This window comes from Myxine glutinosa, chromosome 2 (assembly GCF_964187855.1).
Source record: "Myxine glutinosa chromosome 2, kmMyxGlut1.1, whole genome shotgun sequence".
NCBI lineage: Eukaryota > Metazoa > Chordata > Myxini > Myxiniformes > Myxinidae > Myxine > Myxine glutinosa.
In genome coordinates, this window is record NC_136262.1 from 118,681,822 (window position 1) to 118,747,065 (window position 65,244).

General features: G+C 41.4%; 1 protein-coding gene across 4 annotated transcripts; it reads right to left on the reverse strand.

The window, feature by feature from the left end:
- Positions 1–1,641: 1,641 nt before the first annotated feature.
- On the reverse strand, positions 1,642–37,155 carry UBE2J2 (ubiquitin conjugating enzyme E2 J2). 4 transcript variants are annotated; one of them, XM_068107305.2, is made up of 8 exons: positions 36,921–37,056; positions 12,917–13,047; positions 12,671–12,799; positions 12,451–12,491; positions 12,190–12,292; positions 10,209–10,347; positions 9,900–9,980; positions 1,642–2,792 (listed from the first exon to the last, which is right to left on the reverse strand). In XM_068107305.2, exons 2-8 carry the CDS (start codon positions 12,940–12,942, stop codon positions 2,529–2,531), a joined length of 783 nt encoding a protein of 260 aa, XP_067963406.1. In that variant the 5' UTR covers positions 12,943–13,047; positions 36,921–37,056; the 3' UTR covers positions 1,642–2,528. The 4 variants fall into 4 exon arrangements, with proteins under 4 accessions (XP_067963406.1, XP_067963408.1, XP_067963404.1 ...); XM_068107307.2 differs by lacking the exon at positions 12,917–13,047 and adding an exon at positions 26,812–27,237; XM_068107303.2 differs by lacking the exons at positions 12,917–13,047; positions 36,921–37,056 and adding an exon at positions 37,063–37,155.
- Positions 37,156–65,244: the final 28,089 nt, after the last annotated feature.

Below are 65,244 nucleotides of genomic sequence, written 5' to 3' on the forward strand. Positions count from 1 at the left end.
TCATGAACCCAACACACGTGGTAATGTGTCTATCATTAACTGTACATGGTACTGTGTCTATCATAAACCATACATGGTAATGTGGTTATCATGAACCGGGAATGGTAATGTGGCTATCATGAACGCAACACACGTGGTAATGTGTCAATCATGAACCGTACATGGTAATGTGGCTATCTTGAACCGTACATGGTAATGTGGCTATCATGTACCCCACATGGTAATGTGGCTGTCATGTACCACACCTGGTAATGTGGCTATCATGTACCACACATGGTAATGTGACTATCATGTACCACACATGGTAATGTGGCTATCATGAACCCAACACACGTGGGAATGTGGCTATCATGAACCGTACATAGTAATGTGGCTGTCATGAACCCAACACACGTGGTAATGTGGCTATCATGTACCGTACATGGTAATGTGGCTGTCATGAACCCAACACACATGTAATGTGGCTATCATGAACCCAACACACATGGTAATGTGGCTATCATGAACCCAACACACGTAGTAATGTGGCTATCATGAACCCACCACATGTGGTAATGTGGCCACGATGAATCCACCACATGTGGTAATGCGGCCAGTATCACGCTGATGCCCGCTGTGGTGCGGCTCATCAAATAGATCCCACAACAGATGGTAGTGTGGTTATCAGATCAGAAATCCCACCATACACCTCCCTCCTCAAAGACCTTGACGACCACACAAGGGCTTCTGTCGGTGTTCCAGGCACGAAATCACATTTGACAAGTGGCACACAAAAAAAAATTACAACTGACGAAGTTAACAATATGAATTTTTTATTAACTATGGAGATTCAAAACCAATTAATTTGTCAAGACAGACGTCTTAGTTTCGGCTCAGAAAGCATTTTTATGAACACACCTTGCCCATTCCTGGATATATTCCAGCCGTTCCAACACTGACCAATCGAGTGGTCGATCCAATCACGAGGAAACGTTTCAGTTTTACATCAATAATAAAGTCACCATTGTAAGAATGAATGAGGCTCTGGTGCTGAAACCACCTTACATCCAGGTTTGAGTAGTAGAAAGCTTTACACACAATTCGCAGCTCACCTTTACCTTCCCAAGGGATGTATCACCCCCACCTCAGTCAAGTCTAAAACTCGAGCAACACCCGACAGGTACAGAGAAGCAAAGTTTTTCTTTACTCTCATTATTGGCAGGTGTGGGTGAATGGGCAAATGCAGAGGGGGGGGGGGGGGGGGTGAGGGGGGGGGGGGAGCGAGGGGACCGGGGGAGCGAAGGGACGGGGGGGGAGCGAGGGGAGTGACGTGATGGGGGGGCGGAGTGAGGGATGGGGGGGCAGAGCGAGGGGATGGGGACGAGCGAGGGGATGGGGGGGAGTGAGGGGACGGGAGGGGGGAGCGAGGGGACGGGTGTGTGGGCGAGGGGGGGCGAGGGGTGTGGGGGCGAGGGGTGGGAGGGCAAGGGGATGGGTATGGGGGGGGGGGCGAGGTGTGGGGTTGATGGGCAGTGAATCAGTCAATAAGCCAAAGGCGAGTTAATCACAATGTTAAAAGCAGAGTTCATCTTGATATGGGGGAGAAGGGTAACAGGGTAACATTTGACCATACCAGCCTCTTAATGAAATGGTGTACTTCGGTTATTAGTAATAATAATAATAATAATAATAAAATAAAGGAGTAACTAATAAAATCTCATCATTGGGCATACAAAACTGGGAGAAGTGATGGGTCAACAACAACAACAGTACAGACTCCTTCAGCATCGGTACAATGTAAAGGCCTAGGTTACATTGAGGCCTTGTACTCCATTTGTCAACAACAACCATGCCTCACCGACTCACCTGATCCTTCACCTCACCCCCATTTTATTGCACGGCCAAACGACCGGTTGCACAACCAACACAAGCTGGGAACAATCAGAACTCCATAAACTAGTTACAAGAAACGTTACCCTTTGAACAATGTACACGGCGGTCGCACTCAATTGGGCGATGATCACCGACACGAACGAGCGTTGCGGAGAGGAGACCGGCACAGACTACGTCGTGTTATTCTCCTTTGTTTGTTTAGCCAATTTAAACAGGAACACACATCCATGGAACAAATTTCAGTGAAGGTTAAAAATAACAATACATGGGGAGGTGGGGACAACGCATAAGGACTTCCCCATTTGAGGTTTAAACCCCCCCGGGCCATTTTCATGCCAAATAGACTTCAGGCGATTACGTCGTGTGATGCAATAGTGGTTAAAGGTATCGGCCAGAAACTAATTTTTTGAAGGTTTTGCTCAGTTTAAACATCCACAGAGTTTGCCGAAAGTCCAACATGGGACAGAAACACATCAGCACCCGAAGGACATGCGAACGAGTGAGTGAAACAAGACTATCCCATTATTTTGTTTTGGGCACCTGTACACTTGGCAACAGAGAGAGAGAAAGCATAAAATACATGAGAGCCTCATTACCGTCCCAAAGCCCATCTCAATCCCCATCCCCATCCCCATCACTAACCCCCTTCTTCCTCTTCATTCTTGCGTTATCGATCTCAGGATGTACTTCACCGTGTACGCAAATGCCGCAAACCCGACGATGACAACCAGGTTGGCAAAAGCTCCACCCAAAATGCCCGCGTGCTGATTCGCTCCGCCTTCTCCCGCCATTTGATCGGCCGGGTCGGCGGGACCGCGAGCCCCCGGGTCGTGAGACGAGCCGACGAAGCCGTTGGACACGCAAACACCCACGCCGGACTTCCTCTCCACCGCCGTGGATTCTGCCTCCTTACGGATTTCCTGTAAAAAAAAAAGAAGAAAGAATACAAAATGGTGAAAACAAACAAAAGGAGCCGAACGGAAATACACTCGCCAACCATTTTGGTCATTCATCATGATCGCAAGCTCACAAGGGCATCCATTGCAGGAAAGGAACCACCACTGTTAACATTCACAATTCAAAAGCAAAACATCATGGGGAACATGACAAGAGGAGGAAGCGCTGAAGAATAATTTAACCCTCCATCATCATCATCATCATCATCATTCAACCAAAACACAAAATACACACACTCCTCTCGTAGACAACAACATGCGTCAACATAATCCTGTAATCTCCTCTCCCGGTCAAGGCTGAAGTACCCCAAGGCAGTGTTCTAGGCTCAGTCCTATTCCTAATCTTCATCAATGATTTATCTGACTCTCAGAAAAAACCCTCCATCCATTTGCTGACGACTCCACTCTCTGCCGTGACATCCGTCAGACAGACAGCTGCGGCCTCTTCCCTCTCTTCAGACCTTGATAGAATCACAAGATGGTCAAACACTTGGAATATCTCTACATCCTGATAAATCACTCTCACTATCTCTCTCTGAAAGACCGTCTGGCGAACCCTCCCATCTGCTTTCTTAACAATCCTCTTGAGGAAGTTCGGTCATTCAAACTCGTGAGTCTCACTATTAGCCATGATCTATCTCGGACAAGATCCAGGTCGTCAAGACAGCTGTTCACCACCATCATAGATCATCCCACGTCCAAAGCCATGATCGTATGTACCCTCGTTAAACCAGCCTCCCCACCCCCAATTTTGGCTTCCATATCCATCATATTCACACCTTACATTCTACCTTACCCCTCATCATTTTATCCATCTCCGTCTATATTCTCTGTCAGCCCTGCTGTTGGTATATCCCCCTTCTCTCTCCTGGTCATTTTGTTATGTTGTGGCTTCATCTGTTATATATATATATAATTATATATCCCAGATCAGTCATTATGCGACTCCATACTATCAGTGGTGAACCGCCATTAAGGTATCCAATTCAGCTATTGCTGCGGGAGCGAGGAGGCTTGCTTCGATCTCTCCACGACATCAAAGTTTGAGTATTTTCCCATTCGTGTCTTTGTCAAATTTCCACTGGTTATTTTATTTTGTATGTGTTATTGTGCGTTTCTATTTAGTTTTTGTGTTTTTTGTTCGCACCCCATGCGCGGCTTGGTCTCTCCAGGCTCCCCCCCCGTCAGTATTTTGTGAATATAAGTTCCTTCCTTCATAGTATTTGCTTGTTTCTTTGATTTTCTTTTCTCCCCCCCTACCTCTCACGAACATCTTACCCTTTGCCCAGCGTTTTAAAAACAAAACAAACAAACAAAAAAAATTCTTTATTAATCCTTTCTCTCCTCCCAGACACGTGCTTGTTCGCTCTCCTTCTCGTCTCGACTTGTGCCCCGCCCCCTCTATCTCGTTTTTTCTTCCACCTCTGCTCCTTCTTTCTCAAATCCACATCCTCACTTAGACTTTTCCCAGATTATTTTTCATGGTTTTGTTTAAATATTATTTAAATATGTTTAAACCGCAGCCGTGATGCTGACGCGGCCCTCCCCTCCCCCCCCCCACCCCCCCACCCCCCAGAATTTCCATGTTTTAAACGTTTCCCAGTTTCTACCCTGGATTAGAATATGCACACCGTATCCCTGCGTGTCGTAAGAGACGACTAAGAGGGTTGGCGTCAGGAAGGGCATCCGGCCATAAAACCATTGCCTCAAAAAGAGAACCATGACAATTACAACTACATATGGGCAGGGTACAGCCCGAAGTGGAGATCAGTTTCTGAGGTTTGGGACATGGAATGTAGGGACAATGACAGGGAGATCAAGAGAAGTGGTGGAAGTATTGCTCAGAACAAGAGTGGACATATGTTGTGTGCAAGAGACGAGATGGAAGGGAAGTGGTGTGAGAATGGTGAAGGGTAGGCAGGGACAGAAATACAGGTTTGTGTGGCAAGGGTGCCCGGAGGGCGTGAATGGTGTTGGTGTCATGTTTTCTGAGGAGATTGTAGATAGTGTGGTTGTGACTAGAGTGAATGATAGGTTGATGATGGTGAAAATGATGATTGGAAAGCTCTTGGTGAACGTCATCTCGGGATATGCTCCGCAGGTTGGTCGGAGCGATGAAGAGAAGGACAAGTTCTGGTGTGCGATAGAGAAGCTGATGGAAAACGTGAAAGATGAGGAAGTTGTTGTGGTAGGAGGAGACCTAAATGGACATGTGGGAAGGAGTATGGATGGTTTTGAGGGAGTTCATGGGGGTTACGGATATGGTGTGAGAAATGGAGAATGTGAAAGGATTTTGGAGTTTGCTGATGGAGCTGATTTGTTGATTTGTAATACTCAGTTCCAGAAAGAGGATAATAAGCTTGTTACATTCACGTCAGGTGGGTCGACGACAACCGTTGACTACCTGATGGTGCGTAGGCGAGATAGGGGGCACCTCCCGGACACAAAGGTGATCCCGGGGGAGGAGGCTGTTTCACAGCACCACTTGGTTGTCTGCGACATAAGGGTGAAAGGTGCGAGGAGAGCTCGGCGGGTGAAGTATCAACCGAGAATGAAGGTGTGGAGGTTGAAAGAGGAGACAGTAAGGGAGGCATTAAAAGAGAGTCTGAGTAGGGTAGAGGATGATGTGGTTGAGCTTGAAAGTAGTTGGTTGTCAATGAAAGCTAGTCTGTTGGGAACCGTTGGTGAGGTATGTGGATGGACAAAAGGACCACCGAGGCACTCGGAAACATGGTGGTGGGATGATGAAGTTGGAAAGAGGATTGACGAGAAGAGGAAGAAGTTCAAGGAGTGGCAGAAGGCGAAGGGTACGGGAGCAGAAAAAGCAGAGCATGAAAGTTATAAGGCAGCCAAGAAGGCTGCAAAGAAAGAGGTAGCAAAGGTGCAGGAGGCATGTAGGAAAATATTCGGAGAACGCTTGGATTCGGAAGAGGGTCAGAGAGCGGTATTCAGGATTGCAAAGCAGATAGCGAAAGAGAGGTGTGATGTGATGGGGGTGAGTTGCTTGAAGGATGAAGTGGGGCAAATCGTTGTGGACCCAGGTGGAATTAAAGGAAGATGGAAAAGACATATGGAAATGCTGTTGAATACAGAGAATGAATTGGATGGCAACATAGAGAGTAACCCAGTTTTAGGACCGGCAGAGAAGATAACTGAGAAGGAAGTTGAGGAAGCGATAAAAGCAATGAAGAGTAGAAAAGCGGGAGGCCCGACAGGAGTTGTGGGAGATATGTTGAAGGCAGCCGGAAGTTGGGGTGTGAAGAGAATGACAGAGATCTGTAATCTGGTGGTGAAAGAAGGCCGCATTCCGGTGGATTGGGAACCGAGTACCCTCGTCCCTCTATACAAGGGGAAAGGTGACCCTCTGGAGTGTGGCTCGTACCGAGCGATAAAGTTATTGGAGCATGGAATGAAGGTATTGGAAAGGGTGTTGGAGAGGAGGATAAGGAAGAAAGTGAAGATCGACGAAATACAGTTTGGATTTATGCCAGGAAGAGGAACGACAGACGCCCTCAATTGTGAGGCAGTTGCAGGAGAAGTACATGGAGAAGAGGAAGAAGTTGTTTCTTGGGTTTGTTGATCTGGAGAAAGCATTCGATAGGGATTCCACGCAAAGTATTGTCATGGGCATTGAGGAAGTTAGGAGTGGAGGAATGGTTGATCAGAGTAGTGATGGCAATGCACAAAAGAGCGCGCACAGCTGTAAGGACGAAGGACGGGAACAGTGGTTAGTTTGAGGTGAAGGTGGGAGTGCATCAGCGGTCGGTACTAAGTCCACTACTATTTGTAGCTGTGATGGAGGTGCTGGCTCAGAACGTAAAGGAGGGTTTACCGTGGGAGTTGTTGTATGCAGATGATCTGGTGTCGATTGCGGAAAGTATGGATGGACTGAAGGAAAAGATGAACAAGTGGAAGGAATGTATGGAGACAAAAGGTCTGAAGGTGAATATTGGAAAGACGAAGGTGATGGCAAGTGGTAAAGCATGTGGTGAGGTGGAAAGAACTGGGAAGTGGCCCTGTGCTGTGTGTAGGAAGGGTGTCGGAGTGAACTCCATTCAATGTACAATGTGCGCTGAGTGGGTTCATCAAAAATGTAGTGGTCTGAGAGGGTCATTAACCAGTGTGGCAGCTACATTCAAATGTAAGGTGTGCACAGAGGGAGCTGCAGATGGAGGAAATGTTGAGTTGGATCTTGGAGACGGCATGAAGCTGGAAGGTGAAAACATTTTGCTACCTCGGAGCCATGCTGAATGGAGAAGGTGGATCAGACTCGGCAACGGTTGCTGGAGTGAGATGTGCATGGAAGAAGTTTCGGGAACTGAGTGGCGTGCTGATGAGGAGGGGAGTGTCGTTGAAGCTGAAGGGAAAGGTGTATGCTGCATGTGTGAGAAGTGTTATGATTTATGGGAGCGAGACATGGGTAATGAACGTAGAGCAGCAACGAAGGTTGGAAAGGGTGGAAATGCGAATGGTTCGATGGATGTGCGGAGTATCGTTGAGAGAGAGGAAGACAAATGATGAATTGCGAAAGATGATGGGAATAGAGCCTGTGATTGGTGCTGTGAAGATGAACAGGTTGAGATGGTTTGGTCATGTGTTGAGGAAGGATGAAAGTGACTGGTTGAGAAGAGTGATGGAAATGAATGTAGAAGGAAGTAGAGGACGGGGAAGACCGAGAAAGACTTGGCTAAAGATGGTGGAAGAAGAAATGCAGGCAAGGGGGTTAACAAGGAGAGATGCAGAAAATAGGGCAAAATGGAGAAGATCGTCATGGGGACCGCAAGGCTAACCCCCGCTCTAGCGGGGAAAATGGCCTTTAAAATGCATGGACTTAGTACCGACCCCTGATGCACTCCCACCTTCACCTCAAACTCACCACTGTTCCCATCCTTCGTCCTTAGAGCTGTGCGCGCTGTTTTGTACATTGCCATCACTACTCTGATCAACCATTCCTCCACTCCTAACTTCCTCAATGCCCATGTCAATACTTCGCGTGGAACCCTATCGAATGCTTTCTCCAGATCAACAAACCCAAGAAACAACTTCTTCCTCTTCTCCATGTACTTCTCCTGCAACTGCCTTGCAATAAAAAGCGCGTCTGCCGTTCCTCTTCCTGGCATAAATCCAAACTGCATTTCGTCGATCTTCACCTTCTTCCTTATCCTCCTCTCCAACACCCTTTCGAATACCTTCATTCCATGCTCCAATAACTTTATCGCTCGGTACGAGCCACACTCGAGGGTCACCTTTCGCCTTGTATGGAGGGACGAGGGTACTCAGTTCCCAATCCACTGGAATGCGGCCTTCTTTCACCACCAGATTACAGATCTCTGTCATTCTCTTCACACCCCAACTCCCTGCTGCCTTCAACATATCTCCCATAACTCCCGTCGGCCGTCCCCGCTTTTCTACTCTTCATTGCTTTTATCGCTTCCTCAACTTCCTTCTCAGTTATCTTCTCTGCTGGTCCTAAAACTGGGTTACTCTCTATGTTGCCATCCCATTCATTCTCTGTATTCAACAGCATTTCCATATATCTTTTCCATCTTCCTTTAATTCCATCTGGGTCGACAACGATTTGTCCCACTTCATCCTTCAAGCAACTCACCCCCATCACACCTCTTTCGCTATCTGCTTTGCAATCCTGAATACCGCTCTCTGACCCTCTTCCGAATCCAAGCGTTCTCCAAACATTTTCCTACATGCCTCCTGTGCCTTTGCTACCTCTTTCTTTGCAGCCTTCCTGGCTGCCTTATAACTTTCATGGTCTGCTTTTTCTGCTCCCGTACCCTTTGCCTTCTGCCACTCCTTGAACTTCTTCCTCTTCTCGTCAATCCTCTTTTCAACTTCATCATCCCACCACCATGTTTCCGAGTGCTTTCTTTCCGAGTGCTCATTTTTGCTGAGATGGTCCTTTTGTCCATCCACATTCCACATACCTCACCAACGGCTCCCAACAGACTATCTTTCATTGACATCCAACCACTTTCAAGCTCAACCACATCATCCTCTACACTACTCAGCCTCTCTTTTAATGCCTCCCTTACTGTCACCTGTTTCAACCTCCACACCTTCATTCTCGGTTGGTATTTCACCCGCCGAGCTCTCCTCGCACCTTTCACCCTTATGTCGCAGACAACCAAGTGGTGCTGTGAAACAGCCTCCTCCCCCGGGATCACCTTTGTGTCCCGGAGGTGCCCCCTATCTCGCCTACACACCATCAAGTAGTCAACGGTTGTCGTCGACCTACCTGACATGTATGTAACAAGCTTATTATCCTCTCTCTGGAACCGAGTATTACAAATCAACAAATCACCTGCATCAGCAAACTCCAAAATCCTTTCACACACCATATCCGTAACCCCCATGAACTCCCTCCAAACCGTCCATATATATATATATATATAAATCAACAAACACACTTTATGGTATGTTAACTGAAAACTCCATGGAATAAACAGCCTGATGTAATTAAAAAAAAAAATTCTCGAGTGTGCACCGGTTCCAAAACCCCCCCCCCCCCCCAAAAAAAAAACAAAACATTTTTGGACTCATTTTCACAACAATTTATATCGTCAATCTACGTACAGTAATGTCTGTAATAAATGGCTAACATTTGTCGAGTAGTGCTGTCTGCTTCGTTTGTGGAATTTTGAATAAAATTTCCGAACACTTCCAAAAATTAGTGTGCCTATTAGTTAATCCATCATCCAGAAGTTGACATTTACTCGTTGTTCAATTCTATCATCAGTGATCCCAAAGATATGTTTTGTGGCACATGGCAGTTACAGAACAGATCAGCTGCTTCAAGAGGCCACCAATAATTATTTCAGCATTTACTAGTCCGTCACAGCTCAGGCTCAGGTTCACGTCAAGCTAGCCCAGCATTGAAGGAATGGAACAAACCCATACATGTGGTATTAGGAAGAGGTCCGCTTAAGGGAGACTGAGCATCATGTATTCGGTAAAGGGGGTGGGGGGAGAAGAAATCCGATTAATTGGAGAAGAGACATGATGTATTAGGAAAGTGGGTAGCACAGAGGAGATCCACCAAATGCAATCTGCACCCACCTCGACTAGGTTGGGAAAAAGCTCACAAAACACCTTGTCTTTGAGGTTGTATGCACCACTCTGTAAAGCCAGCTGTCGCCTCTAGCAGGGAGAGAGGAGGAGGAAGAGGGGGAAAAAAAAATTAGGGCGACGGTGTAACGAGCGTCATTTTATAATCTTAGACCTGTGAATGGTGAGATATTGGCCGAAAAAACGGCAAAATAATTCAGTGACAACACGAACAAGCTGCTGTGCAGGTGCGTAGAGATGCAGTGTTTACATTACAATACACAGATCAAAAAAAGAAAATAACAAATCAAAGCGTGGCACCGTGCTGTCGGACGTCTCCAGACTGCCGAGCGTTGGGCCGCGCTCCACCATGAAGCTGAGGAGACCGGTGAGTATGGTGGAAACGGACCAGGCGGGGTTCCACGTGTCTGGATGGAAGTCGCTTATTGAGAGGCAGAGCCTGGAAAAGAAAGAACAAAACAGAGGCCTAAGGAAGAGATAGAGGATGAGAGGAAATGGCTCAAGTACAAAATAATGAATAGGAAGTGAACGATTTTGAGATTGAGAGACAGGAGGCAATTCAAAATCCTTGCCCATGAACCAGGACGATGCCGATTGCCCAATAATCTCAGTCAAGGTTGCGGTTTATTCACAAGTGCAGACAGTTTTCTCGGCTTTGTGAGATTTTCTTCAAAAGCTACGTTTACCGCACTGAATCGGTCTACCCTCACTGTTGTAGTTTGTTCACTGTACTGTTAATTGTATTGTGAATCTGTTCCTGTGTATTCTTGTCCGTACTTACTTGGTCCCGTTTTATCAATTCCGAATTTGGGTTCAGCTGGAACGTGTGATCGAGTGTATCAAGTCTTCCATGGTCTCACTTTCTTTCCTCCCCCAAGGCCATGTTGAATTTCGTCCTCTCTCAGTTCCTGTTTTATTCTTCCCTCGTCTGTACCCAAACTGCAGCTCCAATGTCAGTACTCTGCCTTTATACTCCATCACCTCGCTCTTCCACGAGGCCATATGTTGTGCAAGCTTCAAATCAACAGATGATGGACAGAACCAACACCAAATTGTTCGATCAAAGCACAGCTCAACAGAAAGATCGAAATTCACCAAGTGAGGCAATGTGCTCAAAGGTCTGCTCCAGAAAATCGAGTGGAAATTGGAACAAGAGGTTACTGGCCCTCAAAGTGAACTTTCACTATGTATGAACAACGCCTGGCACCCCACGTTCCCCAAAAAAGAGTAACTCTAGTTGTTAAAGCAACAAACACAGGACATGACTTTCTATGAACATTCCTAGTGCAGCACAAGGCCTAACAGCGATTTTCCTTGCTCAAAATGCCTCTGGTTACCAAGCAGCAAGTACGAGCCCAGTTGTTAGTTGATTGGCGGATCACTTCCTGGGGAAATAGTTGTGCCATTGTGAATAGCAAGTTCGCTGGTCTTCTCAAGTATTCCCCGACACCAGTTTATACTGCTTGCTACGTCAGAGTCGGGTTACTGTGTCGGTACCAGTTTCTACATGATAAACAGTTCTAGCACGCAGGTGTTCCTACATTACCTGTGCATGGCAATCTTTGGTGATGAAAGGGCAATCATTACTATTGTGAGAGCCGCAGGCGGAGGCCTTTCCTTCTGGCACAATCGTGTGGCAGAGCTTGGGACAGGGGAGGAGGATTTGGATCCACACGGTATCGTCACAAAAAACCAAGGTCCTTTGATCAATCAATGTCCAACTGACCAGTCAGGTGTCATCCAAACCAGCTGACAATCACGTGACTCTTCTTCCAGAATCTTGACTCGTAGTGGTCGAAATGCCATTCAAAACGTTTTAAGCAAAGTCTGACTGGAATCTTTAACCCTGGTGTTGGGCCAGCGGCTAGGGTGCCAGCTTAGGATCCTAGGATCCTGGGTTCGAATCCCGGTCGATCGCTGAATTAACGCCAGGGGGGTTGACTCAGCCCGTCATCCTTCCGAGGTCGGCTAATTGAGTACCAGTTCACTGGTAATTCCCCGTTTGTTGTAAAAGGCGACAAACAGGGTTGGCGGCAGGAAGGGCATCCGGCCGTAAAACATTGCTTCAAAAAGGGGACCGAAAAACAACAACAACCACGGTCCCCGAAAAAGGCCAACCCCCGCTTGCGGGGAAAAAATGGCCTCTAAAGGTGGTTTTGACTGGAATTGCACATCCTGATGAAGGAGGAGAGACAAAGAGCATGCTCCCCATAATTGAGGCAAAGATTTAAATAAATAAAGCAGCATGTCATGTGACAAATGTGCATTGGGCTTTCCTCACCGTGTGTTGCACTTGAACCTCCCATTCGGTGTGATCATGTAGATACTTGGGGGTTTAAAGGGGAATTCACGAGGAAAGAGCAGCTTGCCGTGGTAAAGACCTCCTGAAAAAGCAACGGTTGAGGGTTTGAATCGTGGTTTGTTTTCAAATTTTTGATCATATTCAGAGTGAATTAAAATAACCACAAATAGAAAATATAAAAAAAACTTAAGAAAAAGCAAAAAGTATAAAAAGGATACGATGCCTTCCCAAAAAATTCACCTTCATAAGGAGTTTTCTCTGGCCCCCTGACGACGTAATGCCTTGATTGGATGAAAGAGAAATCAAATCCTCAGGTTAACAATTCATCATCAGTCATTAAAACCCCAGAAATGATGAAACAAAGAACTCCATGTAATTATTTAAATCAGGATGAAAGTAAGCAGACAGAGGAAACACGTTGATGGGGGAGGGGGAAATGGGACGTGCACCTCGAGCGTACCATTCGAGAATGTTGGAGGCCAGGGGTTCGGCACGCACGTACGGAACAGGATCCTTTCGGATTCGCAGGTAGTCTTGCTTTAACCGCTTGGTTGCTGTCGTCGGAGCCTGTTTCCTGGATCCACTCATCCTGCAACACGCACACACCACTAATCAGTAATGGTGTGTGCTCAATGCCACCTGGCAATGCACAAGGATGGATAAACAAGTCTGTGGTCTGACAGAGGAGTGTAAAAATATCACCAACCTCGACCTTTCTCTAGTCCCGTTCATTTGATAAAGTTTGAGGAGAAACAAAACCCAGGCCTAATTACCACCGTATTGGGGGTTTGATAAATCTCACTCCTCAAATATTCTCCACAGAGGGATTCAAATGCTCTGGAATAAAAATAAAAACAATTTGGCAAAAAATAAAATAAACAAGTACAGATACATTCAAAATACACCACCCCCATGCCAAATAAATGAATATCCTCCAGCGCGGCATTGCCGGAGCGCCTTAGGCACCCGGCAATACCACCGTGCAGCTCAGAGACTGTATTGGGTGGGAGAGGTGTACAATAATCGATTTATTAATTGCATAATTAAAATAAATATTGATCATAAAAAAAATTCCTTCATCAATTGCCTAATAGCATACCTAAACCACCAGTGCTTCATTCGAAGCTGTAACTTTTTCAAAATTAATTAAATAAACCATTAATCGAAAAAATATAAATTATGAATTGATTAATCAATAAATAATTAATCGATAATATCCTTTAAAGCCACATCACTTGGTCACTGTCGTGTTCAAATATTAACTTCCTGGCTCAAAAGGTGCCTGAGATATTGGCCAGATGAGAAAGAAAATAAATGATTAATAATTAATGAAAATAAATAAAAATCATAAAATAACAAAATTAATCAATTCACCAATAAAATACCGAAACCACCAATGTTTCATCCGACTCTGTTACTTTAAAAAAATAAAAATTAATGAAGTCATTAATCGAATAATTGATCAATCAATAAATCAAAATAGCCTTTGCAGCCAAATCATTTGGTCATTGTCATGTCCAAATATCAGCTTCCTAATTCAAAGGGTGCTTGAGATAATGCCCAGAAGAGAAAGGAAATAAATAAGTACTTAATTATAACCACCTTTAGAGGCCATTTTTCCCCGCAAAGCGGGGGTTGGCCTTTTTCGGGAACCGTGGTCGTTGTTGTTTTTTTCAATAATAATTAAGTTGTTTCAATTTCAATTTTCAATAATAACTTAATTAATCAATAATAATTAAGTAACTAATCAATTAATTGATTAATCAAAAACAAAAAATTCTGTTTTTGACAAAGTACTTGCTCACTATTGTGCCCAAATTTCAGCTTCCTAGCTCAAAGGATGGCTGAGATATCGCCCGGACAAACAAACAAGAAAACAAACAAGTACAGATACATTCAAAGTACACCACCCCCATGCCAAATAATTAAATATCCTCCAGCGCTGTGCAGATCATAGAGACTGTATTGGGTGAGAGAGGGGTACAATAATTGATTGGTTAATTGCATAATTAAAATCCATAAACGATAATCATAAAATATTTTCTTAATCAATTGGCTAATAGGATAACTTAGAGTCCCTGTATATAGAGTTGTGTCAACTCAAATTTGGACGCCATTTTGTGTCTAAGTGTGTCGGATTAGATATACATGTACATTCGCGATATGGGGTGATGTATTCTAAACCTGCGAAAAAAAATTTTACTACACATATTTAGTCTTATTATTACATACAGGTGATATTTGTTTTGTCAAAAACTCAGCTATTGCCGTGAAAAAGAGCTGTGTGGTGATATTAAAAGTGGTATGGCAATGCATATTACAAGCCAACACTGCATATAAGAGCTAACATTATAAGTAAGACAAACCAATGCTGTCGTTCTCTGAATTTTAATAACTTTTAGAAAGGAGTGTGGGCATATCCAATATTTTTTAAAGGGTGCCGAGAGCAATTCCGGTGTAGGACTTCCAGCCGACATATAGTCTAACACACTTAAAACAAATTCTGTACGTGGTATTGCCATATTTCTATAGTGTACAACCTTAGTTTTATCTAAGGGATAACAGCTTTTGAAAGTTGAGCCAGTTTTAAATGTGGGTACACAAATACACCTGTTTTACTGCATTAATCACCTAGAAATATTGTATGTTTTGGGAACGATAGCTGTCACCAGGTTAAATATATAGGGATTGTCCAATGTGCAAAATCTTCCATCACTACAATTTGGCCATAAATCCCGGGGTGGGAAATATTTGAGCAAATATGCCACAAGACGCATGAGCACTGTACAAAGCAAACAATAACTCGTCAAATTTTGGACGTATGGATGGCTGCACAACCCACAAAAAAATGGAGCAGGGTTCTTCCCACGGAAATGCATTTTTGGTCAGCTCCTTGAAGATTATAAACAAACACAAATCACTTCCCTTTAAAAGGGTTTTCAACGGACAGACAACCCAAAAAAAACCGAGCAGATAGAATTGCTTTTGAACATCGATCATCAAGCAGCGTGGGCCTACCTGGCAGAGTCTCGAGGAGTCGATCGCTTTCCAGCTCTTTCGTCTGACTTTCGCTTCCCAAATTTGTCTTCTGACTTTATCACTTGGAAATCTATACATCTTATATTTCCCAGATTGGTTTGAACAACCAAAAGCAGAACAACCAGTCATTTTGTTTGGCAATAAACAACATTCCCGTACCAAGCTGACGTTCACGCACGGTGAAGTTAGACACAAAATGGCGCCACGAAATCACGTGACCAGAAATCTCGGGTCAGCGCATGGCGCAACTCTCTTTATACAGGGACTCTAGGATAACTAAACCAGTCGTGCTTCATCTGAAGCTGTAACATTTTTGAAAATTAATTGAATCAGTCATTAATCAAAAAATGAAATAATTAATTGATTAATCAAGAAATAATTGATCGATTAATTGATTAGTCAATAAATCAAAAATATCCTTTATTGCCACATCACTTCGTCTGTCGTGTCAAATATTAGCTTCCGAGGTCAAAAGGTGTCAGTTGCCCAGAGGAGAAAGGAAATATATGTGCTTAATTAATCGATAATAATTAAGTAACTAATCAATTAATTGATTTATCAAAAAACAAAAAATTCTTGTTTTTGATAAAGTACTTGCTCACTATTGTGTCCAAATTTTAGCTTCCTAGCTCAAAGGATGGCTGAGATATCGCCCGGACAAACAAACAACCGGAGTGAAAACCGAGTACTCCCTTTCAGCGTGCGTCATTGCCGAGCCCCCTTCGGTGCCCGGCAATGACGTTATGCAGCGCCTGGAGATGGCACAGGAAAGGAGCTGTGTACCAAAAAAATGACGAGACCAGAAGAAATTGAGTACCACCACGCCAGCACCGCAACTACTTGAATAAGTGCCGTCCAAGGCCAAGGAGCCTCGACAGTCATCGAGTGACCATGGAGTCTCGATGCCATTGAATAAGCCGAAGAATGCAATGGAGTTTCTGATGGAATATGAACAATATTCAATCGAAACGGAATACGATTGAGCCGGAGTGTACGGACGCCGTATCGTGTCCTCGGGAACGTCAGTGGGTTGGTGGAGCGAGAGAATGCGATATTGGGTTCATACCAGGCCAATTCCTCCATGTCGTTCTGAGGGACGTTAGCGGTAGCTTGATGCACAGGAATTAAAGTAGAACCCTTCCATAGAGTTTCTCAATAAAACACTTCATAATAAGTGGCTTCAAATTATCGGTTTCTGAATGCCATTGTGACCACTACCAGCGATCAGAACTATCAGCAACTTCTTCTTCAAGGCCTGCGCAATAGCTCACACATATCCTCCATTGATTACAACCAGAACACAATGGCAGGTCCTTCAAATTAGTCAGGAAGTCGGTAGGACTTCCTCAATAGGGATGGCACGGACTCTCCATATGTTTAATACAACACAAATCCTTGAACAATGCCTACCAAGGTGCAAACTTATTAACCTATAAAGTACCTACTTGTCACCTGCAGAGGATTTCAGCTCCAACAACAATTGTGAAACTCTTGGACAGCAGCACGGAGCTTTAAAACTTGCAATTCCAAAACAGCCTATTTGGAATTCTTCTTTTTCTTCGTTTTCTTCTTATTCAAACAGCCAAACTCAATTGGTTTAAGCTCAATAATTGGATTAAACACGACTGTTTGATTGACTCTTTCCCTCGCGGTCCCCCTGTGCTGTGTTCCTGGATGTCTTTTTGTTGAATGTGTTTTAATGAATGTTTCCCCCTGTACTGTCTTTCCCTCACGGCCCCCCTGTCTTTCCCTCGTGGCCCCCCTGTACTGTCTTTCCCTCGCGATCCCCCTGTACTGTCTTTCCCTCGCGATCCCCCTGTACTGTCTTTCCCTCACGGTCCCCCTGTACTGTGTTCCTGGATGTCTTTTTGTTGAATGTGTTTTAATGAATGTTTCCCCCTGTGCTGTCTTTCCCTCGCGGTCCCCATGTACTGTCTTTCCCTCGCGATCCCCCTGTACTGTCTTTCCCTCGCGGTCCCCCTGTACTGTCTTTCCCTCGATGTCTTTTTGTTGAATGTGTTTTAATGAATGTTTCCCCATGTACTGTCTTTCCCTCGTGGTCCCCCTGTACTGTGTTCCTGGATGTCTTTTTGTTGAATGTGTTTTAATGAATGTTTCCCCCTGTGCTGTCTTTCCCTCACGGTCCCCCTGTACTGTCTTTCCCTCGCGGTCCCCCTGTACTGTGTTCCTGGATGTCTTTTTGTTGAATGTGTTTTAATGAATGTTTCCCCCTGTACTGTCTTTCCCTCGCGGTCCCCCTGTGCTGTGTTCCTGGATGTCTTTTTGTTGAATGTGTTTTAATGAATGTTTCCCCCTGTACTGTCTTTCCCTCGTGGTCCCCCTGTACTGTCTTTCCCTCGTGGTTGTCAGCTCTTTCACGAGCCTCGATTCAGTATTTAAAAAAAGAAAAAAAAAAAAAAAATTCCACTGCATTTCACAGCGGGATGGTCCATGACTACTCAAAATGTTCACAACTTCATAGGATTCCACAAAGTAGGCAAAACTGCACAACTCAAGTGTAGAGCTATGAAGGGTCAAGAGGGGTGGGCAGGACAACGCCTGCCAATCAGCCTGGCGGGAGTGGGCTGGCGGCGACACAGTTGGCAGAGGACCAATCACACCTATATATGGGTGTGGTTAATGGTGGAATATCAAATACAGTCCTACAACAGAAAAACATTTTCAAGTCTGACTACTGTTCAGTCTCTACATCCTTCGTGTTCCTCTGTTGGTGTTCAACCAGCAGTTTTAACGAGAAGATATTTCATAATGTGCAATCAAAATAAAATGATGCAGCATATAAATACTTTTTCTTTTAAAAGTACAAGTACTGAAACAGGTAATAAAAAAGGATGTAGGGATGGCATGGCAAAAAAAAAAAAAAGTAAACAAGGTAGGGATGGTCAAAAGAGATCATGTAAAAGAGGCCCCACCCCTCAAAAGCCTCAACTTGCCCCCATTAAGCCTCCCCTCCCCCCCCCCCCCAATCCTGCACCATCCCCATGCCTCCTCCCCCACGATCTCAAATTGGTCTCCATTCTAATCTGACATCTCTCGATCCAGGCCGCTGATGATAAACCGGACATCTGTTTAACAGAATCCTTCCTCCCACGAGATATCCCCGACTCATTCGTGTGTCTCTGTCTCTTCCCCGATTTGATAGGCCTGAACTACACCCGAGCAGTGGAATTGCACTTTACATCAACAACTCTATTTCTCACTCTACGTGTACTGATCTTACACCTCCCAACCCCCAGGAGCTGCAACTGGGGGTTGGGATCTGGCTGCGACTTCCCCTCCGCTCTCACCTCTTGTTCATCTGTGTGTTGTCCCGTCCTCCCAACAGTGACTACTCCATCTACATCTCTCTCGGCAAACATGGACAATCTTTTAACCACTCATCCAAAATTTCTCTTCCTCATATGTGGTGATTTCAGATTGTCACCATGAAACCTGGCTGGTGCCGGTACCTCTCTCACCAGCCATGGCACTTCAGCAAAGGACATCTGACTGTGGGACTATGTGAACTTTCCAACCCGGATTCCTCCCATTGGCAAGTCCTTCATTCTGGACTTGGTGATGCCAAACTTCTCCACAAATGTCCCCTGCTATTCCTCTGCTTCAATTGGCTCATCTGATCATATGCTTTTGAAAGTCAACTTCTCTCTGGCTATTCTCAGACAGCTGACTCAATGCCGGCTTCTTCTTCTTTCATATGATCTTGTAGACAATTACAATTGAATATCTATTAATGAGAGCCATCTTGTCACAGCATCAGTGGGCCTGTGTAGTTCTGCAAAGGACCCACTGAATCTCCTCTGCACACAGTCCTGTACTACATGTAGGACTGTCTGATCTTGATGACTACAAGTACACACATGCCTCAGTCTGCTTCCACTTTACATATTATGGGTGGTCCTTGCATGCAGAGTTCGCAGTTGGTCAAGACCACTCCATTGGCAACTCTGTAGGTCCAAATTCGAGGGCTCCTTTGTGGGATCTTGAATTAGGTGGACATTTCAGACTGATGCCTTTTCCCATTGCTGCCACCACAGCTTTAGTATTGGCCACTGCAGGTCCCCTAATCGAGAAAGGCTTCTGTAACTTCAATCAAAGTCTTGGAGGATTCAGTAGCTCTTCATGAATTGGCAGAGCAGCAACAAAAAATTTGTTGTTTTTAGTTTTCAAGCACGTGATTTTCCTTTACATTGGAATTGAACTCACCTGCGGTGAGTTGCAGGTGCCTGCAATATAAAAATCACTCATTCAACCAGTTTGAATGGAGAAAAGGAGTCATTCTGCCGTTTTGTGTCACTGTTTGTACCGCAATGAGCATGGAAAAGAAAATAAAAAACCACAAAATTGTCTGAGGAGGTCAGACACAAGATTGTAGCCAAGCATGAACAATCTCAAGGCTACAACTCCATCTCCAGAGACCTCGATGTTCCTGTGTCCACAGTACGCAATGTTATCAGGAAGTTTAAGGCTCATGGCACTGTAGCCAACCTCCCTGGACGTGGCCACAAGAAAAAACTTTATCGAAGATTTCAGTGAAGGATTGTTTGAATGGTGGATAAAGCACCTCCATAAACTGCCAAATAGATGCAAGCTAACATTCAGACACAAGGTACAACAACTCGCACCATCCGTCGCCAACTCAATGAAACGGGGTTCTGTGGTAGGAGATCCATGAGGACCCCACTGCTGAGAGAGCGAGACATAAGCCCAACTGGAGTTTGCCAAAAACACGCCTGAACAAGCCAAAATCCTTCTGGGAGAATGTCCTGTGGACAGATGAGACCAAACTAGAGCATTTTGGTGAAGCACATCATCTCTATGTTTACAGAAAACAAAATGAAGCCTTGAAAGAAAAGAACACCTTCCCTCCAGTCAAACATGGAGGTTCAGTGATGTTTTGGGGTTGCTGTACTGCCTCTGGCACTGGGTGTCTTGAATGTGTGCACGGCATCATGAAATCAGGAGATCACCAAGGCATTTTGGGACGTCTCCAAACCTCATTGTATGTTGTTAAAGCCAGGACCTGATCCACAGAGCATCTCCCTGGTCTGAATCCTGCATGTTCTGTTGGGATGGAAGGCTCAACAAACAATGGGATACGGCCTAGTAGAAGATGCTCAAACAACTTGTATGATGTGCAAAATAACAACTCAGGTAAATGGAAGGGTCATCTAGCAACTTCTCGAGCTTTGGTATGGCGATAAACTTAGCTTCTCTCCACATCAAAGGCATGCTGCCAGACTGATGGATAGCGGTAAAGAAGGAAGCACACCAAGTTTTATCTTTAGGCCCTAGGTTCTTTGGAAATTCTGGGTATAAATCATCTTGGCCAGCTGCTTTCCCAGACTTATTTGATTGCCTCAACCACTTCATGAAGGGTGTATGGAGATGCCAAGCTAAAGGTAGTAGGTAGTGTGGCCATGGGAGTAGAGAGTTCCTAACACACTTTGGTCCTATGTTGCTTAGACGTGATGCCTTTGGAATTCTGGAGGAGCTTTGATGCTACAGCATTCGCAGTGACTTGCAGAGGGCAATGTTGGAGTGGGCTAGCAGCACCAAGGTAGCGGAGAAGGTTCCATGATTTCCTGCTGTAATAGATGAAATCTGTACTCTCTGCAGTTTCAATCCAACTTTGATGGCATGTGGTGTCAAGAGATGACAGAAGTTGCGTAGCTGTGTCCGAGTTTCCAGTCTCATACTTCTTCAAAAGGGCTTCAGTTTCTGGAAGCCAGCAAGGGGTGAAGGTTTTTCTGTAGTTGAGGAATGTTGTTCATGGCAGCAGATTTGAAGACTTGACTAAGGACTTTATAATTCTCAAGTCTAGGATCAATGGAAGTGATCTTCTAATGTACTTAAGTGGCAAGACCTGGCCAATTGGCTTTACAAAAGTTCCAGATGGGAAGGTTTTAATGAGTCGAGTGGTACTTCAATCCCAACATGGATGATGGCAGGGCTGTGTTGGCTGTGAGAGAAGTGGGGTAGTAGCTTACGTGACTCCAATAAAACCACAGATTTGATAAGGAGGAGGTGGTGGTTCAGCAATGTCTTTCTTGGAGTGAGACGCTCTGAAGCAACTTGCCATTCTCTTCCTGGAAGGCTAATCCGACAGCAGGCCATCTCGGTGTATTCCAAAAAGTCCACAACAAGTGTGCATCTACTCTCAGAAGAGCCACAAAACATCTGTCCACCTAAAAGAATCCACCCAGTGCAACCCATCCTTCCCTGTCGTTCGCAAATACTCTTGGACTTGTGTCTTTTTACATGAGAAGGTGGAGAAGGTTCTTTCAACCCTCAACTCTCAACTCTGACTGATACTGAATCACACGACATCAGCTCAGGTGTCCTAAGAACCTGATCTCCTGAATTTGCACATCCTCACTTTACCCTTTTCACCCTGTCATTTGCAGTAGGTCATCTTCCATCTGCTTGGAAACGTCACTGCATTATATAACTAGAATGACTCCCTTAAAAGTCGCAGCGTTGACCAATATGCCTCCACCCACATTATTTCATCACCAGTAAAAAGCTCATCAAAAATAATGGGTTGGAACAGTTTATTCGACAGTGCAGCCTCGTGAGCGTGCCAAAGTCTGAAGCCTCGGCCTAGTGTCGTGTGCTTCCATCTTCTTTATTTATTAGACAACGTACTGACGAAAATGAACATTCATTTTACTCTGTGCGCGTTGCACATCACGTGCAGTGAATTTCACCTCCCTGCACCATGTATTTATTTTTAAACGCTGCTGTATACCGCCCTTGAGGCTTGGTTTGCAATCCACCGTCTACAATACCAATAGAAGAGACATAATTACTCTTTTATGGAAAATATTTTTCAAGTTTGTTTTATCCTCAAATATCGACAGTAGTGAACACACATTCGTGTTCAAAGATTGATCTTTAAAACTCGACTTAAATCGTCCTTATGAAGGGGGACAAACATCAGTACAACAACACAAACTGACATTGTGTTTATATGGTAGATTTTACTGTACATACTTGTACCAAGTTTGATTGAAATCTCTTCAGCTGTTCTCAGGTATCACATTTTTACCTGACATGACCTTTGACCATTGATACAATAATCAAATCAGTTCATCTTTGCATCATTATACATATTTGTACCAAGTTTGATGAAGATCCCTTCACCATTCTTAAGTTATCGCGGTAACAAAAACCTATCACGGCCAGACGCACAGACGGACGGACAACACAAAAACATAATGCCTCTGACAACTTCTTCGGATGACACTAAAAAGGTGCAAAACCCAATCCCCTCAACTGCAGACCTATCATCTGACTTTCATCAGGAAGGTCATGAAATCCTTCACAGTTGATATGAAATCATTCCTTTTCTCCAAAATCCTATCTCAGATCACCAACTTGGATTCAGACCAGGTCACTCCACCTTGGAGTGACCTGGTCTGAATACCAAGAATTTGGATTCAGACCAGGTCACTCCACCTTGGCCAAGCTGCTTCGACTCTTCCAACAATGGATGGAGGCCTTCAATGTCGGACATGAGACCAGGGCCGTCACTCTGGACACATCTCGTGCTTTTCATACAATCTGGCATCTCACCTTACTCTCAAAACTCTCTGCCGATCCAAAACCAACTGTACACATGGCTTACCGACTTCCTCTCCTCTCATAGACGAGGTGTGACTCTCAATGGAATCTTGTCTCTGACAAGGCTGGAGAGCTCAAAGGCAGTGTTCTGGGCCCAGTCTTATTCCTGATCTTAATCAGTGATCTTTCTGACTCTCTGGAAAATCTTCTTTACCAATTTGCTGAGGACTCCACCCGATGCCATGATATCCCTAATCCTTAAAACAGGCAGGCCACAGCCTCTTCCTTCTCTTTAGACCTTAAAAAATGTGGTTTAGCTATACGGATGGACATACATACATGTACATATAGAGGATGGATAACCCAAAACTTAATGCCAACGGCCACCTTCAGTGATAGTCTAGTGGGTAGAAGGAGGGGTCTGTGAACCCCCCTGAAATCAACTTCTAATCAATGTCTCTATATCAGAAAAAATGCGTAGAAAACGATTAGCTATGTTAAAAAATTCAAAAAGTGTCCCAAGTATCATTTTAATGCAAATTTATGCAAATTAGTGTCACAATTACAGAAAAATACAATTTTCACTATATCTCAACCAATACTGCAGATAACTGCACAAATAAGATATCTAGACCCATTTTGAGGGTCAAGGATAATTACAAAAAGCACTCAAAGATAAAGCAAATGTATACATGGTAACATGTTAACCTGCAAATTCTTAAGTGCCTGTAATACCAAGAATTTGATTTGTCACTATATCTAGGTCAACGTTACACATGAAGAGGGACTTTTGATGGCAATTTTACCATATTGGTGCTATATTTGTGACCAAATGACTTTTACCGCATCCATCATTCATCATCCTCGCTTTCAATGAAATCATCAAAGTCAAACTCGTCCTCTTCTTCTTCCTCATCTTCGCTGTCCTACCTCTTTATGATCTCCACAGTCCAGTAGATCAACAAGAGAAGCTGGTAGGACAGGACCACAGGACCACACTGGTTCCATCACAAATCCCATCCCATCCCATGCCCCCTCTCCCCCCATCACAAATCCGTTTGCCATCGCAGATAAGGACAGGCTCTACTCCCTTGCTTCAAGTGCCCCTGTTCAAGGATTTTGAGATGGATGTGCTCCAAGCAGAAAGTGTGGGCAAGGCCGCTAAAGCTGACTTCATCAGACGTCTACAAGGCAGACAGGCAGGAAACTTCTTCGACCCTATCAAGAGGAAGAAACAAGACCATGGAGGCTTCCAGCAAGAAGGTTACCCTCACATCACAGCACAGGGAAAGGTAATTAGGCATTCCAATACTCAAGGGATCGTTTCCTTTTTAAATGGCATCTTGTACTTGTAATTTAATATGAATTTTAATGGTATACTCTAACACTGACATGTTACCTTTACTATTCCAGGTCATCCAGTATCAAGAGGAAAGCAATCTTGCATTCCTGCTTCTCGTCAAGTCTCAGAATCAAGATGAGCCATTAGATTTGAAAGAACTCATGAAGTACTGCCTGATGCCTGTGCCCCCTAGCCTTAGGACTCCAGATGGTTTTTTCCTCCAAGACAAACAAAGCCGCCATTCTGCACTACCTTCTGGAAGCCACCACCCCAGAAGTTCTACCATACCCTGAGGATGCCCTATTCATTCAAGGCGGCATGGCACTGCTCCATGTTCTTTACAACCTTCCCCCGACGTGGGGTGAGATATGTACACAAGTGCTCGATCAGATGGTGGCCAAGAAACACTTCTTGTTCTCAACAGACAGTTACCAATCGGAATCCATCAAAGCCCAGGAGAGGTTGAGGCACGGCAGCTCAGAAAAGATTATAGCTGGACCAGCAACCAGGAAGCCATACAATTTCAAGACATTCCTTGCAAATGATGACAACAAAAAGCAGCTCTGCCAGCTTCTGCTGCGAGTATGGAGTAGTCAACAAGCCGTTTCGAGGCTGGAGAGAACTGATATGGCAGTGCTGATCGTGGAGGGGAGAGCCCATCAACTCATCTCATTAAATGGCAAGGTGAGTTAAAAGCTTAAATACTATTTGAAGAAACCTAAAAATAAAAGCATTAACCGATGTACAGTCACGTGAAAAAGTAAGTACACCCCATATAAAGTTTTGACTTTTTCAACATATTTCAACATGCAGCTATTTGATCTTCATTTCAACAATATTGATAGATAAAGGTGATATAATATAACAAATATCATGAAACATTTGCATTTTGTAGTCCATTGTATAATTTAAATAAACATAAATGCAAATTTCGCATGTGGAAAAAGTAAGTACACCCTTGGCTCTAATAGGTGGTATTGCCCCCTTTGGCAGAAACAACCTCAAGTAGGCATTTCTTATAACGGTCTACCAGTCTCTGACATCGACTGGGAGAAATTTTTGCCCACTCCTCCGTGCAGAATTCTTTCAGCTGTGCGATGTTTGAGGGGGTTTCTTGCATGCACAAACCACCATTTAGATGGTGACATTTTTATTTGTTTAGATCTTGCATGCACAGCTCGTTTCAAATCCCCCCACAACATCTCGATGGGATTTAGATCCGGGTTTTGATTTGGCCATTCCAGAACCCTCCATTTCTTTCTTTTCAGCCATTCCTTGGTGGATTTACTGGTATGTTTAGGGTCATTGTCATGTTGCAGGGTCCACCTTCGGTTGAGCTTCAACTTTCCGACAGATGGCCTCACATTATCCTCAAGCACCCTCTGGTACAATGAAGAATTCATAGTGGATTCTATGATGGTGAGCTGCCCAGGCCCTGATGCAGCAAAGCGAAACCATAATATTTCCACCACCATGCTTTACAGTTGGTATCAGATTATTGTGGTCAAATGCTGTCTTTGGTTTTTGCCAAACATGTCTTCTGGTACTGTGGCCAAATAGCTCTACCTTTGACTCATCTGTCCAGAGCACATTGTTCCAGAAGTGCTGGTCTTTGCCTAGGTGTTCATTGGCAAACTTTAATCTTGCCCTGATGTTCTTTCTGGACAGCAAAGGTTTCCTCCTGGCACACCTCACATTTAGATCAAATTTGTGCAGCCTCTTTCTAATGGTATACTCGTGCACTTTGACATCAACAGTGGCAAGAGCTACCTGTATGTCCCGTGATGACATTCTGGGGTTCTTAGAGACTTCTTTCAGCATCTTGCGGTCTGCTCTCGGGCTGAACTTGCTGGGGCGGCCTGGCCTGAACAAGTTGGCAGTTGTTTGGAATCTTCTCCACTTGCAGATGATCTTCCGGACAGTCGAATGATTGATTTAAAATTGTTTGGAGATCTTTTTAAATCCCTTCCCAGACTCGTAGGCATCTATAACCTTCTTTCTGAAGGCCTCAGAGAGCTCTTTTGATCTAGGCATGGTGATGCCGCACACTTCAACAACAAAGAGCAAACCAAACTAAATGTCTGAGGTTTAAATAAGACAGGTTCCTCCAAGATCCTCTCTAACGATGTTCTAATCATTTGCACCTGAGCTGGTGCACCTGATTCTAATTTTAGGTATTTGAAGTAGTGATAAATGTAGGGGTGTACTTACTTTTTCCACATGCGAAATTTGCATTTATGTTTATTTAAATTATACAATGGACTACAAAATGTAAATGTTTCATGATATTTGTTATATTATATCACCTTTATCTATCAATATTGTTGAAATGAAGATCAAATAGCTGTATGCTGAAATATGTTGAAAAAGTCAAAACTTTACATGGGGTGTACTTACATTTTCACATGATTGTATGGACTTCATTTATTACCTTAGCTAAAACAATCGAGTTAACCCATCTCCTTATTGATAATTGTCTGTAATCTCACATCCTTATGTGTGAGGTATTCTGCTTTCTTTCATATCAAACTGCTTTTCACAAAATTCAATGCCTTTTTATGTTTCAGGTTGAAGTGCGTGAGCTCCCCACTATCTACAGCAATCAGGAAGAGACAGATACAAGGGTGGTACTGTACCTTCATCACGCCGCCGCCCTCGGCTAGAAGAATGCTGTGGTCAGAACCCCTGACACGGATATCTTGGTGATTCTACTCTACCACGCCCACACCATCAAGCTCACTATATACCTGGATACAGGATCAGGAAAGCATCGACAGCTACTCAACCTCTCTGAGCTTGCAGAATCCCACAGAGAAGATTACTGTGCCACTCTTCTTGGGGTTTACGTGTTCACTGGAGAGGACTGCACCAGTTCCTTCAAAGGCAAGGGGAACGTGGGTCCCCTGGAAAAGCTGAAGAAGAACCCCAGGTTTCAGAAAGCCTTCAGGCAACTCGGTGTTGACTGGAACATCAAGCCTCAGGTGCTGCAGCAGTTGGAGCAGTTCACTTGCCTGATGTATGGACAGAGTCGCGAGTCTTCTGTGGACGTCATCCGCACAAAGCTGCTGCGGAAGATGGTGGGGGAGGACAAGAAACTTACATCAAAATCTAAGGTGGACCTGGCTCGCCTTCCTCCCTGCCATTCTGCACTGAAGCCACACGTCCAATGTGTAAACCACCATGTTGCACTGTATAAGCGAGCTCATGAACCCTTCATAGAAAAGCCAAAACCCTACAGTGAAGGACAGGAATGGACGCCGACTGATGAAGGACCGTTGGAACGGTGTGGTCCTGTGGTCCTGTCCTACCAGCTTCTCTGGTTGATCTACTGGACTGTGGAGATCATGAAGAGGTGGACAGCGAAGATGAGCAAGAAGAAGACGAGTTTGACTGATGATTTCATTGAAAGCGAGGATGATGAATGATGGATGTGGTAAAAGTCATTTGGTCACAAATATAGTACCAATATGGTAAAATTGCCATCAAAAGTCCCTCTTGATGTGTAACGTTGACCTAGATATAGTGACAAATCAAGATAAAGTGACAAATCAAATTCTTGGTATTACAGGCACTTAAGAATTTGCAGGTTAACATGTTACCATGTATACATTTACTTTATCTTTGAGTGCTTTTTGTAATTATCCTTGACCCTCAAAATGGGTCTAGATATCTTATTTGTGTAGTTATCTGCAGTATTGGTTGACATATCGTGAAAATCGTATTTTTCTGTAATGGCGACACTCATTTGCATAAATTTGCATTAAAATGATACTTGGGACACTTTTTGAATTTTTTAACATAGCTAATCGTTTTCTACGCATTTTTTCTGATACGGAGACCGATTTGAAGTTGATTTCAGGGGGGTTCACAGACCCCTCCTTCTACCCACTAGAGACGAGACTATGACGAAGGAATAAAAAACACAAATTGCTAAAACACAAAAATAATGGCATTTAAATCCAAAAAGAGTTCATATAACAAGAAAGCAAAACATTCGCACAACCTCACATCAACCCACAACAGAATCACACATGGTCCCACAAAAAACACATTGCACCACATCCAATCACACAACCACACAACACAACCAACCATCTCATCACAACACATTCACACAACCACACATCTCGTCACAACACATTCACACAACACAACACAACCAAACATCGTCCCACAATGCATCGCCCCCCAACACAACCAAACATCGTCCGACAAAAAACACATTGCACCACATCCAATCACACAACACAACCACACAACACAACCAACCATCGCATCACAACACATTCACACAACCACACAATCACACAACCACACATCTCGTCACAACACAATCACACAACCACACATCTCGTCACAACACAATCATACAACGGGTCACAACACAATCACACAACCACACATCGGATCACAACACAATCACACAACCACATATCGGATCACAACACAATCACACAACCACACATCGGATCACAACACAATCACACAACCAAACATCAGGTCACAACACAATCACACAACCACACATCGGGTCACAACACAATCACACAACCACACATCTCGTCACAACACAATCACACAACCACACATCTCGTCACAACACAATCATACAACCACACATCTCGTCACAACACAATCACACAACCACACATCTCGTCACAACACAATCACACAACCACACATCTCGTCACAACACAATCACACAATCACACATCTCGTCACAACACAATCACACAACACAACCACACATCTTGTCACAACACAATCACACATCTCATCAACACAATCACACAACCACATATCTCGTCAACACAATCACACAACCACACATCTCATCACAACACAATCACACAACCACACACCTCGTCACAACACAATCACACAACCACACATCGGGTCACAACACAATCACACAACCACACATCTCGTCACAACACAATCACACAACCACACACCTCGTCACAACACAATCACACAACCACACATCTCATCACAACACAATCACACAACCACACATCTCATCACAACACAATCACACAACCACACATCTCATCACAACACAATCACACAACCACACACCTCATCACAACACAATCGCACAACCACACATCTCATCACAACACAATCACACAACCACACATCTTGTCACAACACAATCACACAACCACACACCTCGTCACAACACAATCACACAACCACACATCTCATCACAACACAATCACTCAACCACACAACACATCGCCCGACAACACATCTCGTCACAACACAACCACACAACAACACATCGGGTCACAACACAATCACACAACCACACATCTCGTCACAACACAATCACACATCTCGTCACAACACAATCACACAACCACACATCTCATCACAACACAATCACACAACCACACATCTCGTCACAACACAATCACACAACCACACATCTCGTCACAACACAATCACACATCTCGTCACAACACAATCACACAACCACACATCTCATCACAACACAATCACACAACCACACATCTCGTCACAACACAATCACACAACCACACATCTCGTCACAACACAATCACACAACCACACATCTCGTCACAACACAATCACACAACCATACATCTCGTCACAACACAATCACACAACCACACATCTCGTCACAACACAATCACACAACCATACATCTCGTCACAACACAATCACACAACCACACACCTCGTCACAACACAATCACACAACACACATCTCATCACAACACAATCACTCAACCACACAACACATCTCGTCACAACACAACCACACAACAACACATCGGGTCACAACACAATCACACAACCACACATCTCATCACAACACAATCACACAACCACACATCTGGTCACAACACAATCACACATCTTGTCACAACACAATCACACAACCACACATCTCGTCACAACACAATCACACAACCACACATCTCGTCACAACACAATCACACAACCACACATCTCATCACAACACAATCACACAACCACACATCTCGTCACAACACAATCACACAACCATACATCTCGTCACAACACAATCACACAACCATACATCTCGTCACAACACAATCACACAACCATACATCTCGTCACAACACAATCACACAACCATACATCTCGTCACAACACAATCACACAACCACATATCTCATCACAACACAATCACACAACCACACATCTCGTCACAACACAATCACACAACCACACATCTCACCACAACACAATCACACAACCACACATCTCACCACAACACAATCACACAACCACACATCGGGTCACAACACAATCACACATCTCATCACCACACAATCACACAACCACACATCTCGTCACAACACAATCACACAACCACATATCTCATCACAACACAATCACACAACCACACATCGGGTCACAACAATCACACAACCACATATCTCATCACAACACAATCACACAACCACACAACTCGTCACAACACAATCACACAACCACACATATCGTTACAACACAATCACACATCTCGTCACAACACAATCACACAACCACACATCTCATCACAACACAATCACACAACCACACATCTCGTCACAACACAATCACACAACCACACATCCCGTCACAACACAATCACACGACCACACATCTCATCACAACACAGTCACACAACCACACATCTCATCACGACACAATCACACAACCACATATCTCATCACAACACAATCACACAACCATACATCTCGTCACAACACAATCACACAACCACACATCTCGTCACAACACAATCACACGACCACACATCTCATCACAACACAATCACACAACCACACATCTCATCACGACACAATCACACAACCACACAACACATCTCGTCACAACACAACCACACAACAACACATCGGGTCACAACACAATCACACAACCACACATCTCATCACAACACAATCACACAACCACACATCTGGTCACAACACAATCACACATCTTGTCACAACACAATCACACAACCACACATCTCGTCACAACACAATCACACAACCACACATCCCGTCACAACACAATCACACGACCACACATCTCATCACAACACAATCACACAACCACACATCTCATCACGACACAATCACACAACCACATATCTCATCACAACACAATCACACAACCATACATCTCGTCACAACACAATCACACAACCACACATCTCGTCACAACACAATCACACGACCACACATCTCATCACAACACAATCACACAACCACACATCTCATCACGACACAATCACACAACCACATATCTCATCACAACACAATCACACAACCACATATCTCATCACAACACAATCACTCAACCACACATCTCGTCACAACACAATCACACAACCACACATCGGGTCACAACACAATCACACATCTCATCACCACACAATCACACAACCACACATCGGGTCACAACACAATCACACATCTCATCACCACACAATCACACAACCACACATCTCGTCACAACACAATCACACAACCACACATCGGGTCACAACACAATCACACATCTCATCACCACACAATCACTCAACCACACATCTCGTCACAACACAATCACTTAACCACACATCTCATCACAACACAATCACACAACCACACATCTCGTCACAACACAATCACTCAATCACACAACTCGTCACAACACAATCACACAACCACACATCTCATCACAACACAATCACACAACTCGTCACAACACAATCACACAACCACATATCTCATCACAACACAATCACTTAACCACACATCTCATCACAACACAATCACACAACCACACATCTCGTCACAACACAATCACTCAATCACACAACTCGTCACAACACAATCACTCAACCACACATCTCATCACAACACAATCACATCTTGTCACAACACAATCACATCTTGTCACAACACAATCACATAACCACACATCTCGTCACAACACAATCACTCAACCACACATCTCATCACAACACAATCACATCTTGTCACAACACAATCACATCTTGTCACAACACAACCCCTCAACCACACATCTCGTCACAACACAATCACTCAACCACATATCTCGTCACAACACAATCACTCAACCACACATCTCGTCACAACACAATCAATCAACCACATATCTCATCACAACACAATCACACATCTCGTCACAACACAATCACATAACCACACATCTCCTCACAACACAATCACATAAGCACACATCTCGTCACAACACAATCATACAACGGGTCACAACACAATCATACAACAGGTCACAACACAATCACAAAACCACACATCTAGTCACAACACAATCACTCAACCACACATCTTGTCACAACACAACCACACATCTCGTCACAACACAATCACTCAACCACATATCTCATCACAACACAATCACTTAACCACACATCTCATCACAACACAATCACACAACTCGTCACAACACAATCACTCAACCACACATCTCATCACAACACAATCACACAACTCGTCACAACACAATCACTCAACCACACATCTCATCACAACACAATCACACAACCACACATCTCCTCACAACACAATCACATAACCACACATCTCATCACAACACAATCACACAACCACATATCTCATCACAACACAATCACTCAACCACACATCTCATCAAAACACAATCACTCAACCACATATCTCATCACAACACAATCACACATCTCGTCACAACACAATCACACAACCACACATCTCCTCACAACACAATCACATAACCACACATCTCGTCACAACACAATCATACAACGGGTCACAACACAATCATACAACGGGTCACAACACAATCACAAAACCACACATCTCGTCACAACACAACCACTCAACCACACATCTCGTCACAACACAATCACTCAACCACAAATCTCGTCACAACACAATCATACAACGGGTCACAACACAATCATACAACGGGTCACAACACAATCACAAAACCACACATCTCGTCACAACACAACCCCTCAACCACACATCTCGTCACAACACAATCACACAACCACATATCTCATCACAACACAATCACTCAACCACATATCTCATCACAACACAATCACAACCACACAACTCGTCACACCACAACCCCTCAACCACACATCTCATCACAACACAATCACACAATCACACAACTCGTCACAACACAATCACACAACCACACATCTCCACACAACACAATCACATAACCACACATCTCATCACAACACAATCACACAACCACATATCTCATCACAACACAATCACTCAACCACACATCTCATCACAACACAATCACTCAACCACACATCTCATCACAACACAATCACTCAACCACACATCTCATCACAACACAATCACACGTCCGTGTCCTTTCCTCCTGACAAGGTGGAAAAGTTTCTGTCAACCCTCGACTCTGATTCTGCAGCTGGACCCGACGGCATCAGCCCACGCGTCCTAAAATCCTGCTCTGCCGCTCTATCTCACCCTCTCTCTGTTCTCTTCACCCTCTCTTTTGCTCAAGATCAACTGCCATCTGCTTGGAAATCAGCCAACATCACCGCTTTGCACAAAAAAGGTGCAAAAACAGATCCTAGCAACTACAGACCAATCAGCCTTCTCCCAATTATCAGCAAAGTCATGGAATCCATCATTGCTTCGGATATGAAATCTTTCCTCTTCTCCAATGGCTTGATCTCTGATCATCAATTTGGTTTCAGACCAGGTCACTCTACTCTGGACATGCTGCTTCTGCTGTCTCAACAATGGATGGAGGTCCTCAATACCAAACAGGAAATTAGAGCTGTCTCCCTTGACATATCACGTGCCTTCGACACGGTCTGGCACCCCGCTCTGCTCACCAAACTCTCCTCCTTTGGTATCCATGGAAATCTCCACGCATGGCTGGCGGACTTCCTCTCTAGTCGTCGTCAACGTGTGGCCCTGAATGGGTTTCTCTCATCTCCTCTTCCTGTTCAGGCTGGAGTTCCCCAAGGCAGTGTTCTGGGCCCAGTGCTTTTTCTGGTCTTCATCAATGATCTCTCTGACTCTCTTGAAAATCCTCTCTATCTCTTTGCTGATGACTCCACTCTCTGCCGCTCCATTCCTCTTCCCTCAGATCGGCAGTCTGCAGCCTCCCCACTCTCTGAAGACTTGGACAAAATCACAGACTGGTCAAACAAGTGGAACATGTCTTTCAATCCTGACAAATCTCACACTCTTACGATGTCTCTCCGAAAAGATCGACTGGACAACCCTCCCATCTACTTTCTCACCAATCCTCTCCAAGAAGTTCTGTCGCTCAAGCTTTTGGGTCTCACTATCTGCCATGATCTTTCTTGGGAAAACCACATTTCCAAGCTGGCCTCCAAAGCCAGTCGCGCGAAGTCCTTCCTCGGCACACCTGAGCTCCTCACCACATACAAGGCTTTCATCCGCAGCTCAATGGAATACTGTTCTCCCCTATGGGCCGGTGCTCCTGCCTCACACCTAGCTCGGCTTCATGCTGTTGAAACCAAAGCTTTCAGAATTATTGGAATCTCCCGCGATGAAGCTATCTCTGAGGGCCTTTCACTCACTCACAGCAGGCAGGTAGGTGGTCTTTGTCTTCTACCGACTCCTCTCCGGCCTTGCACCCCCAGCTCTCTCTGTGCTCTGTCCCCCAAATATTCCTACAGGTCGCACAAGATCTGCCAGCAACCCTCTGATGGTTAAACTGCCGAAATCTCGGCTCTCTGCTCACCTTCACTCTTTCATTTCTCTTTTCTCCCGCCTCTGGAACAAACTCCCTCACTCCCTTCAATCACACTCCTCCCTCCAGGTCTTTAAAACAGCTGTTCACCACCATCTCTTATCTTCCCCCATCCAAAACCTTGATCTTTTCTACCCCCGCTAATTCACCCCAGATCCACCTTGTTTGAAATTCCAACTTCTTTCCTGGAAGTCCTGGCAGTGTCCATATGTTTTATACCTCTCCCACCGCCCCCTTCCCATGCCCCCCCCCCCCCCAAAGCCCTCGCCCTCTCTCCGATCTCTCGATGTCTCCATGTCTCTCGGTCCCTGCTCTCAAATGTTGTGTTTGTGTCCTTCCCCCTCTCTCCCCATCTTGTCTACCGCTCCCGATGTTTATATGTTTTATGTGTCGGTTTGTCTTTCTGTGTGATTAATGTTCGCTCTTTCACGAGCCTCGACCTTGTACACAAAAAAAAAAAAAAAAAAAAAAAAACACAATCACACAACCACACATCTCCTCACAACACAATCACATAACCACACATCTCGTCACAACACAATCATACAACGGGTCACAACACAATCACAAAACCACACATCTCGTCACAACACAACCCCTCAACCACACATCTCATCACAACACAATCACACAACCACACACCTCGTCACAACACAATCACACAACCACACATCGGGTCACAACACAATCACACAACCACACATCTCGTCACAACACAATCACTCAACCACATATCTCGTCACAACACAATCACTCAACCACATATCTCGTCACAACACAATCACTCAACCACACAACTCGTCACAACACAACCCCTCAACCACAAATCTCGTCACAACACAACCCCTCAACCACACATCTCGTCACAACACAATCACTCAACCACATATCTCGTCACAACACAATCACTCAACCACACAACTCGTCACAACACAACCCCTCAACCACACATCTCATCACCACACAATCACACAACTCGTCACAACACAATCACACAACCACACATCTCCTCACAACACAATCACATAACCACACATCTCATCACAACACAATCACTCAACCACACAACTCGTCACAACACAATCACACAACCACACATCTCACAATACAATCACATAACCACACATCTCATCACAACACAATCACACAACCACACATCTCATCACAACACAATCACACAACCACACATCTCATCACAACACAATCACACAACCGCACATCTCGTCACAACACAATCACACAACCACATATCTCCTCACAACACAATCACACAACCACACATCTCACAACACAATCACATAACCACACATCTCATCACAACACAATCACACAACCACATATCTCATCACAACACAATCACACAACCACATATCTCATCACAACCACATATCTCGTAACAACACAATCACTCAACCACACATCTCGTCACAACACAACCCCTCAACCACACATCTCATCACAACACAATCACACAACCACATATCTCATCACAACACAACCCCTCAACCACACATCTCGTCACAACACAATCACACATCTCATCACAACACAATCACTCAACCGCACATCTCGTCACAACACAATCACTCAACCACATACCTCGTCACAACACAATCACACAACCACATATCTTATCACAACACAATCACACATCGAGTCACAACACAATCACTCAACCACACAACTCGTCACAACACAATCAGTCAACCACACAACTCGTCACAACACAGTCAACCACACAACTCGTCACAACACAATCACTCAACCACACATCTCGTCACAACACAATCACTCAACCACACAACTCGTCACAACACAATCAGTCAACCACACAACTCGTCACAACACAATCACTCAACCACACAACTCGTCACAACACGACTGCGCAACCTCTAAAAACATATACAATACGTCACAATAAATTATTCGGAATAAACCGAGGAAGAAGCGACAACACAAAAGTCACAACTCTTTACCTAAGCCGCACCCGGGTTCTTCCCGATGCCTGTTCGTCCTGTTTCCCCTTATCACCACCTTTTTAATCCCACAAGCTCATTTTAAATACTCTTCCCTCACAATGGCCGAAAGCCCACGAAAGCGAAACGCGGCGGCACGTACACTTCCTGGTTTCCTTTACTTCGTTCACAAACATCCGTGAACATTCATCGAAACCGACATGGCCGTCTCAAACCGATTCGATATTAAACTCGAAATTAAATTAAACCGTCGGTGAATGACCGAAATGACCGAAATACCTTCTCAACCGAAAAAGCCCGAAATTTTCAACACTCACTGAAGGATGAATTCTTTCTTTTATCCTTCACTTTATTTGCTTTCCCTTTTTTTCGGTTGAGAGAACTTTCGTGATATCGATAGAAATATAGCCTAAAAATGAAGATGAAGGTAATGATGAAAAGCGAACAACATAAAGGAAAAATAAGAAAGAAAATTTAAAAGAGTTTCTTTATGATATTAATCTTCTTCTTCTTGTTTTAAGGGTGAAATGGCGTTTTCAGAGCCACGAGGATCTAGAAACACCTAAAAAAAACAACTTGAATGTGGCACAGAAACAGCCACGAGGTTTCTCTGTAATTTCATTGGGATTTCCCGCTCTCTTTTCGGAATCTCAACACCGCTTCACAGAGTCGGGGTTATTCGAGTTCACCACGCTGACGATTCCCGACAGATACGACACGTTGATGCCCATCTCTCTAATATTGTAAAAAAAGGCGCCAATCTGGATCCCTCATGGATCAAATCTTTAGGATCCCTCATAAAATGGGCATTCAAAAATAGGTGGATCAAATCTTCAGGATCCATCATATAATGGGCATTCAAAAATAGGTGGATCAAATCTTCAGGATCCATCATATAATGGGCATTCAAAAATAGGTGGATCAAATCTTCAGGATCCCTCATATAATGGGCATTCAAAAATAGGTGGATCAAATCTTCAGGATCCCTCATATAATGGGCATTCAAAAATAGGTGGATCAAATCTTCAGGATCCCTCATATAATGGGCATTCAAAAATAGGTGGATCAAATCTTCAGGATCCCTCATATAATGGGCATTCAAAAATAGATAGATCAAATCTTCAGGATCCATCATATAATGGGCATTCAAAAATAGATAGATCAAATCTTCAGGATCCCTCATATAATGGGCATTCAAAAATAGGTGGATCAAATCTTCAGGATCCCTCATATAATGGGCATTCAAAAATAGATAGATCAAATCTTCAGGATCCATCATAAAATGGGCATTCAAAAATAGGTGGATCAAATCTTCAGGATCCATCATATAATGAGCATTTTAAAATAGATGGATCAAATCTTCAGGAACCCTCATGTAATGGGCATTCAAAAATAGATAGATCAAATCTTCAGGATCCATCATATAATGGGCATTCAAAAATAGATGGATCAAATCTTCAGGATCCATCATATAATGGGCATTCAAAAATAGGTGGATCAAATCTTCAGGATCCATCATATAATGGGCATTCAAAAATAGATGGATCAAATCTTCAGGATCCATCATATAATGGGCATTCAAAAATAGGAATATCAAATCTTCAGGATCCATCATAAAATGGGCATTCAAAAATATATGGATCAAATCTTCAGGATCCATCATATAATGGGCATTCAAAAATAGGAATATCAAATCTTCAGGATCCATCATATAATGGGCATTCAAAAATAGATGGATCAAATCTTCAGGATCCATCATATAATGGGCATTCAAAAATAGATGGATCAAATCTTCAGGATCCATCATATAATGGGCATTCAAAAATAGATGGATCAAATCTTCAGGATCCATCATATAATGGGCATTCAAAAATAGATAGATCAAATCTTCAGGATCCATCATATAATGGGCATTCAACAATAGATAGATCAAATCTTCAGGATCCATCATATAGAGGGCATTTTAAAAAGGTGGATCAAATCTTAAGGATCCCTCATATGGAGGGCATTTTAAAAAGGTGGATCAAATCTTCAGGATCCCTCATATAGAGGGCATTTTATAAAGGTGGATCAAATCTTAAGGATCCCTCATATAGAGGGCATTTTATAAAGGTGGATCAAATCTTAAGGATCCCTCATATGGAGGGCATTTTAAAAAGGTGGATCAAATCTTCAGGATCCCTCATATAGAGGGCATTTTATAAAGGTGGATCAAATCTTAAGGATCCCTCATATGGAGGGCATTTTAAAAAGGTGGATCAAATCCTCATCCTCAGGGAGCCTGCTCAGCGTCGACGAGTCTGGCATTTCACTCAGGCCAACTGGCACGGTCTCCAAGCAGCCATCAATCATCTGGACTGGTCTCCCATCTCTACCACCTCTGACATCAACTCATCCTGGGAATTCTTCCAAAGTAAATTGCTCTCTCTCATGCACAGATTTATCCCATCTCGTCTTCAGTTGTCATACCCTTCCTCCCGTCCATGGTACACGGAATCTTGTGGTGAGGCTGTTGCCCAGAAACAACTTGCCTTCGTCTCCTGGAAAGCAAATCCAACGGAAGGAAATCTCATTTCCTTTCACAAAGCCCGAAACAAGTGTGTGTCCACCCTCAGGAGAGCCAGGAAACAATATCTCTCCGTTCTCAAGACCGAACTCTCTTATCTGTCTCCCTCTTCCAAATCCTGGTGGCGTCTGGTCAAATCCGTTTCTGGTGTTTGTTCCCCCTCCATCCCCTCCCTTACCTCAAACGGCTACACAGCTGACTCCGCACGTGAAAAAGCTGAATGCCTCAACTCTGTGTTTGCCTCTAAATCTTGTGTCCCAAACCCATCCCTCTCTGTACCCACCATACCCAGTCGTACCCTGCTGCTCCTGGACTCCGTGTCCTTTCCTCCTGACAAGGTGGAAAAGTTTCTGTCAACCCTCGACTCTGATTCTGCAACTGGACCCGACGGCATCAGCCCACGGGTCCTAAAATCCTGCTCTGCTGCTCTATCTCACCCTCTCTCTGTTCTCTTCACCCTCTCTTTTGCTCAAGGTCAACTGCCATCTGCTTGGAAATCAGCCAACATCACCGCTTTGCACAAAAAAGGTGCAAAAACAGATCCTAGCAACTACAGACCAATCAGCCTTCTCCCAATTATCAGCAAAGTCATGGAATCCATCATTGCTTCTGATATGAAATCTTTCCTCTTCTCCAATGGCTTGATCTCTGATCATCAATTTGGTTTCAGACCAGGTCACTCTACTCTGGACATGCTGCTTCTGCTGTCTCAACAATGGATGGAGGTCCTCAATGCCAAACAGGAAATTAGAGCTGTCTCCCTCGACATATCACGTGCCTTCGACACGGTCTGGCACCCCGCTCTGCTCACCAAACTCTCCTCTTTTGGTATCCATGGAAATCTCCACGCATGGCTGGCGGACTTCCTCTCTAGTCGTCGTCAACGTGTGGCCCTGAATGGGTTTCTCTCATCTCCTCTTCCTGTTCAGGCTGGAGTTCCCCAAGGCAGTGTTCTGGGCCCCGTGCTTTTTCTGGTCTTCATCAATGATCTCTCTGACTCTCTCGAAAATCCTCTCTATCTCTTTGCTGATGACTCCACTCTCTGCCGCTCCATTCCTCTTCCCTCAGATCGGCAGTCTGCTGCCTCCTCACTCTCTGAAGACCTGGACAAAATCACAGACTGGTCAAACAAGTGGAACATGTCTTTCAATCCTGACAAATCTCACACTCTTACTATGTCTCTCCGAAAAGATCGACTGGACAACCCTCCCATCTACTTTCTCAACAATCCTCTCCAAGAAGTTCTGTCGCTCAAGATTTTGGGTCTCACTATCTGCCATGATCTTTCTTGGGAAAACCACATTTCCAAGCTGGCCTCCAAAGCCAGTCGCCGACTGGGCATCCTCCGTCGTGCGAAGTCCTTCCTCGGCACACCTGAGCTCCTCACCACATACAAGGCTTTCATCCGCAGCTCAATGGAATACTGTTCTCCCCTATGGGCCGGTGCTCCTGCCTCACACCTAGCTCGGCTTCACGCTGTTGAAACCAAAGCTTTCAGAATTATTGGAATCTCCCGCGATGAAGCTATCTCTGAGGGCCTTTCACTCACTCACCGCAGGCAGGTAGGTGGTCTTTCTGTCTTCTACCGACTCCTCTCCGGCCTTGCACCCCCAGCTCTCTCTGTGCTCTGTCCCCCAAATATTCCTACAGGTCGCACAAGATCTGCCAGCAACCCTCTGATGGTTAAACTGCCGAAATCTCGGCTCTCCGCTCACCTTCACTCTTTCATTCCTCTTTTCTCCCGCCTCTGGAACAAACTCCCTCACTCCCTTCAATCCCACTCCTCCCTCCAGGTCTTTAAAACAGCTGTTCACCACCATCTCTTATCTTCCCCCATCCAAAACCTTGATCTTTTCTACCCCCGCTAATTCACCCCAGATCCACCTTGTTTGAAATTCCAACTTCTTTCCTGGAAGTCCTGGCAGTGTCCATATGTTTTATACCTCTCCCACTGCCCCCTTCCCACGCCCCCCCCCCCCAAAGCCCTCGCCCTCTCTCAGATCTCTCGATGTCTCCATGTCTCTCGGTCCCTGCTCTCAAATGTTGTGTTTGTGTCCTTCCCCCTCTCTCCCCATCTTGTCTACCGCTCCCTATGTTATATGTTTTATGTGTCGGTTTGTCTTTCTCTGTGATTAATGTTCGCTCTTTCACGAGCCTCGATATTGTATACAAAAAAAAAAAAAAAAAAAAAAAAAAAAAAAAAAAAAAATCTTCAGGATCCCTCATATAGAGGGCATTTTATAAAGGTGGATCAAATCTTAAGGATCCCTCATATAGAGGGCATTTTATAAAGGTGGATCAAATCTTAAGGATCCCTCATATGGAGGGCATTTTAAAAAGGTGGATCAAATCTTCAGGATCGCTCATATAGAGGGCATTTTTAAAAGGTGGATCAAATCTTCAGGATCGCTCATATAGAGGGCATTTTAAAAAGGTGGATCAAACATTCAGGATCCATCATATAATGGGTATTTTTAAAAGTTGAATCAAATCTTCAGGATCCATCATAGAATGGGCATTTTATAAAGGTGGATCAAACATTCAGGATTCCTCATAAAGGTGGATCAAACATTCAGGATTCCTCATATAGTGGACGTTTTATAAAGGTGGATCAAACATTCAGGATTCCTCATATAGTGGACGTTTTATAAAGGTGGATCAAACATTCAGGATTCCTCATATAGTGGACGTTTTATAAAGGTGGATCAAACATTCAGGATTCCTCATATAGTGGACGTTTTATAAAGGTGGATCAAACATTCAGGATTCCTCATATAGTGGACGTTTTATAAAGGTGGATCAAACATTCAGGATTCCTCATATAGTGGACGTTTTAAAAAGGTGGATCAAACATTCAGGATTCCTCATATAGTGCACGTTTTAAAAAGATGGATCAAACATTCAGGATTCCTCATATAGTGGACGTTTTATAAAGGTGGATCAAACATTCAGGATTCCTCATATAGTGGACGTTTTATAAAGGTGGATCAAACATTCAGGATTCCTCATATAGTGGACGTTTTATAAAGGTGGATCAAACATTCAGGATTCCTCATATAGTGGACGTTTTATAAAGGTGGATCAAACATTCAGGATTCATCATATAATGGGCATTTTATAAAGGTGGATCAAACATTCAGGATCCATCATATAATGGGCATTTTATAAAGGTGGATCAAACATTCAGGATTCCTCATATAGTGGACGTTTTATAAAGGTGGATCAAACATTCAGGATTCCTCATATAGTGGACGTTTAATAAAGGTGGATCAAACATTCAGCATTCCTCATATAGTGGACGTTTTAAAAAGGTGGATCAAACATTCAGGATTCCTCATATAGTGGACGTTTTAAAAAGGTGGATCAAACATTCAGGATTCCTCATATAGTGGACGTTTTATAAAGGTGGATCAAACATTCAGGATTCCTCATATAGTGGACGTTTTATAAAGGTGGATCAAACATTCAGGATTCCTCATATAGTGGACGTTTTACAAAGGTGGATCAAACATTCAGGATTCCTCATATAGTGGACGTTTTAAAAATGTGGATCAAACATTCAGGATTCCTCATATAGTGGACGTTTTATAAAGGTGGATCAAACATTCAGGATTCCTCATATAGTGGACGTTTTATAAAGGTGGATCAAACATTCAGGATTCATCATATAATGGGCATTTTAAAAAGGTGGATCAAACATTCAGGATCCATCATATAATGGGCATTTTATAAAGGTGCATCAAACATTCAGGATTCCTCATATAGTGGACGTTTTATAAAGGTGGATCAAACATTCAGGATTCCTCATATAGTGGACGTTTTATAAAGGTGGATCAAACATTCAGGATTCCTCATATAGTGGACGTTTTATAAAGGTGGATCAAACATTCAGGATTCCTCATATAATGGGCATTTTAAAAAGGTGGATCGAATCTTCAGGATCCATCATTTGGAGGGCATTTTTAAAAGGTGGATCGAATCTTCAGGATCCATCATAGAATGGGCATTTTATAAAGGTGGATCAAACATTCAGGATTCCTCATATAGTGGACGTTTTATAAAGGTGGATCAAACATTCAGGATTCATCATATAATGGGCATTTTATAAAGGTGGATCAAACATTCAGGATCCATCATATAATGGGCATTTTATAAAGGTGAATCAAACATTCAGGAATCCTCATATAGTGGACGTTTTATAAAGGTGGATCAAACATTCAGGATTCCTCATATAGTGGACGTTTTATAAAGGTGGATCAAACATTCAGGATTCCTCATATAGTGGACGTTTTATAAAGGTGGATCAAACATTCAGGATTCCTCATATAGTGGACGTTTTATAAAGGTGGATCAAACATTCAGGATTCCTCATATAGTGGGCATTTTATAACGGTGAATCAAACATTCAGGATTCCTCATATAGTGGACGTTTTATAAAGGTGGATCAAACATTCAGGATTCATCATATAATGGGCATTTTTAAAAGGTGGATCGAATCTTCAGGATCCATCATATAATGGGCATTTTATAAAGTTGAATCAAATCTTCAGGATCCATCATAGAATGGGCATTTTATAAAGGTGGATCAAACATTCAGGATTCCTCATATAGCGGACGTTTTATGAAGGTGGATCAAACATTCAGGATTCATCATATAATGGGCATTTTATAAAGGTGGATCAAACATTCAGGATCCATCATATAGTGGACGTTTTATGAAGGTGGATCAAACATTCAGGATTCATCATATAATGGGCATTTTATAAAGGTGGATCAAACATTCAGGATTCCTCATATAGTGGACGTTTTATAAAGGTGGATCAAACATTCAGGATTCCTCATATAGTGGACGTTTTATAAAGGTGGATCAAACATTCAGGATTCCTCATATAGTGGACGTTTTATAAAGGTGGATCAAACATTCAGGATTCCTCATATAGTGGACGTTTTATAAAGGTGGATCAAACATTCAGGATTCCTCATATAGTGGACGTTTTAAAAAGGTGGATCAAACATTCAGGATTCCTCATATAGTGGACGTTTTAAAAAGGTGGATCAAACATTCAGGATTCCTCATATAGTGGACGTTTTAAAAAGGTGGATCAAACATTCAGGATTCCTCATATAGTGGACGTTTTACAAAGGTGGATCAAACATTCAGGATTCCTCATATAGTGGACGTTTTAAAAAGGTGGATCAAACATTCAGGATTCCTCATATAGTGGACGTTTTAAAAATGTGGATCAAACATTCAGGATTCCTCATATAGTGGACGTTTTATAAAGGTGGATCAAACATTCAGGATTCCTCATATAGTGGACGTTTTAAAAAGGTGGATCAAACATTCAGGATTCCTCATATAGTGGACGTTTTAAAAAGGTGGATCAAACATTCAGGATTCCTCATATAGTGGACGTTTTACAAAGGTGGATCAAACATTCAGGATTCCTCATATAGTGGACGTTTTACAAAGGTGGATCAAACATTCAGGATTCCTCATATAGTGGACGTTTTACAAAGGTGGATCAAACATTCAGAATTCCTCATATAGTGGACGTTTTAAAAAGGGGGATCAAACATTCAGGATTCCTCATATAGTGGACGTTTTACAAAGGTGGATCAAACATTCAGGATTCCTCATATAGTGGACGTTTTAAAAAGGTGGATCAAACATTCAGGATTCCTCATATAGTGGACGTTTTAAAAAGGTGGATCAAACATTCAGGATTCCTCATATAGTGGACGTTTTAAAAAGGTGGCTCAAACATTCAGGATTCCTCATATAGTGGACGTTTTACAAAGGTGGATCAAACATTCAGGATTCCTCATATAGTGGACGTTTTATAAAGGTGGATCAAACATTCAGGATTCCTCATATAGTGGACGTTTTACAAAGGGGGATCAAACATTCAGGATTCCTCATATCGTGGACGTTTTATAAAGGTGGATCAAACATTCAGGATTCCTCATATAGTGGACGTTTTACAAAGGTGGATCAAACATTCAGGATTCCTCATATAGTGGTCGTTTTATAAAGGTGGATCAAACATTCAGGATTCCTCATATAGTGGACGTTTTATAAAGGTGGATCAAACATTCAGGATTTCTCATATAGTGGACGTTTTAAAAAGGTGGATCAAACATTCAGGATTCCTCATATAGTGGACGTTTTACAAAGGTGGATCAAACATTCAGGATTCTTCATATAGTGGACGTTTTAAAAAGGTGTATCAAACATTCAGGATTCCTCATATAGTGGACGTTTTAAAAAGGTGTATCAAACATTCAGGATTCCTCATATAGTGGACGTTTTACAAAGGTGGATCAAACATTCAGGATTCCTCATATAGTGGACGTTTTATAAAGGTGGATCAAACATTCAGGATTCCTCATATAGTGGACGTTTTATAAAGGTGGATCAAACATTCAGGATTCCTCATATAGTGGACGTTTTATAAAGGTGGATCAAACATTCAGGATTCCTCATATAGTGGACGTTTTATAAAGGTGGATCAAACATTCAGGATTCCTCATATAGTGGACGTTTTAAAAAGGTGGATCAAACATTCAGGATTCCTCATATAGTGGACGTTTTAAAAAGGTGGATCAAACATTCAGGATTCCTCATATAGTGGACGTTTTACAAAGGTGGATCAAACATTCAGGATTCCTCATATAGTGGACGTTTTAAAAAGGTGGATCAAACATTCAGGATTCCTCATATAGTGGACGTTTTATAAAGGTGGATCAAACATTCAGGATTCCTCATATAGTGGACGTTTTATAAAGGTGGATCAAACATTCAGGATTCATCATATAATGGGCATTTTATAAAGGTGGATCAAACATTCAGGATCCATCATATAATGGGCATTTTATAAAGGTGCATCAAACATTCAGGATTCCTCATATAGTGGACGTTTTATAAAGGTGGATCAAACATTCAGGATTCCTCATATAATGGACGTTTTATAAAGGTGGATCAAACATTCAGGATTACTCATATAGTGGACGTTTTATAAAGGTGGATCAAACATTCAGGATTCCTCATATAATGGGCATTTTAAAAAGGTGGATCGAATCTTCAGGATCCATCATTTGGAGGGCATTTTTAAAAGGTGGATCGAATCTTCAGGATCCATCATAGAATGGGCATTTTATAAAGGTGGATCAAACATTCAGGATTCCTCATATAGTGGACGTTTTATAAAGGTGGATCAAACATTCAGGATTCATCATATAATGGGCATTTTATAAAGGTGGATCAAACATTCAGGATCCATCATATAATGGGCATTTTATAAAGGTGAATCAAACATTCAGGAATCCTCATATAGTGGACGTTTTATAAAGGTGGATCAAACATTCAGGATTCCTCATATAGTGGACGTTTTATAAAGGTGGATCAAACATTCAGGATTCCTCATATAGTGGACGTTTTATAAAGGTGGATCAAACATTCAGGATTCCTCATATAGTGGACGTTTTATAAAGGTGGATCAAACATTCAGGATTCCTCATATAGTGGGCATTTTATAAAGGTGAATCAAACATTCAGGAATCCTCATATAGTGGACGTTTTATAAAGGTGGATCAAACACTCAGGATTCCTCATATAGTGGACGTTTTAAAAAGGTGGATCAAACATTCAGGATTCCTCATATAGTGGACGTTTTAAAAAGGTGGATCAAACATTCAGGATTCTTCATATAGTGGACGTTTTATGAAGGTGGATCAAACATTCAGGATTCCTCATATAGTGGACGTTTTAAAAAGGTGGATCAAACATTCAGGATTCCTCATATAGTGGACGTTTTATAAAGGTGGATCAAACATTCAGGATTCCTCATATAGTGGACGTTTTATAAAGGTGGATCAAACATTCAGGATTCCTCATATAGTGGACGTTTTAAAAAGGTGGATCAAACATTCAGGATTCCTCATATAGTGGACGTTTTATAAAGGTGGATCAAATCTTCAGGATTCCTCATATAGTGGACGTTTTATAAAGGTGGATCAAACATTCAGGATTCATCATATAATGGGCATTTTAAAAAGGTGGATCGAATCTTCAGGATCCATCATATAATGGGCATTTTATAAAGTTGAATCAAATCTTCAGGATCCATCATAGAATGGGCATTTTATAAAGGTGGATCAAACATTCAGGATTCCTCATATAGCGGACGTTTTATGAAGGTGGATCAAACATTCAGGATTCATCATATAATGGGCATTTTATAAAGGTGGATCAAACATTCAGGATCCATCATATAGTGGACGTTTTATGAAGGTGGATCAAACATTCAGGATTCATCATATAATGGGCATTTTATAAATGTGGATGAAACATTCAGGATTCCTCATATAGTGGACGTTTTATAAAGGTGGATCAAACATTCAGGATTCCTCATATAGTGGACGTTTTATAAAGGTGGATCAAACATTCAGGATTCCTCATATAGTGGACTGTTTTACAAAGGTGGATCAAACATTCAGGATTCCTCATATAGTGGACGTTTTACAAAGGTGGATCAAACAATCAGGATTCCTCATATAGTGGACGTTTTACAAAGGTGGCTCAAACATTCAGGATTCCTCATATAGTGGACGTTTTACAAAGGTGGATCAAACATTCAGGATTCCTCATATAGTGGACGTTTTATAAAGGTGGATCAAACATTCAGGATTCCTCATATAGTGGACGTTTTATAAAGGTGGATCAAACATTCAGGATTCCTCATATAGTGGACGTTTTAAAAAGGTGGATCAAACATTCAGGATTCCTCATATAGTGGACGTTTTAAAAAGGTGGATCAAACATTCAGGATTCCTCATATAGTGGACGTTTTAAAAAGGTGGATCAAACATTCAGGATTCCTCATATAGTGGACGTTTTACAAAGGTGGATCAAACATTCAGGATTCCTCATATAGTGGACGTTTTAAAAAGGTGGATCAAACATTCAGGATTCCTCATATAGTGGACGTTTTACAAAGGTGGATCAAACATTCAGGATTCCTCATATAGTGGACGTTTTAAAAAGGTGGATCAAACATTCAGGATTCCTCATATAGTGGACGTTTTATAAAGGTGGATCAAACATTCAGGATTCCTCATATAGTGGACGTTTTAAAAAGGTGGATCAAACATTCAGGATTCCTCATATAGTGGACGTTTTAAAAAGGTGGATCAAACATTCAGGATTCCTCATATAGTGGACGTTTTACAAAGGTAGATCAAACATTCAGGATTCCTCATATAGTGGACGTTTTACAAAGGTGGATCAAACATTCAGGATTCCTCATATAGTGGACGTTTTACAAAGGTGGATCAAACATTCAGAATTCCTCATATAGTGGACGTTTTAAAAAGGTGGATCAAACATTCAGGATTCCTCATATAGTGGACGTTTTACAAAGGTGGATCAAACATTCAGGATTCCTCATATAGTGGACGTTTTAAAAAGGTGGATCAAACATTCAGGATTCCTCATATAGTGGACGTTTTAAAAAGGTGGATCAAACATTCAGGATTCCTCATATAGTGGACGTTTTAAAAAGGTGGCTCAAACATTCAGGATTCCTCATATAGTGGACGTTTTACAAAGGTGGATCAAACATTCAGGATTCCTAATATAGTGGACGTTTTATAAAGGTGGATCAAACATTCAGGATTCCTCATATAGTGGACGTTTTACAAAGGGGGATCAAACATTCAGGATTCCTCATATCGTGGACGTTTTATAAAGGTGGATCAAACATTCAGGATTCCTCATATAGTGGACGTTTTACAAAGGTGGATCAAACATTCAGGATTCCTCATATAGTGGACGTTTTATAAAGGTGGATCAAACATTCAGGATTCCTCATATAGTGGACGTTTTATAAAGGTGGATCAAACATTCAGGATTTCTCATATAGTGGACGTTTTAAAAAGGTGGATCAAACATTCAGGATTCCTCATATAGTGGACGTTTTACAAAGGTGGATCAAACATTCAGGATTCTTCATATAGTGGACGTTTTAAAAAGGTGTATCAAACATTCAGGATTCCTCATATAGTGGACGTTTTACAAAGGTGGATCAAACATTCAGGATTCCTCATATAGTGGACGTTTTAAAAATGTGGATCAAACATTCAGGATTCCTCATATAGTGGACGTTTTAAAAAGGTGGATCAAACATTCAGGATTCCTCATATAGTGGACGTTTTAAAAAGGTGGATCAAACATTCAGGATTCCTCATATAGTGGACGTTTTAAAAAGGTGGATCAAACATTCAGGATTCCTCATATAGTGGACGTTTTAAAAAGGTGGATCAAACATTCAGGATTCCTCATATAGTGGACGTTTTAAAAAGGTGGATCAAACATTCAGGATTCCTCATATAGTGGACGTTTTACAAAGGTGGATCAAACATTCAGGATTCCTCATATAGTGGACGTTTTAAAAAGGTGGATCAAACATTCAGGATTCCTCATATAGTGGACGTTTTACAAAGGTGGATCAAACATTCAGGATTCCTCATATAGTGGACGTTTTAAAAAGGTGGATCAAACATTCAGGATTCCTCATATAGTGGACGTTTTATAAAGGTGGATCAAACATTCAGGATTCCTCATATAGTGGACGTTTTAAAAAGGTGGATCAAACATTCAGGATTCCTCATATAGTGGACGTTTTAAAAAGGTGGATCAAACATTCAGGATTCCTCATATAGTGGACGTTTTACAAAGGTAGATCAAACATTCAGGATTCCTCATATAGTGGACGTTTTACAAAGGTGGATCAAACATTCAGGATTCCTCATATAGTGGACGTTTTACAAAGGTGGATCAAACATTCAGAATTCCTCATATAGTGGACGTTTTAAAAAGGTGGATCAAACATTCAGGATTCCTCATATAGTGGACGTTTTACAAAGGTGGATCAAACATTCAGGATTCCTCATATAGTGGACGTTTTAAAAAGGTGGATCAAACATTCAGGATTCCTCATATAGTGGACGTTTTAAAAAGGTGGATCAAACATTCAGGATTCCTCATATAGTGGACGTTTTAAAAAGATGGCTCAAACATTCAGGATTCCTCATATAGTGGACGTTTTACAAAGGTGGATCAAACATTCAGGATTCCTAATATAGTGGACGTTTTATAAAGGTGGATCAAACATTCAGGATTCCTCATATAGTGGACGTTTTACAAAGGGGGATCAAACATTCAGGATTCCTCATATCGTGGACGTTTTATAAAGGTGGATCAAACATTCAGGATTCCTCATATAGTGGACGTTTTACAAAGGTGGATCAAACATTCAGGATTCCTCATATAGTGGACGTTTTATAAAGGTGGATCAAACATTCAGGATTCCTCATATAGTGGACGTTTTATAAAGGTGGATCAAACATTCAGGATTTCTCATATAGTGGACGTTTTAAAAAGGTGGATCAAACATTCAGGATTCCTCATATAGTGGACGTTTTACAAAGGTGGATCAAACATTCAGGATTCTTCATATAGTGGACGTTTTAAAAAGGTGTATCAAACATTCAGGATTCCTCATATAGTGGACGTTTTACAAAGGTGGATCAAACATTCAGGATTCCTCATATAGTGGACGTTTTAAAAATGTGGATCAAACATTCAGGATTCCTCATATAGTGGACGTTTTAAAAAGGTGGATCAAACATTCAGGATTCCTCATATAGTGGACGTTTTAAAAAGGTGGATCAAACATTCAGGATTCCTCATATAGTGGACGTTTTACAAAGGTGGATCAAACATTCAGGATTCCTCATATAGTGGACGTTTTAAAAAGGTGTATCAAACATTCAGGATTCCTCATATAGTGGACATTTTATAAAGGTGGATCAAACATTCAGGATTCCTCATATAGTGGACGTTTTATAAAGGTGGATCAAACATTCAGGATTTCTCATATAGTGGACGTTTTAAAAAGGTGGATCAAACATTCAGGATTCCTCATATAGTGGACGTTTTACAAAGGTGGATCAAACATTCAGGATTCCTCATATAGTGGACGTTTTAAAAAGGTGTATCAAACATTCAGGATTCCTCATATAGTGGACGTTTTACAAAGGTGGATCAAACATTCAGGATTCCTCATATAGTGGACGTTTTATAAAGGTGGATCAAACATTCAGGATTCCTCATATAGTGGACGTTTTAAAAAGGTGGATCAAACATTCAGGATTCCTCATATAGTGGACGTTTTACAAAGGTGCATCAAACATTCAGGATTCCTCATATAGTGGACGTTTTAAAAAGGTGGATCAAACATTCAGGATTCCTCATATAGTGGACGTTTTAAAAAGGTGGATCAAACATTCAGGATTCCTCATATAGTGGACGTTTTACAAAGGTGGATCAAACATTCAGGATTCCTCATATAGTGGACGTTTTAAAAATGTGGATCAAGCATTCAGGATTCCTCATATAGTGGACGTTTTATGAAGGTGGATCAAACATTCAGGATTCCTCATATAGTGGACGTTTTAAAAAGGTGGATCAAACATTCAGGATTCCTCATATAGTGGACGTTTTACAAAGGTGGATCAAACATTCAGGATTCCTCATATAGTGGACGTTTTACAAAGGTGGATCAAACATTCAGGATTCCTCATATAGTGGACGTTTTAAAAAGGTGGATCAAACATTCAGGATTCCTCATATAGTGGGCGTTTTACAAAGGTGGATCAAACATTCAGGATTCCTCATATAGTGGACGTTTTAAAAAGGTGGATCAAACATTCAGGATTCCTCATATAGTGGACGTTTTATAAAGGTGGATCAAACATTCAGGATTCCTCATATAGTGGACGTTTTAAAAAGGTGGATCAAACATTCAGGATTCCTCATATAGTGGACGTTTTATAAAGGTGGATCAAACATTCAGGATTCCTCATATAGTGGACGTTTTACAAAGGTGGATCAAACATTCAGGATTCCTCATATAGTGGACATTTTGCAAAGGTGGATCAAACATTCAGGATTCCTCATATCGTGGACGTTTAATAAAGGTGGATCAAACATTCAGGATTCCTCATATAGTGGACGTTTTACAAAGGTGGATCAAACATTCAGGATTCCTCATATAGTGGACGTTTTATAAAGGTGGATCAAACATTCAGGATTCCTCATATCGTGGACGTTTTATAAAGGTGGATCAAACATTCAGGATTCCTCATATAGTGGACGTTTTATAAAGGTGGATCAAACATTCAGGATTCCTCATATAGTGGACGTTTTATAAAGGTGGATCAAACATTCAGGATTCCTCATATAGTGGACGTTTTATAAAGGTGGATCAAACATTCAGGATTCCTCATATAGTGGACGTTTTATAAAGGTGGATCAAACATTCAGGAATTCCTCATATAGTGGACGTTTTATAAAGGTGGATCAAACATTCAGGATTCCTCATATCGTGGACGTTTTATAAAGGTGGATCAAACATTCAGGATTCCTCATATAGTGGACGTTTTATAAAGGTGGATCAAACATTCAGGATTCCTCATATAGTGGACGTTTTATAAAGGTCGATCAAACATTCAGGATTCCTCATATAGTGGACGTTTTATAAAGGTGGATCAAACATTCAGGATTCCTCATATAGTGGACGTTTTACAAAGGTGGATCAAACATTCAGGATTCCTCATATAGTGGACGTTTTACAAAGGTGGATCAAACATTCAGGATTCCTCATATAGTGGACGTTTTATAAAGGTGGATCAAACATTCAGGATTCCTCATATAGTGGACGTTTTACAAAGGTGGATCAAACATTCAGGATTCCTCATATAGTGGACGTTTTATAAAGGTGGATCAAACATTCAGGATTCCTCATATAGTGGACGTTTTATAAAGGTGGATCAAACATTCAGGATTCCTCATATAGTGGACGTTTTACAAAGGTGGATCAAACATTCAGGATTCCTCATATAGTGGACGTTTTACAAAGGTGGATCAAACATTCAGGATTCCTCATATAGTGGACGTTTTATAAAGGTGGATCAAACATTCAGGATTCCTCATATAGTGGACGTTTTACAAAGGTGGATCAAACATTCAGGATTCCTCATATAGTGGACATTTTGCAAAGGTGGATCAAACATTCAGGATTCCTCATATCGTGGATGTTTAATAAAGGTGGATCAAACATTCAGGATTCCTCATATAGTGGACGTTTTACAAAGGTGGATCAAACATTCAGGATTCCTCATATAGTGGACGTTTTATAAAGGTGGATCAAACATTCAGGATTCCTCATATCGTGGACGTTTTATAAAGGTGGATCAAACATTCAGGATTCCTCATATAGTGGACGTTTTATAAAGGTGGATCAAACATTCAGGATTCTTCATATAGTGGTCGTTTTATAAAGGTGGATCAAACATTCAGGATTCCTCATATAGTGGACGTTTTATAAAGGTGGATCAAACATTCAGGATTTCTCATATAGTGGACGTTTTAAAAAGGTGTATCAAACATTCAGGATTCCTCATATAGTGGACGTTTTAAAAAGGTGTATCAAACATTCAGGATTCCTCATATAGTGGACGTTTTACAAAGGTGGATCAAACATTCAGGATTCCTCATATAGTGGACGTTTTATAAAGGTGGATCAAACATTCAGGATTCCTCATATAGTGGACGTTTTATAAAGGTGGATCAAACATTCAGGATTCCTCATATAGTGGACGTTTTAAAAAGGTGGATCAAACATTCAGGATTCCTCATATAGTGGACGTTTTAAAAAGGTGGATCAAACATTCAGGATTCCTCATATAGTGCACGTTTTAAAAAGATGGATCAAACATTCAGGATTCCTCATATAGTGGACGTTTTATAAAGGTGGATCAAACATTCAGGATTCCTCATATAGTGGACGTTTTATAAAGGTGGATCAAACATTCAGGATTCCTCATATAGTGGACGTTTTATAAAGGTGGATCAAACATTCAGGATTCCTCATATAGTGGACGTTTTATAAAGGTGGATCAAACATTCAGGATTCATCATATAATGGGCATTTTATAAAGGTGGATCAAACATTCAGGATCCATCATATAATGGGCATTTTATAAAGGTGGATCAAACATTCAGGATTCCTCATATAGTGGACGTTTTATAAAGGTGGATCAAACATTCAGGATTCCTCATATAGTGGACGTTTAATAAAGGTGGATCAAACATTCAGGATTCCTCATATAGTGGACGTTTTAAAAAGGTGGATCAAACATTCAGGATTCCTCATATAGTGGACGTTTTAAAAAGGTGGATCAAACATTCAGGATTCCTCATATAGTGGACGTTTTATAAAGGTGGATCAAACATTCAGGATTCCTCATATAGTGGACGTTTTATAAAGGTGGATCAAACATTCAGGATTCCTCATATAGTGGACGTTTTACAAAGGTGGATCAAACATTCAGGATTCCTCATATAGTGGACGTTTTAAAAAGGTGGTTCAAACATTCAGGATTCCTCATATAGTGGACGTTTTATAAAGGTGGATCAAACATTCAGGATTCCTCATATAGTGGACGTTTTATAAAGGTGGATCAAACATTCAGGATTCATCATATAATGGGCATTTTATAAAGGTGGATCAAACATTCAGGATCCATCATATAATGGGCATTTTATAAAGGTGCATCAAACATTCAGGATTCCTCATATAGTGGACGTTTTATAAAGGTGGATCAAACATTCAGGATTCCTCATATAATGGACGTTTTATAAAGGTGGATCAAACATTCAGGATTCCTCATATAGTGGACGTTTTATAAAGGTGGATCAAACATTCAGGATTCCTCATATAATGGGCATTTTAAAAAGGTGGATCGAATCTTCAGGATCCATCATTTGGAGGGCATTTTTAAAAGGTGGATCGAATCTTCAGGATCCATCATAGAATGGGCATTTTATAAAGGTGGATCAAACATTCAGGATTCCTCATATAGTGGACGTTTTATAAAGGTGGATCAAACATTCAGGATTCATCATATAATGGGCATTTTATAAAGGTGGATCAAACATTCAGGATCCATCATATAATGGGCATTTTATAAAGGTGAATCAAACATTCAGGAATCCTCATATAGTGGACGTTTTATAAAGGTGGATCAAACATTCAGGATTCCTCATATAGTGGACGTTTTATAAAGGTGGATCAAACATTCAGGATTTCTCATATAGTGGACGTTTTATAAAGGTGGATCAAACATTCAGGATTCCTCATATAGTGGACGTTTTATAAAGGTGGATCAAACATTCAGGATTCCTCATATAGTGGGCGTTTTATAAAGGTGAATCAAACATTCAGGAATCCTCATATAGTGGACGTTTTAAAAAGGTGGATCAAACATTCAGGATTCCTCATATAGTGGACGTTTTAAAAAGGTGGATCAAACATTCAGGATTCCTCATATAGTGGACGTTTTAAAAAGGTGGATCAAACATTCAGGATTCTTCATATAGTGGACGTTTTATAAAGGTGGATCAAACATTCAGGATTCCTCATATAGTGGACGTTTTAAAAAGGTGGATCAAACATTCAGGATTCCTCATATAGTGGACGTTTTATAAAGGTGGATCAAACATTCAGGATTCCTCATATAGTGGACGTTTTATAAAGGTGGATCAAACATTCAGGATTCCTCATATAGTGGACGTTTTAAAAAGGTGGATCAAACATTCAGGATTCCTCATATAGTGGACGTTTTATAAAGGTGGATCAAATCTTCAGGATTCCTCATATAGTGGACGTTTTATAAAGGTGGATCAAACATTCAGGATTCATCATATAATGGGCATTTTAAAAAGGTGGATCGAATCTTCAGGATCCATCATATAATGGGCATTTTATAAAGTTGAATCAAATCTTCAGGATCCATCATAGAATGGGCATTTTATAAAGGTGGATCAAACATTCAGGATTCCTCATATAGCGGACGTTTTATGAAGGTGGATCAAACATTCAGGATTCATCATATAATGGGCATTTTATAAAGGTGGATCAAACATTCAGGATCCATCATATCGTGGACGTTTTATGAAGGTGGATCAAACATTCAGGATTCATCATATAATGGGCATTTTATAAAGGTGGATGAAACATTCAGGATTCCTCATATAGTGGACGTTTTATAAAGGTGGATCAAACATTCAGGATTCCTCATATAGTGGACGTTTTATAAAGGTGGATCAAACATTCAGGATTCCTCATATAGTGGACTGTTTTACAAAGGTGGATCAAACATTCAGGATTCCTCATATAGTGGACGTTTTACAAAGGTGGATCAAACAATCAGGATTCCTCATATAGTGGACGTTTTACAAAGGTGGCTCAAACATTCAGGATTCCTCATATAGTGGACGTTTTACAAAGGTGGATCAAACATTCAGGATTCCTCATATAGTGGACGTTTTATAAAGGTGGATCAAACATTCAGGATTCCTCATATAGTGGACGTTTTATAAAGGTGGATCAAACATTCAGGATTCCTCATATAGTGGACGTTTTAAAAAGGTGGATCAAACATTCAGGATTCCTCATATAGTGGACGTTTTAAAAAGGTGGATCAAACATTCAGGATTCCTCATATAGTGGACGTTTTAAAAAGGTGGATCAAACATTCAGGATTCCTCATATAGTGGACGTTTTACAAAGGTGGATCAAACATTCAGGATTCCTCATATAGTGGACGTTTTAAAAAGGTGGATCAAACATTCAGGATTCCTCATATAGTGGACGTTTTACAAAGGTGGATCAAACATTCAGGATTCCTCATATAGTGGACGTTTTAAAAAGGTGGATCAAACATTCAGGATTCCTCATATAGTGGACGTTTTATAAAGGTGGATCAAACATTCAGGATTCCTCATATAGTGGACGTTTTAAAAAGGTGGATCAAACATTCAGGATTCCTCATATAGTGGACGTTTTAAAAAGGTGGATCAAACATTCAGGATTCCTCATATAGTGGACGTTTTACAAAGGTGGATCAAACATTCAGGATTCCTCATATAGTGGACGTTTTACAAAGGTGGATCAAACATTCAGGATTCCTCATATAGTGGACGTTTTACAAAGGTGGATCAAACATTCAGAATTCCTCATATAGTGGACGTTTTAAAAAGGTGGATCAAACATTCAGGATTCCTCATATAGTGGACGTTTTACAAAGGTGGATCAAACATTCAGGATTCCTCATATAGTGGACGTTTTAAAAAGGTGGATCAAACATTCAGGATTCCTCATATAGTGGACGTTTTAAAAAGGTGGATCAAACATTCAGGATTCCTCATATAGTGGACGTTTTAAAAAGGTGGCTCAAACATTCAGGATTCCTCATATAGTGGACGTTTTACAAAGGTGGATCAAACATTCAGGATTCCTAATATAGTGGACGTTTTATAAAGGTGGATCAAACATTCAGGATTCCTCATATAGTGGACGTTTTACAAAGGGGGATCAAACATTCAGGATTCCTCATATCGTGGACGTTTTATAAAGGTGGATCAAACATTCAGGATTCCTCATATAGTGGACGTTTTACAAAGATGGATCAAACATTCAGGATTCCTCATATAGTGGACGTTTTATAAAGGTGGATCAAACATTCAGGATTCCTCATATAGTGGACGTTTTATAAAGGTGGATCAAACATTCAGGATTTCTCATATAGTGGACGTTTTAAAAAGGTGGATCAAACATTCAGGATTCCTCATATAGTGGACGTTTTACAAAGGTGGATCAAACATTCAGGATTCTTCATATAGTGGACGTTTTAAAAAGGTGTATCAAACATTCAGGATTCCTCATATAGTGGACGTTTTACAAAGGTGGATCAAACATTCAGGATTCCTCATATAGTGGACGTTTTAAAAATGTGGATCAAACATTCAGGATTCCTCATATAGTGGACGTTTTAAAAAGGTGGATCAAACATTCAGGATTCCTCATATAGTGGACGTTTTAAAAAGGTGGATCAAACATTCAGGATTCCTCATATAGTGGACGTTTTACAAAGGTGGATCAAACATTCAGGATTCCTCATATAGTGGACGTTTTAAAAAGGTGTATCAAACATTCAGGATTCCTCATATAGTGGACATTTTATAAAGGTGGATCAAACATTCAGGATTCCTCATATAGTGGACGTTTTATAAAGGTGGATCAAACATTCAGGATTTCTCATATAGTGGACGTTTTAAAAAGGTGGATCAAACATTCAGGATTCCTCATATAGTGGACGTTTTACAAAGGTGGATCAAACATTCAGGATTCCTCATATAGTGGACGTTTTACAAAGGTGGATCAAACATTCAGGATTCCTCATATAGTGGACGTTTTATAAAGGTGGATCAAACATTCAGGATTCCTCATATAGTGGACGTTTTAAAAAGGTGGATCAAACATTCAGGATTCCTCATATAGTGGACGTTTTACAAAGGTGCATCAAACATTCAGGATTCCTCATATAGTGGACGTTTTAAAAAGGTGGATCAAACATTCAGGATTCCTCATATAGTGGACGTTTTAAAAAGGTGGATCAAACATTCAGGATTCCTCATATAGTGGACGTTTTACAAAGGTGGATCAAACATTCAGGATTCCTCATATAGTGGACGTTTTAAAAATGTGGATCAAACATTCAGGATTCCTCATATAGTGGACGTTTTATGAAGGTGGATCAAACATTCAGGATTCCTCATATAGTGGACGTTTTAAAAAGGTGGATCAAACATTCAGGATTCCTCATATAGTGGACGTTTTAAAAAGGTGGATCAAACATTCAGGATTCCTCATATAGTGGACGTTTTACAAAGGTGGATCAAACATTCAGGATTCCTCATATAGTGGACGTTTTACAAAGGTGGATCAAACATTCAGGATTCCTCATATAGTGGACGTTTTAAAAAGGTGGATCAAACATTCAGGATTCCTCATATAGTGGACGTTTTACAAAGGTGGATCAAACATTCAGGATTCCTCATATAGTGGACGTTTTAAAAAGGTGGATCAAACATTCAGGATTCCTCATATAGTGGACGTTTTATAAAGGTGGATCAAACATTCAGGATTCCTCATATAGTGGACGTTTTAAAAAGGTGGATCAAACATTCAGGATTCCTCATATAGTGGACGTTTTATAAAGGTGGATCAAACATTCAGGATTCCTCATATCGTGGACGTTTTATAAAGGTGGATCAAACATTCAGGATTCCTCATATAGTGGACGTTTTATAAAGGTGGATCAAACATTCAGGATTCCTCATATAGTGGACGTTTTATAAAGGTGGATCAAACATTCAGGATTCCTCATATAGTGGACGTTTTATAAAGGTGGATCAAACATTCAGGAATTCCTCATATAGTGGACGTTTTATAAAGGTGGATCAAACATTCAGGATTCCTCATATAGTGGACGTTTTATAAAGGTGGATCAAACATTCAGGATTCCTCATATAGTGGACGTTTTATAAAGGTGGATCAAACATTCAGGATTCCTCATATAGTGGACGTTTTATAAAGGTGGATCAAACATTCAGGATTCCTCATATAGTGGACGTTTTATAAAGGTGGATCAAACATTCAGGATTCCTCATATAGTGGACGTTTTAAAAAGGTGGATCAAACATTCAGGAATTCCTCATATAGTGGACGTTTTATAAAGGTGGATCAAACATTCAGGATTCCTCATATCGTGGACGTTTTATAAAGGTGGATCAAACATTCAGGATTCCTCATATAGTGGACGTTTTATAAAGGTGGATCAAACATTCAGGATTCCTCATATAGTGGACGTTTTATAAAAGTGGATCAAACATTCAGGATTCCTCATATAGTGCACGTTTTATAAAGGTGGATCAAACATTCAGGATTCCTCATATAGTGGACGTTTTACAAAGGTGGATCAAACATTCAGGATTCCTCATATAGTGGACGTTTTACAAAGGTGGATCAAACATTCAGGATTCCTCATATAGTGGACGTTTTATAAAGGTGGATCAAACATTCAGGATTCCTCATATAGTGGACGTTTTACAAAGGTGGATCAAACATTCAGGATTCCTCATATAGTGGACGTTTTATAAAGGTGGATCAAACATTCAGGATTCCTCATATAGTGGACGTTTTATAAAGGTGGATCAAACATTCAGGATTCCTCATATCGTGGACGTTTTATAAAGGTGGATCAAACATTCAGGATTCCTCATATAGTGGACGTTTTACAAAGGTGGATCAAACATTCAGGATTCCTCATATAGTGGACGTTTTACAAAGGTGGATCAAACATTCAGGATTCCTCATATAGTGGACGTTTTATAAAGGTGGATCAAACATTCAGGATTCCTCATATAGTGGACGTTTTTATAAAGGTGTATCAAACATTCAGGATTCCTCATATAGTGGACGTTTTACAAAGGTGGATCAAACATTCAGGATTCCTCATATAGTGGACGTTTTATAAAGGTGGATCAAACATTCAGGATTCCTCATATAGTGGACGTTTTAAAAAGGTGGATCAAACATTCAGGATTCCTCATATAGTGGACGTTTTAAAAAGGTGGATCAAACATTCAGGATTCCTCATATAGTGCACGTTTTATAAAGGTGGATCAAACATTCAGGATTCCTCATATAGTGGACGTTTTATAAAGGTGGATCAAACATTCAGGATTCCTCATATAGTGGACGTTTTACAAAGGTGCATCAAACATTCAGGATTCCTCATATAGTGGACGTTTTACAAAGGTGGATCAAACATTCAGGATTCCTCATATAGTGGACGTTTTAAAAAGGTGGATCAAACATTCAGGATTCCTCATATAGTGGACGTTTTATAAAGGTGGATCAAACATTCAGGATTCCTCATATAGTGGACGTTTTATAAAGGTGGATCAAACATTCAGGATTCCTCATATAGTGGACGTTTTATAAAGGTGGATCAAACATTCAGGATTCCTCATATAGTGGACGTTTTATAAAGGTGGATCAAACATTCAGGATTCCTCATATAGTGGACGTTTTATAAAGGTGGATCAAACATTCAGGATTCCTCATATAGTGGACGTTTTATAAAGGTGGATCAAACATTCAGGATTCCTCATGTCGTGGACGTTTTATAAAGGTGGATCAAACATTCAGGATTCCTCATATAGTGGACGTTTTATAAAGGTGGATCAAACATTCAGGATTCCTCATATAGTGGACGTTTTATAAAGGTGGATCAAACATTCAGGATTCCTCATATAGTGGACGTTTTAAAAAGGTGGATCAAACATTCAGGATTCCTCATATAGTGGACGTTTTATAAAGGTGGATCAAACATTCAGGATTCTTCATATAGTGGACGTTTTACAAAGGTGGATCAAACATTCAGGATTCCTCATATAGTGGACGTTTTATAAAGGTGGATCAAACATTCAGGATTCCTCATATAGTGGACGTTTTACAAAGGTGGATCAAACATTCAGGATTCCTCATATAGTGGACGTTTTATAAAGGTGGATCAAACATTCAGGATTCCTCATATAGTGGACGTTTTATAAAGGTGGATCAAACATTCAGGATTCTTCATATAGTGGACGTTTTACAAAGGTGGATCAAACATTCAGGATTCCTCATATAGTGGACGTTTTATAAAGGTGGATCAAACATTCAGGATTCCTCATATAGTGGACGTTTTATAAAGGTGGATCAAACATTCAGGATTCCTCATATAGTGGACGTTTTATAAAGGTGGATCAAACATTCAGGATTCCTCATATAGTGGACGTTTTACAAAGGTGGATCAAACATTCAGGATTCCTCATATAGTGGACGTTTTATAAAGGTGGATCAAACATTCAGGATTCCTCATATAGTGGACGTTTTATAAAGGTGGATCAAACATTCAGGATTCCTCATATAGTGGACGTTTTATAAAGGTGGATCAAACATTCAGGAATTCCTCATATAGTGGACGTTTTATAAAGGTGGATCAAACATTCAGGATTCCTCATATCGTGGACGTTTTATAAAGGTGGATCAAACATTCAGGATTCCTCATATAGTGGACGTTTTATAAAGGTGGATCAAACATTCAGGATTCCTCATATAGTGGACGTTTTATAAAGGTCGATCAAACATTCAGGATTCCTAATATAGTGGACGTTTTATAAAGGTGGATCAAACATTCAGGATTCCTCATATAGTGGACGTTTTACAAAGGTGGATCAAACATTCAGGATTCCTCATATAGTGGACGTTTTACAAAGGTGGATCAAACATTCAGGATTCCTCATATAGTGGACGTTTTATAAAGGTGGATCAAACATTCAGGATTCCTCATATAGTGGACGTTTTACAAAGGTGGATCAAACATTCAGGATTCCTCATATAGTGGACGTTTTATAAAGGTGGATCAAACATTCAGGATTCCTCATATAGTGGACGTTTTATAAAGGTGGATCAAACATTCAGGATTCCTCATATAGTGGACGTTTTACAAAGGTGGATCAAACATTCAGGATTCCTCATATAGTGGACGTTTTACAAAGGTGGATCAAACATTCAGGATTCCTCATATAGTGGACGTTTTATAAAGGTGGATCAAACATTCAGGATTCCTCATATAGTGGACGTTTTACAAAGGTGGATCAAACATTCAGGATTCCTCATATAGTGGACATTTTGCAAAGGTGGATCAAACATTCAGGATTCCTCATATCGTGGATGTTTAATAAAGGTGGATCAAACATTCAGGATTCCTCATATAGTGGACGTTTTACAAAGGTGGATCAAACATTCAGGATTCCTCATATAGTGGACGTTTTATAAAGGTGGATCAAACATTCAGGATTCCTCATATCGTGGACGTTTTATAAAGGTGGATCAAACATTCAGGATTCCTCATATAGTGGACGTTTTATAAAGGTGGATCAAACATTCAGGATTCTTCATATAGTGGTCGTTTTATAAAGGTGGATCAAACATTCAGGATTCCTCATATAGTGGACGTTTTATAAAGGTGGATCAAACATTCAGGATTTCTCATATAGTGGACGTTTTAAAAAGGTGTATCAAACATTCAGGATTCCTCATATAGTGGACGTTTTAAAAAGGTGTATCAAACATTCAGGATTCCTCATATAGTGGACGTTTTACAAAGGTGGATCAAACATTCAGGATTCCTCATATAGTGGACGTTTTATAAAGGTGGATCAAACATTCAGGATTCCTCATATAGTGGACGTTTTATAAAGGTGGATCAAACATTCAGGATTCCTCATATAGTGGACGTTTTAAAAAGGTGGATCAAACATTCAGGATTCCTCATATAGTGGACGTTTTAAAAAGGTGGATCAAACATTCAGGATTCCTCATATAGTGCACGTTTTAAAAAGATGGATCAAACATTCAGGATTCCTCATATAGTGGACGTTTTATAAAGGTGGATCAAACATTCAGGATTCCTCATATAGTGGACGTTTTATAAAGGTGGATCAAACATTCAGGATTCCTCATATAGTGGACGTTTTATAAAGGTGGATCAAACATTCAGGATTCCTCATATAGTGGACGTTTTATAAAGGTGGATCAAACATTCAGGATTCATCATATAATGGGCATTTTATAAAGGTGGATCAAACATTCAGGATCCATCATATAATGGGCATTTTATAAAGGTGGATCAAACATTCAGGATTCCTCATATAGTGGACGTTTTATAAAGGTGGATCAAACATTCAGGATTCCTCATATAGTGGACGTTTAATAAGGGTGGATCAAACATTCAGGATTCCTCATATAGTGGACGTTTTAAAAAGGTGGATCAAACATTCAGGATTCCTCATATAGTGGACGTTTTAAAAAGGTGGATCAAACATTCAGGATTCCTCATATAGTGGACGTTTTATAAAGGTGGATCAAACATTCAGGATTCCTCATATAGTGGACGTTTTATAAAGGTGGATCAAACATTCAGGATTCCTCATATAGTGGACGTTTTACAAAGGTGGATCAAACATTCAGGATTCCTCATATAGTGGACGTTTTAAAAAGGTGGTTCAAATATTCAGGATTCCTCATATAGTGGACGTTTTATAAAGGTGGATCAAACATTCAGGATTCCTCATATAGTGGACGTTTTATAAAGGTGGATCAAACATTCAGGATTCATCATATAATGGGCATTTTATAAAGGTGGATCAAACATTCAGGATCCATCATATAATGGGCATTTTATAAAGGTGCATCAAACATTCAGGATTCCTCATATAGTGGACGTTTTATAAAGGTGGATCAAACATTCAGGATTCCTCATATAATGGACGTTTTATAAAGGTGGATCAAACATTCAGGATTCCTCATATAGTGGACGTTTTATAAAGGTGGATCAAACATTCAGGATTCCTCATATAATGGGCATTTTAAAAAGGTGGATCGAATCTTCAGGATCCATCATTTGGAGGGCATTTTTAAAAGGTGGATCGAATCTTCAGGATCCATCATAGAATGGGCATTTTATAAAGGTGGATCAAACATTCAGGATTCCTCATATAGTGAACGTTTTATAAAGGTGGATCAAACATTCAGGATCCATCATATAATGGGCATTTTATAAAGGTGAATCAAACATTCAGGAATCCTCATATAGTGGACGTTTTATAAAGGTGGATCAAACATTCAGGATTCCTCATATAGTGGACGTTTTATAAAGGTGGATCAAACATTCAGGATT

Coding starts and splice junctions, on each gene's coding strand:
- UBE2J2 (XM_068107303.2), bottom strand. CDS start 37,106: ATGTTCACGGATGTTTGTGAACGAAGTAAAGGAAACCAGGAAGT. Junction 12,293..12,450: donor AGAGAAAACTCCTTATGAAG/GTGAATTTTTTG, acceptor TTGCTTTTTCAG/GAGGTCTTTACCACGGCAAG. Junction 9,981..10,208: donor TGGAGACGTCCGACAGCACG/GTGCCACGCTTT, acceptor TCTCCCTGCTAG/AGGCGACAGCTGGCTTTACA.